Source organism: Nymphaea colorata, chromosome 3 (assembly GCF_008831285.2).
Source record: "Nymphaea colorata isolate Beijing-Zhang1983 chromosome 3, ASM883128v2, whole genome shotgun sequence".
Lineage (NCBI taxonomy): Eukaryota > Viridiplantae > Streptophyta > Magnoliopsida > Nymphaeales > Nymphaeaceae > Nymphaea > Nymphaea colorata.
In genome coordinates this window covers 20,195,064-20,266,194 of record NC_045140.1, presented here as the reverse complement: position 1 = coordinate 20,266,194, position 71,131 = coordinate 20,195,064, and the positions used below count along the sequence as shown (strand labels likewise).

Genomic DNA, 71,131 nt, shown 5'->3' with positions numbered 1-71,131 from the left:
AAGCTTCTGATTCAGTAGAATCAATTTTGAATGTACGAAAATAATTAGAACTCTCAAAAAAGTTAGAATGACATGTGGCACTCGCCAGTTTGAATTGAAAGGATGATTTTGGTTACATTGATAAATGCTGATGGATTAGTTGTAATAATCTGACCAACTCCTACATTGGGTTGGGGCTCATAATTTTGGTCAATCTCATCTCTTAGCAACTTGGGTTTGGTTAGGAACCATGACAACTAAAACCCCTTTAATGAACTTTCAAAGATTTCCAAGAATCTTTAACATGAGACTAGACTTTTATAATGAGGTATTAGAACCCAACACATCCCTTTTAATGCACACACCCTGTGTGTATAAGTCCCTAAGTTCACATATTATGATATTAATTGTAATAACTTGACTTACTCTTACACTAGATTCGGGCTATTAATTTGATGGATCTCAACTCGACCCACCAACCCACTTATGAACCCTCAAATTATCTTAAGAACCTTTGGTACAAGGGTAAACTCTTATAATCCACTTTCTTTTTATATAAACATGTTCGCTTGTATGAGATTTCAGGTTTGATTATTGAACCTTACTCTTGTACAACTTTAAAACTCAACTCTCACTCTCACATCGGGCTTGGGCTTTTCGTTTTGCGGATCTCATTCTACTCCTAATAACTATGATTTTACATTAAAAAGAAGGACATAATTAAGTAATTTAGCCAACCCTTATGAACCCCTAAAAATTTCAAAAAATATTCACTACCAGAGTAAACTTATATAATAAGCAGTCGCATTGTTACTGTTGATCCCTACTGCTTGTATGCCACGAACAGAATTTTACATAGAAATTCAATGAGAAATGTCTATGTCACAAGGATACGACTCTGCAACTGGTTAACAGCGAAATTGCTTCGATACGAAGAACGAAAGAAAGCCTCCGTGACAATGACACGCATGGACAGGATCTCAAGGTAATGAAGTCAGAAGTGCACGTAATTCTGATGACCCTTTTGGCTTCGATGCTTTTCTCCGGAGGATGACGTCCGATCGATCATTCCTTTTTTCTTCACAAGAAAGCTTCGAGGATTCCCATCTCCTTTTATCGTGAACCTAAAGAGGTCAAGAGCCAGGTTTCTGGTGCTTTTTAGGTGAAAAAAAAGAAAGAAAAACTTGTCCGCCATTGGCCGAAAGCTGTAGGTTTCCCATTTGACATGCCAATATCTGCAATTATTCTGCTGTCCTTTTTGACAGTGTGCAATGGTTTGCACCGTTCTTCACTTCCAAGACAAAATCTGCCATCCATCGCATCTAGCTCGTTGCCATTCAATACGGCACTTCCTCTCTCTCTCTCTCTCTTGCTCTTCTTCTCTTCCTTTCTTATCATATCTACCTTTACCTTTTGTCTGTGGACAATCGCAAATCTGAGAAGAGCACCACCATCTAGTAGATCTAATTCACAAAAACTCTTACATCTGTCTTGGCTGTAGTCTGGTCACTGCTGCTGCTGCTGTTTTCTTTTGCCTTTTCTTTCTTAACCAAATGTTGTGCGGCATAGTTGATCGAATCTGTGTGTGCTGGAACTTGTCGTCTCAAGTTCGATTCTCCTAGGCACTATCCTGTATTGAGAGTTGAACTGTGGAGTTGGATTAAGAAGTGATGAGAGTTGTGGTAGTCCGTCCTCCTTCTCTGCCCCTTCTCTCTTTTTTTGTTCTCTCTCTCTCTCTCTCTCTCTCTTAATAAAAAGGAATTAATGGCCGGAACACATAAGGTGCTTCAGATCATATATAATTTGTGTTATAATATGCGAAAATAATAACTACTTCCCAGCTTAATGGTTAGCGTGATGTATTGAATTAATGCAAAGTTTGTGCAAATAAATTGAGGAGGCACATCAGAACTCATATGCAGGAAGATATGTTATAACTGGTCTGAAATTCATAGTGAACTAAACTTGAAGACACATGCAAATCAAGTTGAATGAGAAGTAGAGATCCGTCCTTTTCTGTCTGAACCTGCACGCATTTAGGCGACTCCATTATTTGAGTACTATAGAGACGTGGCTGCGTATCTATCGCTTGTCCATCTAAATATCAAGCCGTTCAATGGCTCTCGTTTTCTTATCATTTTTCACTAGTTCAACTACATAAATGCATATGAATGTCCAAAACTGTTAAGACTAAATATAAGTATCACAATTAATATATGAGTCAGATTTTGTAGGTAGTGAACAATTAATAGCCTTGAGTGCTTTTGTGTCATAATCATAGCGTGGGTTTTTCTTGACATTCTTGAAAATTACAAATGCATGTCAGCAGTTATATATATTTCAAGTAAAAAAGTTCAAATTGCTGGGCAACCACCAACACACACACACACACATATGTATAACATGCTAATTTTTAACATTAATTGAAAATTTAATTATATCTTTTTAGATCTAAACAGAATAGTGAAAAACGTGATTCATATTAAATAAATCATGTATTGGAAAAATTTTACCTTATAAAGTTACCAAAACACCTTTTCTATGAATGGTAGGAACATCTCTTCCCATCTTAAATGGCATAACGAGGAACATGGCTAAATGCACCATACGATGTACAATTAAAATTACTTATTAATGTTGGCATTTAATAAGAAGAAATATGAGAGAGAGTTGTTTGAATTGTCATCCGACATATGTCGGAGACTGGAGTCCTACAATTCTAAATCAAACAACTATGAATTTGGACGAACTTTTTACTGTTGAAACATGGGGCATTACGCAAGGATTAGAATGCATCTACTGAAGACAAATATGGAAATTACGTCAATATTAATTCGTTATTTTTTTTTTGTATGTGCGTGTTATATATACATATATATAAACAAATCAGTACTTTTCTTAAACGACAACACTTGGCAGCATTTTTAAAGGCTATTTTGCTTCCTTAAAAAATAGTTTGGCTTTTATATTCTCAATTTAACCACCTATTTAATTTGCTTAGGATCAAAGAGTCATATGATTTTCATTAAGATTGGTATATAAAAGACTGTTATAAACTACGTATTTTCCTCTATATGTGGAGAAATGAATAAAATCAACGGCTTTTCAGCACTACCATTTAATTCTCTTTTCTTCTGAATTCTAGAGCAGGAAAGGTGGTTCTAAAAAAATAAAAAAGAAAAGAGTGAGAAAATTAAAGGATAAAAATTAAAAGAGTAGGAGAAAAGAAGTTTATATAGATATGGACATGGACACACACACACACAAACTGCTGATTCCTCTAGCCAGCTGAGGAACCTGACATCTCACACACGCACTGCATTATACTGCATTATGGGCAGAAGAATTATGTAATATATATTTTACTGTATTGGGAAAGGGGTTAGCAGAGAACGCTTTACTGTGCAGAAGAAGGAAGTTAAAGGTAAGTTAATGGCGACATTGGGGTCCAGAGTTTGCAGTTACCGGAGGACGGTCGCATCGGAAGTGATGACGATGGCTAAGCTTCTCGTGAGGAATCTGAGGAGGTACAAGATTGGTGGTCTCATGTCATCCACGAAGTGGCCGATCCTGTACATTTCTACCATTAGATTGCACCATTACATCACTTTTCACACTGTCGCCATGGAGGCCCCTTCTGTCTGGTGGATTCAACGTACTCCCAATGCTAGCTCGCCTATGATTCCTCTGCTCTTTTCCCCTTTTCCTTTCATCTTCTTCTCTTCTTAACTACTGTTGATTTTCATTTGTCTCTCTTCGTCACTGTCGTGGAAGTACCAGTGCACCATTCATTGTTTAGTTTCCGATTTTCTTCACTTTAAGATACCGCAAGTTCAGTTTAATTATTGATATTTTGTCGATGTCATTACTATGACAGGCGCGCGCAGGGGTGGGGGTGCTTACATTTCAAAATTTTAGTTTATTTTGGCTTTCATTAAAATTTTTGAAACTATAGTTCCGTCCTGCAAAGAACCATCCTTGATTAGTGGCTTGTTTCTGTCTTATTCAACGCTTGCACGTAGTAAAGTTTTAAAAGTTTAATTAACTCTAATCTGAACCATGTACATGTCGCTTACATGTCCCAAAACCTACGAGTTCACGTGGAAATCACGCATGCATTTTGGTGCATAAAATATGACTCTGTAAGATGTAAACGTTTAAAAATGATTGGTTTATAAGTTCTTAAAGAAAATAGATATATGGCTGAAAAATTTGCCGCAATTTTTCCAGGATTTTACTAAAAAAGAAAACAATTTTACCCAAAAATACTAAAAAAAAGACCTCGCCATTAAAAACCCAAGAATGATATAAGAGGCAATAGTTACTTTAAAAAAAAAAAAAAAACTGTCACTGATATAATTAATGACAGTTTATGATCCAAGGATGCTTCATTGTACTTTTAACAACTGATTATAGTACACACTTCTAACTTTCAGCCACCTAACAATACAAATCCTTTTATATATGCTACAGTCCAACTTCCCTCGATAGCTTCCGAAAACGCCCGCACATGGAGTAGGACCCCTAACCTCTTCAACTTCCCTTAACAGTTGGAGAGGTTTACGGTACAACCAAAACAGCGAGAGGAGAGAAACTGGGGTTCTAAAGCTATAGAAGTAATTCAAATTACTGGCTTAATACACAAGTTAAAAAGCTCAGCACAATGAAGTACCGAAAGCAGACCATGTACTATAAACGGATAAAATATTCTTACTACTCACTTAAAAATCAACGACCAAACTAACCAAGCCATTGATTTGGATCCAAATCCAAAGGGGACTTGGATCCCAAGTAAAGTGGGCTTCTAATGTCCCAAGTCCTGACCGGTCCGGCGACCAGGGGGACGTAAGCATCCAGTTTCAGGTGTTTTGATTTTTTTTTTTGGGAGCTGTACCAAATTTGATTGGAGTGTGATTCTCTATGTACTTTGATTCAAAAACCGACCAGTTTTTACATCCTTACTAAGTTGGGCTTGCTAATGTCTTCGGTAGATGAAAACTCTCCAAATTTCTTAGTCAATAGGCTTCACCTGCTTGTCGGATCAAACTAAGAACAAGATGGGATCAAAATGGAGAAACGAAAAAGCATCGAAATAAGTACAAGCCGCATCTTCTTGGGTCTTGCTTTTACTTGCTTTCTTTAGCGAAGGCAAAAATCATTGAACTCTGCCTTCATTCCGTCCAAATCAAAATTCTCCACAATCTCACAGAGAACTTGTGACTGATGTTGTTAGAAATATATCTCTTAAAGGATCACAAAGATCATACATTTACATAACATTCGCCGAAAAAAATGAAGAAAGGGTGAAATCATAACTTTAGCGAGAGATCCAGCTTGTGGCACTCTTTTTGGGACTCAAACTGGCTGCTATTCCACCCAAATCCTTCGGCGGCACCGGCGGCGGTGGCGCCCCCTCCGGCCGCTGCAATCTGCGGCACGAAGCTCCTGCCCGGCCATTTGGCTAACCCGTCGTCGAATCTGGCTGCGCCGCCGGACCTCCAGCTGGAGTCGAAGCCACCGAGTGGGTGCTTCCCGATTCCCGGGCGCTGGTCGAAGTGCATCTGGGTCCAGACGTGGTGCGGGCCGGGGGCGACGGGCTTATGAATCATGGCGTGTGCCTGGATGCCCAGAGACCGGTTTGCGAACGACCCGTGGAGCGGCAGCGACGCCATGCTTTGGAAACCGTGGTGGCCGCCGAACCCGGCCGCGCCGCTGCTGAGCCTCTGTCCTCGCTTGGCCAGAGTTCTTTCTCTCTTGTGTGCGTTTTGGTGGCCGCCTAGTGCCTGTGAGCTGAGGAAGGTCCTTTGACAGTAGTTGCAGGAGAAGACCCTGGGCTCGAGCTCACTCTCGTGTTCGGTTTCTGGATCAGGGGAAGCACCGCCGTTGAGGTTCTCAATCAGGTTGAGCTCGAGGACGGCGCCGGAATTCGGTTCCTTCTTGCCTAGCCTCAGATCTAGTCCGATCTGGGGAGCCTCCCCATGGTCCTTGGATGTGGCTTCGCTGCTCGTATCTGACATTTCATGGTCGGATTTCTCTCCCCCCATTGAGCTCCTCCTTTTTCTCCCTTCTTCTTCTTCTTCTTCTTCTTCTTCACTGTATCAGAAAAGACCAATCAAATTGCGGACGAGGCGACCTTTAATTGCTCACACCACACTGGATCATATCATACCAGATTGAAGGAAAAGCAATTTCAAGTTGAAAAGAGACTAGATGGTGAAGAGAAATGGAGAATTCAAACTCACAGTGGCGGTGCTTTTGGTAAGAAGGCTCACATGATTGAAAGAAGGTGACTCCTTCTTCTTCTTCTTCTTGTTTCTCCTTCTGCTTCTTCTTCCTCCTTGCTGCTGCTGCTGCTTCTGAGAGGGTAACTTTTGTGAAGTATTAAAAGGTGAAGACTCAGAAAGAGGATGGAAAGGGATGGACCGAAGACTCTGCCTACCCACTACCCTTCTTCTTTTATATACCCAACAAATAAATTTGGCACACACATGGATGATTTGTGTATTTATTGCCCTGTTTGCTTCTACAGAAGGAATTGTACGTCGACATGGAGCTGTCCGGTCTCATTCGGTCCCGAACCGGACGTTATTTTTCTTGGACAGCCATAAACATATATTTATTTCAACGGAGATGGTAGCGTAGGCTCGACGTGGACGGGACAACCAACTCGATGAGGGAACCATGTGGATGGAGCATCATTATAATTATATTATATTATATGTGCACCACCGGTCCATATATAACAACATCGGATCCCGACCGTCCGTTCCCTTTACTGGATTTGGATCTCGATCCAGATAACCGGTTTCATTTCTAATCCAAATTCTTTTGGACCGACCCGGGAACAGAGTATGACCCAGATGGTCCCTCTTTCGCAGGAGATACTCTACGGCCGTCAGATCGTGTGGATCAGAGGGCTCGTGTCCAACTAAACTCCATCCGTACTGACAAAGGTTCGCACGGATCCAGCCATCCATAAATTATGCAGCTGTCCGTACGTCCTCTGGTGGGTTAAAAAAAAAAAAAAAAAAAAAATCTTTTCACCCTCTTTTTGTCAATGGTTTTTTTTTTTTTTTTTTTTACTTTTAACCTCCTCGGTTCACAGCAGTCAATTCCTACGTTCAAAGATAACAGTTTCCTCGTCTTCCTTAACTTTATTACCATGCACACCGATGATTAAAACCTTTCAAGTCTTTGAAAAAGTCTGTCGTTGAAAGCAGTTGTTAAATGTTACAAGTATAAAAAAAACTGTTGTTGTATTATACATTGTCGTTAAAGTGACTTGATAATTATTTTTAATAATAGATTTTCAACTTTTAACCATCTAACAAACATCAATCTCAATAATATTCCGCATTTCTTTGCCTCCCATCAATCACATCCATGCCAAATCTAGAGAATCATTTCCAATATATATTCGTTCAAAGTTGAAAGAAATTGAAGTAGAGCAAAGCGTTTTCCATTATTTCCTCTGCATTGAAATTCCATTGTGAGACAAAGCGCCCCCTCCGTCCCATCTGGTCATTTGGTCCCGAGGGAATTTTCCTTCTCCACTTTCTCTGAGAAACCACTCTTCTTTTTCCTTTTCCCGGTCTCACGTGAAAGCAATTCTCTTAGACGACCACCTTGGCGAGAAGAGATCCTCTAGGACTTGGAAAGGAATTGATGTCATTTACTCGAAGTTTTCTCTTAGGATACCTAAACTTTCTTGTCCAGCAGAAAAAGTCTCTCTGTGAGCCATTTCCACATGTGAGCAAACACCAAATACCTAGAAAGCAAACAACCGATAAAATGCCACATGTCATTCCTATACAGGAGAGTATTTTAACCTTCTACTCGATACAAAAGGGTCAGTTTCACTTCGCAAAAATTTTGGCAGATTTATGGAATAATAATCATGAATTCATCCCAACTTTATGTGGGTCTAACGTATATAACTGTTCTGTTAGTCAGACGATCCCCAAGGGTACACTGTTCTGTTAGCCAGACAATCCGGAAGGGTACACTGTTTTCTTCAAGGCCTTGGGCCTATCTTTTAGCTGATGAAGATCACTTGTGATTTGCTGGCTGGTGTGCAATTGAATGAAGACGGAGACCTTCTTACCAAAAGGAATTCTTACCAAAAGGAAGGAAAAAGTAATGTCAAGATCATGTCAACATCATTAATTTGCTATCGATGCATATCAAACTTGATCATACCATGATCTTAATTAGATTGCTAGCAACATGTGACTTCTTTCGGGAATGGCAAGCTCTCGAATTTTTGATGTCCAATATCAAATCTTATATAAAGTTTTGACAATCTCTCCATTTCATTCTATGAAGTTTTGACTCTTCCCTTAAAATTCTGGTTTGGTGTTTAAATGATGACCAGTTAATGGTTAGGGCAAGTTGGCGCAATGGTCAGGGCGGGGCTGATAGACTGTTAATATTTTTCTATGCTATAAAAAGCGAGAGTACCGATATGTAAGTCGAAGTATAATAAGGGTGTTACCTCAATGGAACTTAGAGGGTAGAAAGAAAGGGAAGGGCTTTGGCCTTCACTCAAGCGGTGGGATTTCCTCCTAATAATCACCTGATTATTTGACGATTGGGATGATGTCCACCAAACTGGGTCCATTGGCTACCTAAACAGTAATGAGTGCTTGAACCTCAATTTTCAATGAAGCGAAACGGAGGCTGGCCTTTACCGGCCATTTCAAACTTTCTTCTTCTTATTCTTCTTTTTGCTTTTAAGATAAAGTGACTTGGTGTAGTTTGTCCATATGTGCTGCTAGTCTAGTCCTGCAGAATCTTAATGTCAATATTGATTGAAAAGAGAAAGAAAATCCATAGTTTTTGTGATGCTACTCATTGATCTGAATATTTTCTTGTCTAGCTTTAGGCCATGTTTGATAGCTTGGATCTCAAGTCTAAGGTTGATCTTTAATCCGCGTTACATGAAATCTAGGACTAAAGTAAGGAGTGGATCTAGATCTGAAATGATAAGAGTTATAAGACCGCGGATCTCTTACGCAGACATGGGAAAAAAAGCGCTTCAGCTATATATTGCTGTTGTTAGGGATGTAAATGGTTCAGATTAAACTCAAACTTGCATAATTGGTTTTGGATAGGATTTGTCGCAGGCCGCATGTATATGTGTGCGTGTGCATGCATGCATGTATGTGGGATATGAAGGTGCTTGAGCAGCAGACGTAAGCATTACTGAACTAATCAACCTAATCCCACCTCGCCTAATCGGATTTAATTTGGAGTTTAATATATATATATATATATATATATGGAAGTTAGGTACAAAGGGAAAAGCCAAAATCATCGACATAAATAATTGATGCATCAGACGTCGATTTGGATGCTCGCCCCGACGATGAACGCTGCAAAGATTATTAATGTCAGTTCCCCTCATTATTGCCTCGCAACCACAAATCAAGTTTGGATATTTTTTTCCTTTTGAAACCCGATCCACCAGAGAATTTCAGCTGAAGAAGGGCTTCGGGAAACCAATGGCACCCTCACACGTGGCAGGTGGATGACAAGGATCCCGTCCTTTCTGAGGGTTAGCCAATGGCCGACAAGTAGGTGGGGAGGTGACGACTTGAGAGAAAGGGGGAGGCCCCACAATGCGTTCCTCGTTTGGCCCTCTCGTCTATCAGCTACACCACGGCCATAGCTTGAGATAACTTTTTTTTTCTCTCTCTTATATATATATATATATATATATATATATATAGCTGCATGCTTGGGCTTGTCACACCTCCAAGATACATTGTGTGTGAGAGATTGAGAAATGTAGGTCCTAATATAACTAATATTAAACAATAATAATATCTATCATTTTTTTTTATTTTTTCCCTCTCAACCATTTATCACGATGGATCGAACAACCCTTATAAATGAGTAGTGTGACTCTGACTATCAAGACTTACCATTCAATTTTTTAATATATGTATATATAGGGTGTCAAAGACCATTACTAAAAAGATCATGTAACAGAAGCACTATCAACAGTTCATAATGTTTTTAAGAATAGATTATAGTGTAAAGACCGTTACTAAAAACATCATGCATCAAAGAAACACTAAGTTTGTAGTGTTTTTAGGAATAGTTTATGGTGTATTTAATCATAACAAAAGCCATTTACCAACATTTTGCAGCCGATAGATTTCGATTTTCCTATATATACTAAATATGAGCTCATAAGCAAGATGGGTACAAGAGCACACATTTTTTTGGCAAGCTGGCTTACATTTGACTCAGAGGTTAAACTTATCTAGTGTTCAGATTCCATTGTGAATTAGCTTCAAGCTCATAGGCGTTTTTTATTTCTTTGGTCGAATAAAGATAGCTCGAGTTTGTCATGTATAGCTTGAATTCAGACTGTGCTCCTCTTAACTTGTGTGAAAGGAGTCAGGTTGAAAAACTTAAAGCTTGCTGTGTGGGCACTTGACCAGGCAGACCAACAGAAGCTGCTCATGTATATATTTATGCATCATAATTATTTTCTATTAGATATTGATGTCTTTCGGAAGTCTAAAATATAAAGGATTGTTGCCCCACACTTGGAAATTTGTCTGCCACAGATCCCTGCTAGATTGTAGTCCTAAATTAATTAAGCGAATCAAGTATGCAATGGTCCCATATACAAAGTAAGCTAATTTATATACATACTCTCTCTCTCTCTATTATTTGGAAAAGCTATATCATATTATATGGTCCACTTTCGCCGTCCAATAAAGCAAGAAGAAAGCTTAGGTGATAGGGCTGTAGTACTGGGGCCTTCTGCCCTGCGCAAGTGTACCACCTTAACACCTTCTCCCCACATCAACAATAGATACCAACTGTCGATGGCCGTCTCTCTGTGAAGGATGATGGGACCTTAGAGGAGACTGAGTGGATCCAACAGAGACGCATACAGTATACCCTCAAGGACCCAAAAAAGGAAGTGAAAAGAAAAGGTCTAACTAAGAAGCAAAGAGATGAGAAAAAGGGGAGAGAGGGATGGACGAAGATGATGATGACGAGGGACTACAGCACTCTCTGTTTGTCTTCTTTAGGCTTTCCTGTGAGGGAGAGAGACCGGCCGACCCCTCCAACCTACTTGGTTGCTCATAAAAATATGCATTTCCTGCTGCACGCCAAACTCAACTAGATTCTCAAAGGGATTTTGCAGATCTCTACCTTCCTTAAATTAAAAAGGAGGAGGGGCCGACGGCGGAGGCCGTCCCTGTGATGGAGCATCGCATCAGATCCCCTCCCACCACCACCTTCGTCCTGCTGTGAGAGAGAGAGAGAGAGCAGAGAGAGCTTGGTGGTTTATTCGCCACAAAAAGACAGTTGAGGGAGGATGAGATCAGCATGGTCCGATGTCTTCCTCTTCCGAAGGTGTGAGCCAACAGAAACCGCACCTCTCTTTCTTTTTCTCTGCGAGTCAACAACAATCCAACCTTCAAAAGCTAAACGTGCTACCACCAAACCACTGTATACCCACTTCCCTTCAACCATATCCGCTACCCACAAAGTCTTTCTCTCTCTAGATCTCTCAGATACACACACATATATGATGATCTTGGTGGTACATGATTGGAGGCATATTATCATTTTATTTGCATAAATCTGACCTTCAAATAGGAAAACAAGGAAGAAAAGACAGCATTTCGATCATGTTTAACAGGATCTAAGTAAGATACGCGCGAATGACTCTGGATTCCTACTGCAAGCTTTTCTGTAGCTGACGTTTGCATTTGATCGCATATTATACATCCGAACCCTAATTATTCTAACCTAGGTAGGTTTTGCATGTAAACTAGTGCCAAGATTTCTTTTGGATTTTTCATGATTGGAAATTGACCAAGCTAGCCTAACGAAACAAGTACACACTAAAATTTAGTGGTCCACGTTCGCAGATGCACCCACTGTGAGTAAGTAAAGACGTTGTTTCTTTAATTTAGTTTTTTCTGCTTTTTGGTTTTCGAGCTTAATATTCTTCTCTGTTCCGTTGATTTCCTTTTCCAATTTGAATTCAGGGGATCTGCTCCGACTAAATGCAGCATTTCGAGTGCCTTTTTTTTTCCGCATGATCAAAAGATTTGAAATGATAATATGTAGAAATTATTGAAGACAAAACCAACTTTGATTTACTAAGGTTCTGGTTAATCGATGGATGCTCATAGTTTCAATCTCAATACGGCCTGTTGCTGGGCAGGAGTACCTCGTCGTGCTTTCCCAGATAAAAGCTATTTGGAGTTCATTAACTGCAGAAATCAGCAGATTTTGAGTTTGATCTCTCGCCCAGAGAACATATATTCTGTTCTTAATATTGATGATCAAATTTATAAGAAAAAACGATACAGTGATACCAAGAATCGATGATGACGAGCTAGGGTGCCTTTGCTTCATGCACAATCATTTCATCTGGTGGTTTTTTCCAATTACATTTATCATACTTATGTCAGATCAGGTACAATAGAGAGAGGGAATTCAGAAGACAAGCTATGACATGCCGAACCTGTAGACTATAAACCTGATCGCATCTCTGGTCAATTGGCATACTTTCACTGCTGAAGATATCCCTAATATGGGTTGGGAGAAGGTCTAGCACGCTGTCCCATGAAAGATGCAAACCGTTGACAAAAGCATCACTTCTGCCGGCATTAATTCTTTACATAATGTTTTAGTTCGATCTGAAAGAGCAGCAATGGAAGAACCAGATGCACATGCCCTGCTGCAGACATTGCTTGTGGGAAGAGACCAAACTCACAGATCAAAACAAATTGACAGCAATGAAACTTGTAAACGGCGTAGCAGTGAAAGAAAGCGTTGGGTCCTTTTCTGTGCTTCATGGTTTTAAGTTTTAACAAACGGGTGATGCCGATGCTTTTGGCCCTCTTTCTTGCACGAATGCTTTGTAAGATCAAGCAGAAAAAGGCAGATCATGAGTGAAATGTCAGTTAGGCAGCTGAAATTTCTGAACTGTGCATTTTTTTTTTTTTTTTAAGTGGGGAACCTCAGTGCAGCATGAGTGGTGTTCTTACTTGTTTCTTTCTAGAAAGAGAAAAAAAAAAAGAAAAGAGAAAAGGGGGCACACTTATGGCCTGCTTTCTATAAGATTACATTCACGTAGCTTTCATCAACTTGCTTGTTCTTTCAGCTCCACTAGATGCCACTTTATCCTACCCGGGAAAAAGAAGAATATAGAAGTTTAACTCTCACTTTTTCTCCATCACTTCTCAACTTGGTAAGTGAGACTGATTCCTTTTATTTGATCAATTCCATTAACCTTTCAAGAATTGTTAGGCAAAACCGATCTTTGAAAAAAAAAAACGTCAAATCCATGTGACATGCATGCAGTGACAGATCGGTAGGGCTTAGATTGCCTATGATTGCTTCATCTACCTAGGGCATCTTGTATTTCGCAATTAAAGATCATGTCACAAGTTCAAAATAGGTATCTGTCTCTTTGGTGAAAAATCTAAGCTGATCAGTAAACCCTCTTGTGAGCAGAGAAGACATGATGTTTTGTCTTGATATATGCCCACTTCTCTAAATATCAGATTCAGAAACGTACCGAAATATTCAAAAACTGATGAACGTCAGCGATATCAGCCAAAAGACTAAGGAAAAAGTAGACAAAAAATTATAACATTGTTTTATGGTGTACCTGTTGACACGCCACATTGGTTGATACAGGCTTTATATCTAGCGATATTTGAGGCCCATTTAGCTCCCTTAGAGGGTTCGACAATAAGAAAATATTGTGTTGTTGCAGAAAAAGTTTCCTGAAATATAAGTTCCAAGACCATCACATGTTCTTGCAGGAAACATGGAGTTATTATGGATATTCTTTGACATAACAATCAAACTCTGGTAGTCATTCCATCATGTTTCCTGAAATAAGAACACGATGTTCTTGAGGCATGTTTGTTTCGAAAACATATCTTCCTCAAGATAAGATTGATCTTCTTATCAGAACCCCCCTGATTATTCCTCTTACTTGGTAATCCGTTGCATATACACCGGCACCGACTCATTGAATGACACATCGTATCTGCCAGTATTTAATGAACATGGAATGTATAAAATAATTGTACCTTTCGACCACATAAAGTTTGTGATCTTGTCTTGGTTATGTAAAAACCTAGTGGACCTTAGCTCCCCTGTTTGGTAGTTGTTAATTAACTCTTCCATTAATTTATTTAACATCTCATTTTCCTTCTTTATACTTTTATGTTGGATTGATTAAGACATCGGCAAGACTGAATTTACTCACGAGTCATGCTTTTGGGAGAGAGAAATGCTAGCAAAGTAAGGGAAAGCGTCGACTCATTGACAGCAGGCTTTCTCATATATAGCCATAAAGAGATTATTAACACAGTTCATCCTTATCCGACCCCTGGTCCAACAAGGATTCCCTAATTGGCGAAAGACTGGTGGGGCAATTGTTGTCTAGCTTCATCAGGCTGCCCATCGACTTTGATGTCTAATAAAACCACGAAAGAACAGTTTTAATAAGTCAGTTTCATATTATTCACACCAATGAGATCAGCTGGCTCCTATCTGCTTCACGACATTGGCTTTAAATCCAGTGACAGTTCCTGCATAATTAGTTCTGTTTATGGCTTTGTGGTCAATCCAAAAAAAAATATACATATTTTGATAATATTTTAGGTAGTTGCATATGAATAATGGAGTTTATGAATAATTTGATCAAGTACAAAGACATCAATGGCCTCATGTCCTGCTTTCAGAAAGGCTTGTGAATTGCCAATTCACGCCCTATGTATGGTTGGAAATTGAAAGCTTAAGCTACGGTGGGCGTGAGTGGTGCACTTTCGGTAGGCACCCAAATCCGACAGCAAGAATAGAGTGACAGGACGAAAGTGAGGGATGAGGTCCCATCGTCTTTTCTTTTCCTGCTTTTTCCTAGCGATGGAAATGGAGAGTAGCAGAAAGAAAGGATGGCAGCAAAAGGACTGGCGGTCAGGGATGAAAAAGGGTTGGGGAGTTGCAGGTAAAGATGGCCTGGCTATGTGCAGCTTGGACTCGGGCCTGATTCCATAGATGGATTCACCATGGCTGATTTGGCAAGGCTCATCCCTTCGCAATCTTTTAGCAGAAGAAAGCTTGTATAAATAGGATTATTGGATTCTTCCGGTCATCTATCCATCCGGATATCACATTGCATTGTGTAAAACGTCTGGATGGACGAAGGGACGAAGGATTACAGAGAGAAAGAGAACCTTTCATGTTCCTTTCACATACATGTGAGTCACTAAGATTTCATTCTCTTTTTACAAACATGAGAACCACTCAAGGGCCGGGCGCATAAGTTATTGGGTATCTGCAACCATGTGATAAAAAACTAAAATTCTTAAAGGTGATTGACCGACCAATGAGATGTGCCTCATTCAAAGAAAGAAGGAGAGTCCCATGAATGAACAGCTTGACTTCATTTTCATTTGGTTGGACACATGTCGGCGTCCAATGCTCTGAGATAATGACATGCTACCTTCCCCAGCATCTATCTTTATCTAGAAAATGAAACTCACTCCCGGGAAAATTTGTGAAAAGTAGAACTTTAACAAAAGGAACATCCATAGCACGGCCGCTGAGGGAACCCTGATGCAGGTCATGTATCATTCAAACCGAAGCGCGTCAATTGCTGGCTGAAAACACAGACATAACATAAACTTCACGGCCGACATGCCATAGGCGGCGGTTCATTTATTTGAGGGGAGAAGATTGAAGCGAGGACTTCCCAGTCATCTAAGCGGTCGACTTGGTTGTTAATGTGCTTCATCAGTATACTTTATCCTCAATTTAGCACATGGTTTGAGTGACTCAAATTCTTAGAGGCGGTTTAGGAACAGTAACAGTATGTTTCTGTTTTACATATTTAGGATGAACCGTTCATGGAACACTTTAAAAATTGTTCCTTGGGATAGATACATAAACTAGTAAAAGAAAGTAACTTTCTACGTTCTGTTACTTCCCCCAAACAGCCCCTTAATATATTGGTTGAGCCAAGGCTGTGAGAGACCGGTCGTTGGTTCGATTCCCTTGAGAGTCAAAGGTCTCCATGCAAGTCTACGCTGGCATACGCCTTGGAGGTGGGGATACTAGTTTCAGGATTTTGTTACCAGGCAAGCGAGCAGTTCCTTCTAACAAAGAAAGAAAAAACTCAATCGGAAGGCAACCTGATCTCAATTGGTAAGAGACCAAGAGAGACATTTTGTCATCCCCTCTCCTCCAGATACACCGATAGTTTTTACTTATCAACCCAATTGACAACATCAACCAAACTGCCGCCTCAATGGCACGTTATGCAACCCACGAAAGAAAAGCAGATATGTCCCGTTCAATTGCATTTTAGTGAATTATCTTGAGCTTCTTCTTGCAACTATTCAAGTATCTCATCTTTGGTTTACCAACTACCTTTTTATTAAGTCCTTCAGCTCAACAACCACCACGACACAACCGATAAATAATTAGTATTGCCCTAACCAGTCATATCCTTATGGCAAGTGAAAGGCGGAAAATCCCTATTATGGGGTCGTTATGTTTAAGGTAGACGGTGACTTGCTCCTTGATAATTGCATACCAACGAACCATTCTACAAAGTCATATATTTTTGTAAGAGAAGGTAAGGAACTCCATTATGTCAAAAGTGCCATGAAACTGGATAATGGAATTAATGAAAATATCACAACAAATAAAAGATTTACGTGCAAAGATGTTGGAAGTCTGCATAGTTAGGAGGTAGAGATATGTATAAGAATAAAATACAAAAAATGTAATAGCACGATATGGATGAGAACGTGTCATGACGTCACAAAATTTGTCAGGATAATAAATTTCTAACCTCTCAACGTTTTAGAAACCACTTATATTTTGTGTCTGTCTGTGTGAGTGCGTTTCTTTTTGCACCTGCGAATGGAGTTCAACACGAGCAGAAGCTATAGAGCATACTTGACCCAAGTTGAGAGGAAGCATTATACCCTCTTTTGCCAGCCCAATCACGCACCGTCGTGCATTAACGCTTCAAATATTGCACGAGGCGAGAAAATCCTGATCTGTATCAATATCACTTGTGCGTCCACATGTCCAAAAGCAGCTTTCAAGAAAAAATCGGCATTCCAATTCTGTATTGAATACACACTTGAGGAGCAAAGTACGCATGGAAGAGTGAACATAATGGTAGATATAAAAAAGGAAATGAACATCGTGTTTGTGAACCAAAAATTGCAGCTGTTTTATTTACAAAAAGGCATAAAATATGGCGCTGGTATACAAGAGAATGTGGACTATTCATAATTACAACAGCCTACTTCGACAGCCAGTAAATCAGAATAAGAAATGTGCAAGCAGCAGCAACAAGTGAAAGGATGATTGTATCCATTGACTTTCTCCTTCTTATTGAAGAGAGAATATTGTTCACCTGCATAATTAAAGTATGTGGCAGTGAAAAGGGTTGCAATTAAAGCACAAGAAAATATGAACAACAGGATCGCCAGTAATGATAATTGAAAAGCTTGAGATGAACATACCGTTGGTAAGCGCCCACTGACATCAGTAATTTTGGTGCCGATACCAGTAAATGTCGAGCGTTGAAAAACCAGTGCTCCTAAGGTAGCCTGGGCTTGTGATATAACATTGTCCATCTGCAGAACCACAATGACATAGATGCTAATGACAAAACAATCAAATGTGCCAAAAGACTTCTCAGAAAAAAGTAACAAAAGGGAAACTAGGACCACAGCCTCTCCAGCTAAAATGTCTTATGTCTGTGCATCTAACTGTGAGTTGAGTCAGATTAGTATGGGTATGAGTGTCTGCACAACTCTGATCTATGTCAGATTAGTATTGGGTACAATCAGATTCAGGCCTGAGTATTGTACTTGAAGCCAAGTCTAGGCAGGCCTGCACCAGCATAGCTAACCAGACCTGAGACCACATTCAAGCTTTATGATTGTTTAAGTGGCGGTTTTGTGATACAATTTACCTAAAATAAAAAAGAAAGCAATAAGCATTCAAAGCGCATGCTCTTATACTAATGAAGAGATGTTCTGTTCTATCTTGGGATGTGAAATGGGTGCCAAAACAAGCTCTTTTGTGCTAAAAACTAGTCAAAAAGATCATACAAGTCAAGAACCTCAAAAGAGTTGAAACATGAACTTACATCAAACTATATGACATAGTTTACTAACATTTAGCATACAATATGGCATCACTACCAAATTCACAAAATTCCGTACGAGTTGGGAGACAGATTCAGCAAAGTACATTTTAGTGCACGATAAAGTAGAGTTTACAAGATTGGCTTTCACATGGTATATCATGACCATATTAACCTTTCCTGTCATTTCAGCATCAGTCAACTTTCTTTACATGCAGGTGGTTGTAGAGCTCAATGAGGCACACGATCTCATTGGAACAACTATAGCGTTTCAAAATCCCATTATTCTTGTGACATGAAAACAAGTTGCACCTCATGTACCATAAAGGAGGGTAAGTTCAAAAGTTAAGAGGACCTTCTTTGCTTGAAGTTCTCATAAATTATGTGCTACTTTACTGGGTTTAGCTCTCCAAGGTAATGGAATTTTATAACCTCAGATCATCAGCGATGTTATGGCTAAATTCATGTGTTTAACTTTTGGGATCCAATCCACTGTTTTTAAATTCCTTCCGGGTATCTTTCATGTGATTGCTGTGACCACTTATGATATTTCATGCATTCTAATTTCTATGAGTGAAGAATGAAGATGCTGTCTACAGTGCTTTGATTCTGTTGACGATGGCACAGAATCAATTTAAATCTTAGTTTTCAAAAGCAGTGCCTCCCAAAAAGTTGAGGTAGAAGTGAAGTTCTTTGCATGTGTTTGAGGAGATTTTCTCTTCCTATCAGAAAAATGATGTAAAGAGCTAAACAACAGCCGCTGGATGGTGTTGGGGTTCGTGATTGCATAACCAATATTTACCTGATTATTTTCATCACGCCTCATCCCATCTGCACCTAAACTAAGATAACCTTGAAAAACATATACTGGTAGTCAAAGTGGTTGGATATAAATTGCTCAAATGCAACTTGAATGTAGGTACCACACAAGTTGCCAAAGAAGGACGCAGGATCAATGTCAAGGCATGCAACAAGATGATATTTGCGTAAGAAGATGGAAGCAAAAGATTGACAGGAAGAATTCAGAATACAAACTTTAAAAATTACTCTAGAACAACAAAACCATTTTCAATATATAAATGTTACAGCTTCACTCGTTGATTTGTCTTAACTCAAATGAAATCAATCAACCATGACCATAGATTATTAGTTACAAAAGCACATTTTCTAGTGAAATTTCATTTCTTGCATTGAAATCTAGAATTCTTGCATGGAGTTTCAGAAGCATTTGTCTTGTCACATCCAAAGTGGCTTTCACAGAAATGCATTTTACAAATAGAAGCTCCTGATGGCCATCGTATCACACAACAAATTTTAAAAAATTATAAAAAAAGCATAACCAAGGTCAGTAATCAGAACATCTGATCAAAATAAAAAACAAATAATGTACAATACCTGTCCTGTGCTTCTGTTAACAGCTGCCCGCTCTTTAAGAAGGGCCTGCTCTACGGAACCACCATTACCTTCTAGATCAGCTCTAGTACGATCAAACTCTCTAAAGTCTTCAATTAGTGCTGCATGTTCTTTCTTAGCTCTAACGCTTGATTGAAGCCTGGAAAATTCCTGCACATGAATTTCTGAATAAGTTGTAGTAAACAGATCGACTTACATATGTTAACTCCAGCAAATGTCAAAAAATTGAGGATCACCTGAATAAGATCGTGAAGAATCTCTTGATGCCTAGTCAGTGTATGAGAAAGGACTTCTGATCTTCCAGACGATACCCACACTTGCATCTGAGAATTTACACCCTGCAGCTGTTTAAGTAGCCTGTTTATTTCAGACTCGATTTCATTGTCAGCACCATCTGCTTTGGTAGCAACCACTCTTCTATACGAGTTCATTTGCTCATCCAATTGTGCCTCAAGTTTTTTGGCCTGTGTAAAATTAAAAAGTAAAAAAAAATTCCTTTTTTATTACATTTTTGACAATGAGTTTCACTGTCTCCAATACTGTAATGGGTTAAAGAAACTCTCTCTACAATGAACAGTTTGCCAAATGATGTACAAATTACAACTGCCACTTCAGTTGGGAAAAGGATACACTTTGCAGGTAGCCCATCTAGATCAACAGACAACACAGAATTGTTGCATAAGGTCCAGAATTTGCCAATATGTGTTGGATGCCACATCACATGCGTGTGGACATAGAGAGGTGGTGGGGCACTTTGACAAGACTTGGGTACAGGGACACAACCATGTGTGTGTAGCAAACACATATACTCATTGTCTATATTCATAAAATATAAATTAATAAACAAAAAATACAGAATAGACCAAAAACTACCAAATATAATTTTCCCACGCCCAAGGGATGCAAAGACCTTCCAGGAGAGTCCATGTGACATAGGTCGGAATGTCGGATACTATTATCAGCACAGCTGTGCATAACATCTCACATCAATAATCTCTTTCAAAATGTGAATAGGAACTAATGTGTCAAGATCAGAGTTTGGCTGATGAAGGCATCAGAATGAAGCTCTGGCCATTGTTACTTCTCAAAACACGAAAAGTTGCTTCTATTATTCATCAGTGCAGCATTTTTATTCCCTCTTATTTCAGATAGTTTTAGCTATGGTTGCATAGTTTTCTCTTTATGAATTTTATTAGAGACAAAAGTAATCTCCTCCATTTGAAGTTGTAAGAGAGTTGCATGTCTCTTTATGTTCTATTGGTTTATCCAGCTGGTGCATCTCCCCACCAATAACCCATCGCCATCTGTTCCTCACGCTTTTCCCGCTTGCTCTGCCTACCACAACCACCCGAGTCTTCACACTTCCTACCGCAAAGATGTGCCTAGTTTTGCATTACCTCATCCACATCTTTCCTCTCACTTTCCCTGTTTCCACTGTCCAGTACACCTCCACCGCCGTGACCACAGGTCTGAATATTAGACATCCAAACAAGACTTTGTTTCATGGTTGCCGGACTGAGAACCAGAACCAGAAAGCAGTAAGGGAACAAAATCTACAAAGCATTCATTTCAAAGTTTCGGATGATTGAGGAAGCAGGAAATGAATAGGAACTAGGAAGCGACATGGAGAATTATTTAGAAGCTGATGTCATGGCCTACTTAAAAATTAAAACACTAACAAACTTACATAATGTATAAACAAAAATCATTCTCAAAAGAAAAAATTACACATATTACCTAGATATAATTAAAGTAAAATCTCATGGACTCCCGACTCAATTTGACTGGAAATTTGGATTCGTGATACATTCTGCTTCCAGGTTCACAGACATTGAGGTTCCGGCTTACTCTGAGTGATTTGGGTAAATAAACTTTATTTATTTTAGTTGCTCCTAAAATTGATAAACAGGATTCCTGTTTAGTGTATATGAACAAAAAAATAGAATGGGATCTCCGAACAAAAATAGAAAATTAGAAAATCGGTTATGATACTCATGCAACCGTATATATCAAGTCGAATAGGACCTGACGACCATAGAATTCCGATGCAGAAGAATCCCTTGTAATGCCATATTGCATCTCCAGACCTCAAATCCCGATGCAGAAGAAACTCTTGGTAGTGCCACATCGCAAGTTTATTTAACCATGTTAAACGCGCAACAATGCAGCTGGAAGCATGCATTTCAGCATCAAACTATGAATTACGCAGCGTGCTTACAATAATTTTTTGGAGCAAGCAACTACAACGGGTCGATCAACCATGTCAGATATAAAACTCTATTACCCTTTGATCCTCCATTTTGGGAAAGAATATATCCAAAGCCATAAAGGCAATTCTCTTTTTAGCTCCCGTTGCTTTACATACGACCAAGTGGGGTGTCTTTCTCACACTCTTTTTGTTCATCGCAAGCACATATTTGTTGAGCTTATCCCTTTACGCACATTGTTTAATTTTTTACAGAATTGTCACCATTGCTTTCCCACAAGATTCTCACCTCCAAATATTTCTCAATCAAGATCTTCTTTGTTAGAATCGAGATTTCACTCCCCCAAGCAACCAGATTTTGAATCAAATTATGATCATTGTTCAATGATTCAAAATGTAACTTCCACCATATAACCGCAGATTCACACGGAATTCTGCGACATGCTTCCCAGTTTCTAAACCAGAACGACCCATTGTTTCTATCATGTCCGCATCAAGAGTGGCACGCAAATTTCAAGAATATCTGTTCGAGTCGGAATCAGATATAATTTCACGCGCTGCTAAACCCAATTCACCGAAGAAAGAAAAACCGACACAATTTACTGCACATCTTCCACATTAAGATCCACAAATAGTATGACTCAAAGAAGCGAAAGGGATCCCGGTTCCATGAAACAACCTGCCCTCCGTGTGGAGTTCCTCGGAACTCCACAGGACATTTCCATGAAACGATATATATCTCCCACAAGAGTTCCTCAGAATTCCACAGAAGATCCATAAAAAGACCCAACAAAAGGACAGAATACGAAAATGGCAACAAGAAGAGGAGAAGGAAGGACCTGTTTGCGCAGGCCGTCCCATGTGCTCGGCAAATCCATGAACTCCTGACTCTTCTTCTTCTTCTTCTTCCCGTCCCAGCAGATGAATCGAGATCTAGAGAGACAGGAAAGCTTGCTACGTACGACTCGTGGGGAGGAGGACGAGGGGGACGAAAGAATGGAAACGCTTCCCTCCCCCGCTCACTTCGACCCCTCTTTTCTAATGTCCGCAAATGCGTTTGCTTGATTCCGAAGCCGACGCCGGCAAACTGTTGCCTAGAAATTACAGCAGAAGGGCCTGCAAAATCATCGATTTTCTCATGCACTCACAGCTAACTAGACTTTTCATTTCACTTCCAAAGTAGCTAATCTTAGTACATAATTTTTTTCTTTTGGGAGCTCGAATTAATTTTTATATTTATGATAAACATTGGATCAACTCTGGAATATATATTTACAAACCTAGCGTTTCAATAATTTTCTGCCAATTGAAATTTTGCAATTATCATATTACTTAAGTTAATTAACTAATGACAACTTATATGGGGTGAATTGGACTGAAGTAGAACATACGCTCACCTATATCCAACTTGTAGGGTCTCTTTTTTTGTTTTTTCTCTTAATTGTTGAATGGGATCTTGGAAGCTTTCTCTAAACCTTCTATTCTAACGATAAACTAATGCGCCAATTTAGACGCTTGGTTTTTTCATATTCTTAAAATCAACATAAAGATCACGTCAGTAGTTGGGCTGTTGTGCGTTCCTTTATTTAAGGAAATGGATCAAAGATTTTACCAATGAGAGGCTCTGATTATACCATATTTCAAGACGGGTCTTTTTTTGGTATATTAGAAAGGTAGCTTCACCGTCAAGATTCAGAACCGGTGTCAAACTTGGGTAAATTGATACAAACACGCTCAAGTTAAAACGTTCTGAGTTGTTTCATTTAATCTACTAAATCATATAAAAGAAAGCTAAATAAAATAAATTTAAAAATTAGCATGTTCTTGTTACATGGTTGGCAAACTTGCCAATCCGAATCGCAAGTCCCTTGAGTCAGATAGAATCGTTCATTTACTTAGGCCACAAGTTAGTCGATTGGGATCGTCAACTAATTGCATGTTAATAAAAGTTTGTTATTTTTTTAATTTGGATATATCACAAAATTTACTAAATGTACACTCGTATTACATGTTGTGTAGTTTTAGTTGATGAAAAACTCTGTCCTGAAGTCGCGACAAACTTGCATTTTTCATCTATTTTAGAAAAAATATACTATAAATATTTATATGTATGTATATTCCATATAATTTATGAGACAAAATTGGTGTGTTAATGACGTTACTTAAACATAAAGACATGAATTTTCATGGTCCATTGATTAGACAATAAGATACTTCTAAATCATGTCATTCAAAAGTATAGAAACATGAATGGTCGATTTCTAAGACATTAAAATACCCACAACCACGCTAGAAATACATGAATTAAAACCTTTTTTTTTTTTTGTTAAGAGTACATGTACATCATATCAATGAATTTGGAAAAAAAATTATCATTCATTTTGGAAAAATAAAAAAAACTTTCGGAAGTGAAGTGGACTTTGTAAGTGGGTTTACATTTTAAGGCTAACTATTATGACGTAATCGGAACCTTTGCCTTGAGGTTTTTTAAGGGCCATGCATTTAATGCATAGATCTATATTAGAAATAAATAAATGAATAAAATGTAAAAATTACATTGTCTTTAAGGACGTAATTATTAATTAACCTAACTGTAGCACATGGGTAAGTTATTTGAAGCATATTAAATCCTGTTATTCATTAAAAAATCAATTATATATATAGCTTCATTAATCTACGTTTTCAGGAGAGCAATTGGCATTTGATCGTTCATAAATTTCAAGATACATATGAAGTACAATGCTTGTAAATTAAAGAATAAAAATTGAAAATATGATATGTGGAACGGATTTTATAAACTGAGAAAGCTAAAACTTTTAATTTTATAAAATTTGATTCACTCATTTTGACTCTATGAATCTGAAAATAGCTCACCAATAAGTAACGCTGGCTCCCGAATTCACTGTTCATCTTTTCTAGCTCATTATATTCCCGAAAACAGCGACGACCAATCCAACTGAGACCACGCTTTACCCATTGCAGATGATAAAGGAAGAGCAACCTTCGATCATTCGATACGTTACCTGAGGCCGAGGGGAGGGGGAGGTGCCCTCTCTCATTCTCCCTTTTTCTCTCTACGCGGAGAGAAAATGTTGGTTTGCCGCAGAGAAATGGTGCAGGTGGTTGCTGTGGTCGTCTTCCTCAATCTCATCCCTCTCTCTCCAGCCATGGCCGCCGGCATCAGAGCTGCATACTGGCCTTCCTGGACCAATTCCTACGCCCCCCCATCATCCCTCAACACCACTTTCTTCACGCACCTTTACTACGCCTTCCTTGACATGGATCCCTCAACCTTCCAGCTGATCGTCTCGCCGTCTCAGGCCGCCCTGCTCTCCCAATTCACAACAGCTCTTCGGGGCAGCAACCCACCTCCCAAGACCCTCCTCTCTATCGGCGGCGGGGGGGCAAGTCCGGCCGCCTACGCCCTCATGGCCAGCAACTCCTCATCCCGCAAGGCATTCATCGGCTCCACGATCTCCACCGCTAGGAAATACAGCTTCGATGGCCTCGATCTCGATTGGGAATTCCCGAGGACTCCCCAAGAGATGCAGAGCCTCGCGGAGCTTCTTCGCGAGTGGCGGTCGGCGGTCGAAGAGGAGGCGACCGCCTCCGGCCGGCCGCGCCTTCTTCTCACCGCAGCCGTATACTTCTCGCCTCGATTTTGGCTCAGTAATGCCCCCAGGGAGTACCCGGTGGGCGCGATGGGGGAAAACCTCGACTGGGTGAGCCCGATGTGCTACGACTACCACGGCTCGTGGGATACGTCGGCGACCGGAGCGCCGGCGGCGCTCTACGATCCGAGGAGCAACATCAGCACCAGCTACGGGATCGAGTCGTGGTTGAGGTCGGGAATGCCGCCGGGGATGATCGTCATGGGACTGCCGATGTACGGCCGAACGTGGACGCTGAGGGATGCTGGGTCGACTGGGGTGGGCGCGGCGGCGGTGGGCGTGGGACCCGGGAACGGGGTGCTGACCTACTCGAAGGTTGTGGAATTCAACAGGGAGAAGAAGGCGACGGTGGTGTATGATGGGCCCACCGCGTCCACGTACTCCTACGTGGGGACAGCGTGGATTGGATACGATGACGTGGCATCCATCGCTGAGAAGATCAAGTTTGCCCTGGCCCACCGCTTGGGAGGGTACTTCTTCTGGGCCGCTAGCTACGACGACCAGAATTGGACGCTGTCAAGACAAGGTACGTACAATGGATTCCTTTCTTTTTGTCCTTGTTTGTGTTTATATAGAAATTTTGTGTTGATTTAGACTATATGTTCTTTTATAAAAGAAATATAGTTTTATGTGCTGGATGAATCTTCCTCAATTATAGAGTAGATCTATAAAACACTCTCATTTTGTTCTTAAATGCTAAATGGCTCTTAAGGCCAACAAGAGCTCAGTTCACCTAGTTATAAAAGTTAAGAAGGAAGCCATCTCACACCTTCGGGGATAGAGATAAGTGAGATTTTCTCTTTGGGGCATGTGCCTTATGGAGTCCATTCTGAAAGCTTAATTTGGTAGTTGGTTTTTGTTGAACCTGATCCAATTATATGGGGTAGCCCTAGAGGACTTGGGTCACTGCCCCATGGACCTCTGTGAGAACCTGGGTGTTAACTATGTATTTAGTGCCTTATGAAAAAAAATATCTGCCTCTTTTACAACACTAAAGTCAGCTCCCTCTGTCTAACTCACACACAAATTTAAAAGCAGCTTGCAACTCAGAGTTACATGACCTTATCTGATGAATTCTTGAAGTTTTGGTCATGAAACTAAGTTTTGTGGTTAAGATGTCGATGAAATTGGAACGACACATGGAAGATTAGCATAGCGCCATGACATACATAGTCCAAAACTTATTCTCTTCATTTGGAAGGACACAAATAAACATGACAAAACCGATTTGAAGCTGGTCCACCTCAAACCTTTTGAACATGTAAGCCTTGAATGTTAACGTTCTATTCTTTGTTTTCACATAAAAAACATGAAACTTTAATGCACACCACACATTTGTGTAGTTTATATTATGCAAAAGTATCATTATCCCAATTCTTTTATTAAGCATCTCTTTCTATTTACATACACGGAAAATCGGAGTCTCTTCTAAAGCTTTTAGTCATCGGTAACTCCAAAATGGTTGGTGAGAGAGTACCTTTTGCTCGTTTCCTTTCTTAGAGTGAGAAGGACAGTAGATTTTCATGCCTGAATCCAGCATAAAATCAGGGCTTCCTGTGGGATCTGGATCGTGATCTATTTTGACGTATAATGTTCACCGGAATTAATGATGAGAACCAAGCATGAAATCCAATCTTTTTTCTTCTTTGGTGTAAACAAAAATAATAAGCTTTCAAGTTCATGATCATCTCCGAAAAATCCACTGTAACAAGCACATTTTTCCTAATGGATACTTGTTTGCCTTGCTTGCAGCTGCAGTGACTTGGGGTAGCTAATGCCAAATACGAACAGGTAACGTGGTCTAAGCTCTTCACTCTGCACGCATGCTTGAGTTATTACATAGTCTGTACTACCATACATCAGGTCAAGATTTTATCCGAAGAAATCCAAAATCTTTGGAGATCCATATTGTTTTATAAGAGAAATCTTATGGGGCATGTAACCATCCCCATAAATGTAATCATATTGTAACTGCAAAACTATATTGCTTACTTTGAACTTCTATCTTAATCAATTTGAACCTTGGCACAATTAGTCTTGTCGATCTAATCATATCCTTTCCAACTTGAGGTAAATTTGGAAATAGTGGCCGATGCTTGAAACTGATACACTTTAACCTGTGTGGGTGGATGTGATTGAAATGGTGAGCAAAAGAAAATAAAACAAAAGAAGAAATGGCACGAAGAAAATTAACCTGGTTTCATCCATGAGACCTTGATCTCTTGTTAATGAGAGATTGAATATAAAAATTACACAAGGCAAAATAAAATATGTATCTTCCCTACGGCACAGCGAGGGAGTTACCAACTAACCACCCCGTTATCTACACTTGAATTACAAGTTTCCGTCTGTCCACAACTGTCGCTATAGCTACATTCAATAATGGTGATCAGCTCCTTCACCACCTCCGGTACCCACTCTTTCTGGATCAAGTTCACTTCTGTCAGTGTTCTGCTCTCCTCCTGCCTCTGCGTCGAGCAGATCTTGGTGTCCGCGTCGACCTTCTTGGCGTTCTGGAACGTCTGCCCTTCCCGAGTCTTCGATCCAACCTCCTTCATCCTTGCCTCTGCGTCGTGTACCTTGGCTTGGTTGGCAGCCACCATCTGAGTCTTCTGGCCCGAGTACGAGAAGTATTCGTGGCCGGGGACATCGAGGAACTGCTTCACGTTGGCGTGGTAAAGGAGGAGGCCGAATTGGTTGAGCTCCAACTGCACCTTGGTGAGGAGTTCGGACTTCAACCCCTTGGTGCCTTTGAAGAGCTCCTTGTTGGTCATGGAGGCGGCCACCACCCTCGTCTCTCCCTCGATGATTCCCTCAACCAGCTCCTTGACGTGGCTGGAAGGCTTGGCGTGCGAGGGGATAAGTCGGGCGTACTTTAGGAGGCTTTCAGGGTTGTCGACGCGAGGGCCGATGGTGAACACCGCAGGGAGGAGGAAAGGGAGATTCTCGGCGCTCATGGCCTGGACCTCGAGGGTGTAATTCACGGGAGAGACGTCGAAGGTGATGCAGGACTGGCCGGGAAGGATCCATGCTTTCTTGGCCAGCTTGATGTCCTTGATGCCATAGCCGGTGATGGCCAGGTACTCGGCGGGCTTGGCTACTTTGTACCACATTATTTTCCGGCTGCCTCTGCCTCTGTCGTTGTGTGGAAGGATCGATGAGAAAGGATGGAGAAAAAGGTGAGAATAACTTGAGCAAGTGATCGATGAGGATGAATTAATTAATGCTGAGATTTGCAAGGGTTTATGTAGCTCTTGGTTGAGGACTCGAGGTCAAGTCAATCACTGGGGATTGCCGGGAAGGCTGGTGGATTTTTCCATATGCGGCGCCGCAGGAAAGTCGGATAAAAAGACGATTGTGACTCCAAGCATACTGCCCTGCACCTTCATTTAGTTGGCACGAGCAAGAAATCTGTTTTTGTTTTTCAATTCTCTTGTTTAATTCCCCGAAGTTTGCTTCTTTGTTTAATAATGGAGCAACTATCATCTATTTGAATGATTTTCTTTCGATGCTGATGGATTACAAGGCATATTTTATTTATTATAATCGTAACTCGATCGATAACAAGCGCTTTTGCAGAAAGAGGCGCGTCTTTATGTTCCAAGAGTTTAAAAAGGATACTGGAATCAGCTTTTTTAAGATCTGATTTAATTTTCATGTCCAAAAACTTAAAAGGAATAAAAACATAATTTTGTTTGTGTAAATAGACTTTTATTACATAATACTCGTATATTTGAAAAACTTGAAAAGAGAATGAAACTTGAAAAACCGGACCATATATTATGAAAAAGCCACTGATTTACAAAATTTTGTTCGCTTGTCTTCACTTATCCACACCTTATGCTAGGAACAAGATATTTTAATACGAAAATTTGTTGTTTCCGGTTCCTAGAAAAATCTTTTCTTCTGAGGGAAGGATCTCGTCCGAAAAAACGTGTGGGACATCGCACTTACATGCAAGCACGACAAATTCCTTTGAAAATTTGAAAGATAAATAAATTAGTCAGACCCTATCTTACATGGTCATACGCGGTGGAGAAATTTGCCTCTTGAGGGCAAAACATATTTCCTATACAAAAATGCAAATTTCCCCCAAATTCATATATAGGGCCAATTGGCCGACAATCACAAGTAGAAAACACATAAGGATGCTTTCTACTGTTATGCTGCGAACATGAAATTACATGTCATGATGTTTTATAAGAAGCACAATTTGGTTATTTATATTGGAAAAAAAATTACAATTTCATTCTTTTTTTCCTTATATGGAGGGAGAGGGTGTTCTATTTAATCAGGAGAAACATTTTTGTCATTTTCGGCTCATATTATATGATCCCTTATTAAGGACTATAACCTGCTTCAGAGAAAATATGGCAGCGGCTGGTGTAAGGAACTGCCAGAGTCAATTCTTATGCAATTACATTTCACAAATCAAACTTTTAAGCACTTTTTCAAAATTAGATTTTACGCATAAAGGATTCTTCCTTTGTTCTTATAATGGTTGTGTTTGTGTAGCAATCTTATGAGTGTTTGTTCGATCTAGAATATATTTTCTTGGAGTATTTGTCTTTCCTAAGGCGCCAGTAAGAGCTTCGTCCGCCTGGTTACATTGGTTAAATGACTTGGGAGGCTTACGTTGAGAAGATCAAGAATTCAACATGGGAGTCTCTCTGTTTTAATGTTTTTTCAGAATGGCTTGGAGGACCGACTAGTATAGCATGATGAGCCCAAGTTCCCATCCCTCACCCTACTATTTGATTTCCGCACATAACTTTGGTTCAGGAATTTGTCTGTCAATGAATAAACAAAAGTTACTGTAAGTTGTTTTCTAGTTGATCATCATCTTCAAAAGAACTCCCTATAACAGACACCTTTTTCCTAATCGATATCATGTGAAGCTGTTCACAGAAGGCAAAGCATCTTCAAGATAAAGCCTATTTAGAATTGCAGCGTTTAAAACCCGCCTCTCCAGATTCGTAAATAATTTTCCTTGAAAAAATTAAACTCCATTGCAACACCACTAATATGAATACTGGACCAACAGTGATTTCATTATCAAAGTACACCCAATTAGAAAGACCAACAAATTATAAAGACCACAACTCACTCAATTACCATCTGCATTACTGCTGTAACCAATATGCACCTTGACGAAATGTCCAACTGTGAAACTTTACATGATCAAACCATTTAGGCGGAGATGTAAAAGAAGTGATCATCTCTCATTCCTCCGCAGTCACAGCAGAGGCCTTCAGGCTGCCCATCCAAGTGGGTGGCAGCATCCCTGTCTGCTCATGCACTGTCTCAAATAGAGGAGGCAGCATCTTGTAGACACCGGCAATCTGTTTCATGGCGGTTGGTGCTGCACCGCCATCACCACTCCCCACTCCCTCGCTGCCATTGTTCCAAACGCTGATCTTAGGATTTAGTCCATTCACTGCCTGAGCATTGGTCTTAGCGATCTCCTGATACACCCCTTCCTTGATCATGATATAGTCTCTCAAAGCCATATAGTCGCCTCCTAAGGCAGCCAACATCTTGCCTACGTAATAGGCCTCGGCCTCGGCGGCTGCAACCCTTGCTTCGGCCGCCTTCCGTTGCGCATAAAGCTCTGCCTCTGCCTCCTGCTGCTTCGCAAAGAATGCCGCTTCTGCCGCCACTTTCCTTCCCTCAGCTTCCTTCTCCTTCTCGAACAGAGATGCCTCGGCTGCTTTCTTCTTCTGGTAATACACCGAATCTGCGTCCTTCATCTTCGTCTCCAGCTCGACGTTGGCCTTGCTGAGCATCTGTGCACGGAGCCGCTCCGTCTCTGCCGCCGCCTTCTTCATCTCCACTGCCTGCTGAAGTTCTGCGTCTCTTATAGCCACGGCCTTGGCGGCCTCAACGTCCGCAATCATGGCCTGACGGCTCCACTCCGCCTTCTTGGTGGTGAGCTCTGAGTTGGCCTCGGCCACCTCTGCTTCCCTCTCGTTCTCGAACACCTTCACCTCCGTCTGCATCCTGATCTCCGCCTTTCTGCTCTCCCCCTCCCTCTGCGTCGAGTAGATTTTGGTGTCCGCGTCGACCTTCGCGGCGTTCTGGAGCGTCTGCCCTTCCCTGAGCTTCGACCCCACCTCCCCCTTCATCCTCGCCTCCGCGACCTCCACCTTGGCTTGGTTGGCAGCCTCCATCTGAGTCTTCTGACCCAAATACGAGAAGTATTCATGGCCCTGGACATCGACGAGCTGCTTCACGTTGGCGTTGTAGATGAGGAGGCCGAATTGGTTGAGCTCCAACTGCACCTTGCCGAAGACTTCGGACTTGAACTCCTTGGTGCCTCTGAAGATCTCCTCCATGGTCATGGAGGCGGCCAGCACCCTCGTCTCTCCCTCGATGATTCCCTGAACCAGCTCCTTGACGTGGCTGGAGAGCTTGTCGTGAGGGGTGATAAGCCGGGCGTACTTGAGGAGGCAATCTTCGTTGTCGACGCGAGGGCCGATGGTGAACACCGCCGGCAGGAGGAAAGGGAGCTTCTCGGCGCTCATGGCCTGGACCTCGAAGGTGTAGTTCACGGGAGAGATGTCGAAGGTGGTGCAGCATTGGCCGGGCAAGATCCATGCTTTCTTGGCCAACTTGATGTCCTTGATGCCGTAGCCGGTGATGGCCAGGAACTCGGAGGCCTTGGCTACTTTGTACCACATCATTTCCCGGCCACCTCTATCTCGTTACCTCTGCTGCGGAGGATGGGATGGAGAAGATGATGAGAATAACTTGAGCAAGAGATCGATGGGAGTCAACGGAGAGAGGTGGAATAGTTAATACTGAGATCTGCGAGGCTTTATATAGGCTATTGGCTCCTGGTTAGAGGACTCGAGGTCAAGTCAATGACTGCTGATTGCCGGGAAAGGGCGGAGGACTTTCAAGTTATTGGTCGTTCCTCCATATGCGGCCCCTCAGGAAAGTCGGACGTAGAGACGATGAGGATTTTGTTGGAGCGAAATCCAAAATGCTTGAAGCGCGTGATGGGATAACATTTAGAGTGCGCCTTCTTCAAGAATTGATCGGTTGAATGGATTTCGTTTAGTTGCTAAGAAATCTACTTTCCTTGTTCAGGTTTCCTGTTCTCCTAATTACGCGTCTTCATTTTAGTGCTCCACTGCTGGAATTGTTATGACTGGGCCAGCAGAAGCAACAACTGGACACAGGCTTGTTAAGATGATTCTTGTGCGTATATATGTATATATATTGCTCAGCATCTGTAAGCCTTTATCATGTCATATCATGTACATGTATTCTTTCTGTAACATAGTTTCTCTCTCAATAATATATTCTTGCTTCACGGGATTAAGAAAGTTAAACATGATAAAGATGGAAAGGTCTATCACGGGAGAGTGGAGCAAGGCCGAGTTTTATGAGAAAGAAAGGTGAAGGAGGCTGCAGATTCTAAAAGATACAGCAAATGTGGAAGGTGGAGACTAATTAAACACAAAATATAATTGTAACAGACGACAATATTTATCCTTCCACAAGCATAAAGGTAAAAAATGTTTGTCGTCATTTTTTGGTACATAAAAAAAAATCTTTTCATCTTTTTATCCTGCTGATTGGGTTATCTCATTATCTTATAAATATTTTATTATCTCATAAACACGATCTTCTTATGTTTAGCGTTATCTGATGGTTATTTCATACTTATGTTTAGCTTTATCTTATACATCTGTTCATAAATCTTTTATTATCTTATAAATATTATTTTATACTTATTTGTTACCTTACCCATATGCAGTTTGGGCATAAAAGTAAATGTACATATCGGTAGTACATCCGGCGTAAGCTCATTACATACAAAGTAACAACATATAAAACTTGATTTGCTAAGTTGCGACATGTAAAATATGTTAAAACTATAGCATCTAACGTCAATTTGAATGGTTTTTTTTTCATGAATTTAAAAACACTTAAATTTTTACTGATCACAGCGTGACTTAATATATAAGAAGAGCTTTTTGAGAAGGATGGGACATCTTCCTGTCGAAATTTTCCAAAAGGATACCAAAATTAATTTTTTTAAGGATCTGATTTTCATGTCCAAAAACTTAAAAAATAATTAAAAAAATATTTGATGTGTAGCCGGACTTCTATGACATAAAAACGTTCTGATGAATCTCTACAAGAAGTTATCTATACAACAAAGGTGCTTCTGTTTTAAGTTGTTTCTCAAGTTCTTCAAGATAGATATTGCATCTACATTTTTAGTTTTCTACAAATGATATATATATATATATATATATGTGTGTGTTGAAAAACCAATAAGCCCTCGCCAGACCATGATGAAAAGCGACTAATTTACAAAAATGTTTGCCTGGCTAGCTTCACATATCTACCACTTATCTTAATAAAAAGTTATTTTAATATGAAAGTCAGCTAATTTGTTGTTTCCGGTTAAAAACTTTTGTGACCTCTCTCTGAAAACGTGTGGGACATTGCGATTACAAGCAATCACGGCGACTTTCTTTAAAGATTTGGAAAATAAAAAATCAACGAGAAAAATTAGTCGAGAAATTTGTTCCTTGAGGGCCAAGAAAAATTTCGAGGGTTGGTGTAAGCAACTTCTTGCTTTGCTTGCCACCAAACACAGTCAATTCTCGGGTTTTCAAAAATCAAACTTCTAGGCATTTTTTCAGAATTAGCTTTAACCATGCCGATGTCATTTTTGTGTTTTAAAACTTGAAAAATTATTATTAGATCAATTTTTAAAAAATATTTAACCCCCTCTTCCCCTGTTTTTATAACTTAATACCCTTTAAGTTCGATATGAATTTTAAAAAATTAACGTGCTTGTCATTCAGAAAAAATAGCAACAGTGAAGCTTGGGCATTGTTCCAAGCATATGACTTGGATTTGAGTAATTTAAACTCATGTCTTGATTAAATTGATGATCATGAAACTACCCGCGGATTGTGAACCAACCGAGACAATATATGGCCTCATAATTAATTGACTGAGGCAAGTTTTATATAGTAGCTAGTTTCACGCTGGAGATGGTGCGGTGGACTTTACGTAATCTAGAATCCTGCTGGTGGGGATGGCGACAACAAAACCGGGCGAGAGTTAAATAGATCGGAAAGAATTGGAGCCTAAGTTTCACATAATATGGAGAAAAGAAAAAGGCCAAACTACTTGGAACTTAAGTAGTTGCACGCACATTCCTCGAGAATTTTGTGGATAATTTGTGATCACTGCTATGGGCAAGCAATCAAATTATACGAATGCTCATGACGAACACTGAACTACGCCAACCAGTTGAAAAGAAAAGGAACAGAAGCAGTAACCCAGAAGACAGTATTGGAATGACATTCCGGCACTATCATCATGGCAAATTCTGAGAAAACGATTCCCGAACGTTGATGGGCAATTTTTAAGAAGGAATCATGTGCCGTTCAAGTATAAAGGGGTCGGATTTGGGATGAGATGTCTTATTTTAGAGCTCTCATGAATTTGATTCTGATTCAACTCCACGAATTATGAGCCAGATCTAACTTGTTTTTTAGTTTTTCTAAATTCGCGTCCCTGACTTGGTCAGGATCGCTGCAAGGACAAAAAGTACTCCTCAAACTCGGATGAAAATATGTATCTCTTCCTTCATTGCATGAAGACTTAGCTAAGTCTTGTCACAGTAACAGAAAACCATGCAGTGAAACGTGCGGCGCAGTTTAGCAGGAGTTGATCTTGCAATAAGATGTGTTTTTTCATATGCAAATTCCTTCGAACGTTCTCCGGTGGCTAGTGCTGAAACTTCCTTCTCTGAAGGCGCTTACAACATTTTTTCTAATGAAATCGACAGCTTTTATCAGGAAGCTTCTGACGGCCTGCGAGTCAACTGAATTTTTGAAACGAAATAAATAATACCAATAGGAATGAATGTTTTTTTTTTTTTTAATTTCAAAGAAGATATATAAGAAAAATAACCATTTTCATAAAGAGCATCTCATCTTGCACAAAGGGATTGGTCCCAAATTTTCATTAATAACAGCAAACAAATAATTGCCCCACTTGGAAGCTCACATGCAGCACAATATATCGCTCACATGCAACCTCAAAGTGGGAACGGAACTTCTGACTTGAGATAGGTCCCAATTCTTTAAATGCTTCTCTTTGACGCACTTCATGGGCAGCGTTGGATTCCTGTTCATGGAAGCTCCAAAAAGAGAACACTCTGTTCTTAATGTTCCAGCTGGAACAGGAAGAACAAACACAAATAGCCCGGAGACCGGGCCACATTAGCTCCCCTCGAATGGATGTTTCCTGTTAAAAAGGGAATCTCCTCGTAATTAGTAAATCCGTGGTTCGGACTGGGAAATGACAGTTGATCGGGCCACTGGGTCTGATCGACTTGGTTGAGTCAAGTCATGAATTTTTTAATGTATTTTTACTGCAACCGACTCAGGCAATTCCAGGCAAGTCAGGGGCGATTACATCATCCTCCAGACTTAACAGCCAAGGGGCTTGAATTACATGGGCCCAAGCCCCGCGGGGCAGCAATGAAAGCCATTAAGATTTGTCAAAGAGCTAGTTAGCTGCTGGAACTACTGGTTGAAAAATTGAGGTTCACAAAGTTCATAATTGAAGGGACGACCCATGACCACGATGGAGGCGATTAAGTTGGCTGGGATTGGAAACCAATGACAACGTTGCTGTACCATTAATGGTGTGGAAAGGGGGCAAGGGTAGCATCGGAGTCGTAGGGAAGCGAACAAAGTTTCCTGACTTGGGCGTGGTTTCTTGAGTTGGAAACTTCAAAGGGTGGCTCAGTCGAGATTGAAGCAGTTGGGTTGCCTGCGGATGTCGCAAGCATGCATGCATCACAGCATAGTCAGTACTCCTACTGGGTGTCATTCCTTGTGCAAGCGCATGCTACAATAGAAGAAAGGTACACCCAAAGAGAAAGAGAGAGTTTTTCTTTTATGAAGTAAAGAGAATCACAGGGTGCAAGTTGCAAATATAATACGGACAATTGGCGGGGACGGTGTGTTGAATGAGTCTGCTGTAAGTTGGGGCGCAAGGGGGAGGGGGCGGCTTTAATGACCCAGTCATTTCTTGTTTTTATTCATCATACCCAAATCTCTCTCTCTCTCTCTCACATTTGACCCTGTTGCTGCTCATTTGAGAGGAGCGCAACAATAGGGTCATTAGGAACATATTCTCTTCGTCAGATTATTTAGCTCGTCTTGTGCAGGGGATGTCCAGTTTGTCATTCTGCTAAGGCGCCGTGGTCCGTCTGCGGTTGAGTGACGGTGCTGCTCATTCTTTCCTCTTTATTCACACCTTTCTTATTTCACTGTGCATTGTATTGTATATTTTCGTCTTTTTGTTTTTGTTTTTGCGGTTTGCTTTTGTATTTAGGGAACTTCTTGTTCCTCAATTTTGTTATATATTTTTCATTTTATCGACTCTTTCTCTCTCTTCACATGTGTACGTATGCCACCCAGTTGAAAAGAAATATGACACTATTATATTGAAATGACATTCATCATCATGCCAAAATCAGAGAAAACGATTCCCGAAAGTTGATGGGCATTTTTCTGAAAAAGAAATCATGTGCCGTTCAAGTATAAACTGGTCGGATTTGAGAGGCGATGTCTTATTTTTAGAGCTCTTATGAATTTGATTCTGATTCAACTCCACGAATTATGAGCCAGATCTAACTTGTTTTTTTAGTTTTTCTAAATTGGCGTCCCTGACTTGGTCAGGATCGCTGCAAGGACAAAAAGTACTCCTCAAACTGGGATGAAAATATGTATCTCTTCCCTCATTGCATGAAGACTTAGCTAAGTCTTGTCACAGTAACAGAAAACCATGCAGTGAAACATGTGGCGCAGTTTAGCAGGAGTTGACCTTGCAATATGCAAATTCCTTCGAACGTTCTCCGGTGGATAATGCTGGAACTTTCTTCTCTTAAGGCGCTTTCTAACAAAATCGATAGCTTTTATCAGGAAACTTGTGACAGCCTGCGAGTCAACTGCTATTTTGAAACGAAATAAATAATACCAATAGGAATGAATGCCTTTTTTTTTTATTTCAAAGAAAATATATAAGAAAAATAACCATTTATAAAGAGCATCTCATCTTGCACAAATAATTGCCCCACTTGAAAGCTCACATGCAGCACAATATATAGCTCACATGCAACCTCAAAGTGGAAACCGAGCTTCTGACTTGAGATGGGTCCCAATTCTTTAAATGCTTCTCTTTGACGCACTTCATGGGCAGCGTTGGATTCCTGTTCATGGAAACTCCAAAAAGAGAACACTCTGTTCTTAAGGTTCCAGCTGGAACAGAAAGAACAAACACAAATAGCCCGGAGACCGGGCCACATTAGCTCCCATCGAATGGATGTTCCTGTTAAAAAGGGAATCTCCTCATAATTAGCAAACCCGTGGTTCAGACTCGGATTGGTAGTTGATCGGGTCATTGGGTCTGGTCGACTTGGTTGAATCAGGTCATGAAAATTTTTAATGTATTTTTACTGCAACCAAGTTCGGACAATTCCAAGCAAGTCAGGGCGATTCCAGGCGAGTCAGCAATTCCTTTAGCGGCGCCTATAATTCCAAGATTAACATACTTCAATACCATCATCGTCCAAGACTCAAATTAGGGACATGGTTAACATCATCCTTCATAATTCAAACTAAGGACGTGGTTAACAAACATGTCATCAGTTTGTCCAAATTCACAAGTCTAGGCCATTAGCAAACTCCGTCCTGCTTAACTTTCGATGGTCGCTCTGTCGGTCAAATGGGTTTTTATTGCTCTTGTATGCTATTTTATTTGAATCCTCCTTTTCTTGAGGCGCTTACAGCATTTCTTCTAATAAAATCGACAGCTTTTATCACGAAACTTCACCACAAATATTAATTTGGATGGATTAGAGTAGGGGATGTATTCGCCATTATTAAGGTAGTACGAGGGAAAAACGAAAACCAAAAGCCATCACATAACAAAAAAGGTAACAGAGATCAGTCGCATTTTATGCAGTGCAGCTGATCTTCATTCAAACTTTTATTGAGAGAGGGTTTAGAAATTAGAACAAAGAATTATATGGTACAACAATAGAATCAGGTATATCTAACAGACGAAAAATATAAACATGGAAGTCCCTTGTTAGCCACCTTTCAAATCGTGGTGCATGTATCCTCAATTCTGCTTCTTTCCTCCAGCCAAAATTCGAGAAATTTGTAAGCCTCGGCTGAATGCTTGGTTAAACAGGAGTCTCGTCTGAAACTCGGAGACAAACGGGAACCAGGCCAGGACAGCAATCGGGGCAAAAATTATGAGGCCCATAATATAATCGTATCCCCTTGCAAGTGCTTTCACTGAGCCCCATATGCCGAGAGCTTTCACCACTGGCCTACATGCTTGTGCAATCTGTGGCAGTAGCATGAAAAAATTGCTCGTCAACTAGATTGCAGGATAGAGAAGTTACACGCATTGATGTCAGAGAAGAATGACTTTCACTCTACACCATTGCACAGAGGAATGACGGGAAATGATACCAGAGGTGGACTTGGACCACCAAACGAGCATAATGACAAACCAAGAATTCAACAAAAATCACCAACTTATTTAACTTAAAGGGAGAAACGCACTGTTGATGGACGTTGACCTAGTTCAGTGCTTAACGCTGTCTTACTGGGAAGCGAAGTAATTCACGTGTTATAGTGGATTGAGGCTTTGAGACGGAAAAAAAAAACACACACACACACACATACACGCACACATACAACTTGGCAAAAGCTAATACATCATCCTTTCCGATTGAAAGGGAAAAGGAACATACCTGTAATAGTGCCCATCCTGTTGGCATGAATGCCAAGATACTAGAGAAGATATCCCCAGTTGTCAGATTGAGAAGCATGAAAAGGACAGTTATGGCCCCAATTGATCCAATAAACAAGAGTAGTTTGAGCAGTCTAAACATTAACTGGAAATCTGCACTGAACTTCTTCCTTCCCATGGACACCACCTATTAAAAAGGATCCCCACTTAGATAACAAAAATATACACATACACACAGACCCATGGAAGCAGAAATATGTAAATGTACATAAGAATTACACGTATAACATGGAAGATCTCATGTTCAATCACGCCAGCCAGCACATGCTGGCTTCAGCTATATCTATGTATAAGACACTATCTATAGGATCATTTTCATACTAAGGTTCATGAAGGAGTAAAGCCATGGGTCCACGGTTTAAGGTGCCAGGATATTCCACTAATAGGAACACAAAACTTTTTGCATGCAGGAGAGGTCATAGATCAATCATCTAATTAGGTCTTACATGCTAAGTGGTAACAATTCAGAAACCAAAACTAACCTTCAATACGAGCATCGCAGCAACAATAACAAGCCAGGATAGTCCATAAACCTGAGAATGGAAAGGCATTAGTTCACAATAGTTGAAAAAGAATGACAGAACATGACTCCAAAATCTGCCTCAGTTCCAGTAACTGCTAAATCACATATTCACATGTAGACATTCTGTAGGACTGCCATCAGTATATCAGTTAGATTGATCCTTTATTTAACAAAACAATCTTAACTAAAGATGATGGCCAATTAGTTGCATATTGGAAAAGAAAACTGATATGACTTTTACACGTGTGCATGAAAAACACTTCTTTACATGTGTTGAAAAATACTGGTACAACTATTAACTCTTTTAGAACATCTCGAGACCAAGAAGGATAATATGAGTGTACAGACTGTATTTACAGACATTGTTGAAAGTAACAATATTCTTACAATATTTCAGAAGCTTTTATTTTGTGCCTCCTCAAGTGTCATCAACTCAAAATAAAATACAATAATATGGAAACAGCCTAAATTTCAAAGCAAATTCCAGAGAAATAGAATAGACTACTTTTATTTTTATGCATATATATATATATATATACATCCATTAGTACCTTAAGATCTTAAAACACTGGAATAGGGAGCTTCTTTCTTCTTTAACCACCACAAAATACCTTGCATTTATGATGAAGAAGGGCAAAATTGTTTTTTTTTTTTTTTTCATGTATTGATGATAGATGCCAAACATTTTAGAGCTAAACCCTAGCTAGACTGGCACCGTTATGAAATTTCGATGGCAAGAGCACCTGACACTGATAACGGTGATGCGATTTGCCAAATCTTTTATGGATTTTACAATAGCACTTGTATTTAAAGGGATACAATGTGGAAAAGAGCATGGGGAATCAGACAGTTTTGGATTCAAGGACAAAAGCATCAATGATGCAAGAACTAAAAGTCAAGGCCAATGAAATTCTACAGGTGTCTTAAGGGGGTTAGGAAGACGTTTCTTCTTTTCATCTTCTAATAATTTGGATCTAATCATCTAATGAAGTCCCAAGTACCATCACTAACCAATGCACTGCTAGAATTCCACAGAAAAATCCTTAGACAATCCTAACTACCAAGTTGCCCTCCCCCCCTCACACTTTGTGCCCGCCTCCACCTATCACGCTAATGTAGAACGAAAGGAGGTCAGGTAGAGGCCGGAACAACTCTATACTCAAAAGTAGGAGCGGATGCCATTGCTTACCTTTCACCAAGAAAACCTGTTTCAGAGCTATTACCTCGAGAGGTTCGTTTCACGAGGGTTATGGAAGGCTGTCAAGTGGAGCCTTCGGAACGTCGACTCCACAGGGCGATATCGATCTATGGAAAAGCCCCCACAGCGTTGATGTTTAAAAAATAAAAAGGGGACAGAACTCAACCCATACATTTTGACCTTATTTTGTCTCTTCAGCTTTAGATGTTTAAGCTAGCAGTAGAGCCAGGAATGCACATCCAGCAGGATCTTTGCATACAATAAAACAGAAGCAATTTCTCAAAGCCAAACCTTCTAAATTATTATGATCTGAATCAGTAATTCGCACAGAGTATAAAATGTGAAAAGCCTAAAGTAAGACAATTGTCTAGAGGGTAACTTAATTCATCAAGATTTCTTAAGTGCATGCATATCAGGAATCAGCGATTAAAACTTTAGGTGACTTAAAAAATAAGCAAAAAGAGTTATACATACTGAGAGAAGGAATGGGTTGAGAACTTACAATGATGCTTTTGTTATTGTTTGATATTCTCAAATGATAAACGATTCCATATTGGAAGAGGAAGAACCGAAGGGAAAGGATAATCTCACACAAGCGTCCTGATAGCCCTGTGTGTTGCAAGTGCTCCTGCTCTTCTTCCCACCACGACTCCCAGCTCTTATTCCCTGGCACCCCAATTCCTCCCCTACAACTTATCCACTTGGTCCAGTCATCCCAATCGTCTACAATCTTTTGCCATTCAAATCCAGATGGGTTGAAAAGAAAGGGAGAAAACAGCCAAGATGCGACCAGGAACCACATTGAGAATGTCATCAACATATATGCAGTTGTATCAGATGATACAAAACCATAAATTTCATATGCTATCAGAAGCATCATTAACTCCAATCCTTTCACGAAGTGGCTTCTTGAGTAAAGCCTGTAATTCTCTGCGAACTTTTCATGTCGAACTACAAAACCACGCCCTGTGGCCCTATATTTAGCTCCACCATGCAAGACAGTGCGGCCAAAATAATGGGTCTTTGTGCCAAGAGAAAAGGTGAAGAAAACAGCACATAGCTGAAGTTGCATAATGATAATATCACTCAGTGCTGTTCTGAAACCTCTTTCCAACCCAATCTCCATAACCATGGGCAGCGTCATTAACAAGCCTATCTGAACAAGGGACTGAGACGCTAGTGCTGCCTTCAGAGGATCATCGCCTCTAGCATGTGCGCGCTTTACTAGTGAGTTCTCCAACCCACTCAGCGACATATAAAGCCTCCCATATAAGAATGCATAAACAATAATGACAACCATCTGACACTCATAAGATTAAGAACCACTAAAAGTTAGCTAACAACATACAGGAAACAGAATTGTCTAACAGATGCACAAGAAATTACCATGGAGCTTATGTAGAAACCAACAGTTGTAAAATAACATGAAAGCATGCGGAACATGTCAAAGCGGTGCCCCAAACGGTAAATATCTCGGCTCAAAATTTGCTCTCCATTGCCACATGCTACTTTTGCTTCAAAAAGTGATATTTGGTTAAGACCAACATCACGGCCTTTTCCAACTTGGATGTACTCATGATGGGTGACATTTCCGCGCCTTAATATTGAGTTGAAACCTGTAAGACAGAAGCGTGAAACAGCTAGTCAAGATAACGAATGTGCAGAATTGAAATTGCAGTAAAAAAATTTTCTAAGATAACTTACCAGCAAAGATATCTTCACTTAAATTGATCCCACGGGAAGCCTTGCTAATACCACCCCTTGTGATGTGGAAGATCCTGTCAAAAATATCTGGATGTCCATAGTGGAAACGAACCCTGACATCAAAAAAATTTATCCTTGTATCAGTTCATATAACAAGTCACGTGGATGCACCATTTTGGGTGACCCATGTTGATAGAACAGCTCTGGAATGCAGATACTTATAGCATACAGGGTAATTCAGGGTTCCAATGTGGTTCAGATTCAGATCCAAGATACTCTTTTTCAGGGCATTCATATTTCATAAGCGTAACTTTCTTAGATTGTAGACTGTGAACATCCTTTCATCCTCAACTACAGTAGATTAGCTATGGATGGTTATTTGCTCGAATTATGTTGCAATGGATTACAATATTGTATCTAAATACCTTTTTTTTTTTGAATTGATGTGTCGTACCCTCCATAACAGTAACCATACTGCACGGGCACCCAAATCCACGTGCCTTGGTTCATATTCAGGGTTCATATTCGAAAAAGGGTTGTCAGAGTGCTGGAAATGGTCATACATTGACAGAACAAAATACACAAAATCGTGCACACAAAATGCCACGAAAGTCCACAAATGAAAAATGATTAAAGAAGAAACAGCATTTAATTTTTAAGCACAGTAGTTTAACATGCCTCATTATAGTATTATGTGTGCAGATCTAACCAGAACAACCAAAACAATGAACAATCAAATGATGGACAGTCATTAATTTAAGTTATATACATTATGTATTCAGTTTTGGTCTTACAAATGAGACTCAAATTTTTCGTTCTTCTGTTAACAACTTAACACCATGATTCAGTATATAGTTACTGACTGTTCCTGCTTTCCACATTCAAATGAAAACATGACTATGAAAAGAAATTCATGCACACCAGCCTGCCTGTAACTCTGTAAGATAGAAAGCAAATAAGCAGGTTTTATGAAGAGAGTGCTTACTTCAATGGGTTTGCTAGGACTCTCTGACCAATTGTTACAAAACTCGTTTCTTGATTTGACATGAACCATCCCAAAGAAGAGACACTGCAATTGCATTTACAACAATAATTGGACATGATCTATAAGAAAAGGGTACTCAAAGTAATCCAACTGAAATAGCTCACAGGTTCGAGAAGGACAACTACACCTTCCAGTGAATATATGCTCGCGGACACCTAAGATTGTAGGTGGACGCACTCCATGGCTTTCATTAAATTCTTCCAGGAGATTTCTCATTTTCAAAGCTTCTTCCAAGTAATTATCCTAAGGCCAATATGCACACTCAGAAGACTATCACTGAAGAGAAATCACAAAGATGTAGTTACGTATTGATTCAACTTTTTACCTGATTCATGTCAATTGTCTGAAGAGCTTCCCCTCGAGTGAATATTACCGCATGATTCTGATTTTCTGGCTTACCTTCTCCTATTTTTGCAGGACCAGGTAATTTTATACGATAAATTTCCTAATGGAAGTACAGGGTCAGAAACAGATGAATCATCTATTCTCAAAGTAAAGTTCAGTGTGGAAAATTGACTACCTGATCACGATTATCAACAGCTTTTACTAAAACAGAATAGTAGACCTTCTGTACCCTGCCATTTTCTCTTTCTTCAACTTCATCGATATAGGCAACACGTAGAGATGGATAGCTACGCAAGAAAAGCTGTTAATTAGCTTCATAAAGGAAAAGTTACCAAAATTGATGACACGTATATTCAAGACGCATGACTTAGTTGGGTGGTCAACAACTTGCTTCAAGAGTAGCTTGAATGCAGAAAAAGTCATCCCTGTTCTGGAGAATTTTAAAAATCAGACGAGGTGGTCATCATACTTAAACATATTCACACGAGTATCTGATCCAGGAGGTTGAGTAATGGAAATAATCAAAACATACTATATGACTTCAGCCCCTAGCTTCAAGCATCAAGATTGTCAAAATTGTTTACAATGTGCATCAGGAGAGATGGCCCCTAGTGAACAGTGAAAGAGTGGAAAACGTACTTAACCATCAGGTTGAGGATGTCCGTAGCACGTCGATCTCCACTTTGCTTTTGGTTGCCATAGTTTTGGCAGGTAGCAACATATGTAAATTTCATCTCGGCCATAGCCTCAAGCTGAGAACACAATGACCTCTGGCTTTTCCGCTCTTCATCTGTTGGATCCATGATTGCTTTGTAGCCTTCCAATATTTCTGAAATCCAATGTAATGAGAAGACCAATTTAAAGAATCACATAGCTCGCTTTAGCATGAAAAGGAGGAAAAAAATATTTGGGAATGATACCTGCTTCAGAAGCCATATCAAGAAACGCCTGAAGCTTCAATGCCCTTCTGTAGTACATCATCCCTCGGACTGAAATAAGTGATTTAGATATCCGACAAGCAAAATCTTCTTTAAGAAAAAAATACCATGAAGTATAATATAGTCTACCTGTTCTGCAAAGTGTTTGCCCTCTTAAAGATGCCCAATGACGGAGATGCAAAACATTCTCTTCGTTAGACCAAACCTCACTCTCTCTTTTACAGTTGAGCCGTTCCATAAAATTGTTCCATTCATCTAACTCAAAACAGCAATATGAGAAATACAAGTCAGATTTGTAAGCATTGGGAAAAATAGCAATTACATGGCAACTGAAAAATTGTAAATTTAGAAAGAAAATAAACCTGGGAAAATTTTTTGCAAGTAAAATATTATTGATACCCCATCCTCATTCTCCAGCTCAAGGTCAGTCTTCGAGTAAACTGTTTCCTCACTATAATATGGTGTCAAAACACTGCAACAGTTTCCAAGTTTTAGAAAAAAAATCACACTACAGAGGCAATTTAAGATGAAGTTAAAGTGATAAATTCTTCAGCATCAGATAGTTATTGTTTCCACATAAACATAAAACCTTATCGTGGAAGAGGCAGCCTTTTCAAAAATACAAGGTCAATCTAAACTTATGCATCTTTAGGAAGATGTTAGTTAAGATAGAGATTTCATGTTAAGGATGTTTAGTCATTCCTGACCAATGATTCTTGTAACTTTAGATAACATATAACAAATTATCTATGAAAAAAATGTCAAATCTAGATTCAGGAGAAGAAAGCAAATGTTTTATGAGTTAAGACAGAGATGCCTAGAAATATGACTGTTGGTGTAGGAGCCACCTACTGCCAAACATGGGCAGTCTTTACTCTAGTTGGCGGGAGCACCAATTTTAACATAAATTATTGAATAAAGATGGTTCTTGTAGCTGATTGCTATAGGCAAGCGAGAAGAGAATATTTAGAATAATATTTCCTAAAGATTCAGTTACAGACCTGAAAGATAGCATTTTGCGGACACGGGGAGCACGTGGCATATCCATAAATAAAGAGTTTGTAAAGAATGCAATCCTTCTACGTGCTTCCAAGTTGGTAGGCACATCAATTGCAGACTCCTTGACCGTCAAAAGTAAGTAAAGGCGTTTGATCTGCAACACAGAATATGTGATAGACTGACAGGTCAGGAAAATTTAAGGCTTATTTATTTCCATGTTCCTTCCATTTACTGTTACCACATGTGGAAACTTTTAGAAAATTAAGAAACAGAATATGAGCATTAAGTATGTAATTTATTTACCTGCTCCTCCCATTGTGCAGTTACCACAGGTGGAAAACTTACTGCAGGTTTTGGACCAGTACCCGCAAAAAGCTGTCTCCCAGTTTGAGATGCATTGACTAGATCATACCTTCCTGGTACTGAATCTTTGTTTCCATGACCAAGATCAACCAATTCTCTACAAGTACATTACATTTACACCTTAAAACTAAGTGACTACAATAGAAGACGAGCAAGCAAAGAATGCAATATTCACTTACCGAATCTCATTAACCATCATATCACGAGTAACCACTTCTAACATATCTTGCAGCAGCAGAACAACAGTATTACGTTTAGTTGGTTCCCCTTCTTTCTGCAATAAAATGAAAAGAGTAAACACATATGAATGTACAATAAGAAGGAAAACGGAGACAAAATATAAATAAACTCACCAATATTTCAACAAGCTCCACAAATTTCTTGCAGAGATTTGGCATTGCACTCATCTTGAAATTGGCAAGAAATGTATTCTTTGAGATGTGGACTTCAACTTCCTTGATGATATTGCTTATTATCCTGTTAATATGATCTGTTCATGATTAGAATAAGAAAACAACATCATAGACAATTCAGGAAAAATTCTTTCCAGAAGTTGGTTTTTGCTCCAGATCAAAATATTTTTAGTTGTTAGGGTCATAGTTTGGCAAACTCAGAACAGTATTAGATGGGAATAATCTACTCAACTGATGCTATGCAAGTCAACTTGGTGAATGGCGAGTCATGATTTATATTTAATTTAATAAAATTAATAATAAACCATATTTTCTTAATACAATAGCTTCAGAGATTGGCATATTTGTTTCATTATATGAAACATATAATAAAGATACCGACATATAAAAACATAACAGAAACTAACATATATGCATTTTATTCCATATACCACGTGTAACAGAGGAAAAAAATATGACATGGTTAACTGAGTTAAGTTTGATCCTAGGGAAGCCGACCTGTTTTTTTTTACTCATTTTGGGTATGACCCAAGCTAGATCAGCCGAATCATGAGCTGAATTCCTGAGTTTGCCAACTCTGTTCCCTCATATTTGTGCTTGACCTAAGAACTAGCTTTTAACAACAATATGCAAAGACCAGGAGGATGAAACACAGCACACACCTTTTCTCATTTTCACCAACAACCAATATGTTCAGCACATGCTTAAAAGATTCATAACATTCTAGAATAGCACATTTCATGTACTCATCAGCACATATACGCTTCCACAGATCAGCATCCCTAGCCCGAAATTGTACTGCCATGTCTAGTGCTATTGGGATCTGCATGAACCAATCGATAATCAAATAGAGGATGCACCAGTAAAGAAAGCAAATTACACTTGACATTATCATACCTTGCTAGCCAACAAAAATGGTGGCCACTGTATGAGTTTCAAGCTGGGATCTGATGTATAAGGAACCAGCATTAAGTCCATTTCCCTGTAGTAGAAAAGGCATTTGTTTAAAGAAGATTATTGTGAATAAGTCACATATTTAAATATGGAATACTCATATAGGTCACTATTAATGGAAAAGCAAGACAAGTTCTTTCCTGTCACTTATTAAATCTTCTTCACGAAAGCTAGTAATTATTTCATTCCATAGCTGTGCAAATCTTGCAGCCTCAGTTCTCCTGTTTGGGGAGACCTGGAAACACGGGATGCATGTAAGGGTAGGATCACATATGTAAAACTTTTAATGATCTAAAATTTTGAAAGATGTATAACCTCCGCAAAGCGTTTGGATAATGAAAACCCTCGCCGCTGAATCTTTTCAGAAGGCACTAAGCATGCATTGAATGCACCAGGTAGTGAATAAAATCTTGACCTTAACATGCCTAAGGTGCGTATCTGAAAAATAATTCATGAGAGAGCATGCAGTATATGTCACAGACCAAACAAAAAATCATGTGAAAACACAGACATATATTGAGCATGTGCATGTAAGAACGCATGTATATATATGCCTCAAAACCAGCCACACATTAAACTCTCAACATCCCCAATAGCCATCAAGGATTCCCCCAGGTTCAAGCTTGCAGCAAGGAACAATCTATGCAGGTTTGAACTTGCCATCAAAAAAAAGAAAAAAAAAATCATAAGAGATCATCGTTTTGGTGAACATTAGACATTTTTCCAAATAAATTGATACCATATTTACAAGAATTTGTCTGCGTTTGTATATAAACATGCGTACATGGCACCTAACACCAGGACTTGAAGAAATCAAAATCTATTTGTGGACAAATTGTTTTAACCCAAAGCATGATTATAGCGGATAAGTAACAGATAAGTCATTAAGTGGTGAAAAGGGCAAGCTAAAAGGACTACGTACATGGAGATGGTACTGGATACATTATTTAGGATCTTCTTTCTCCAACAATTCCCCTTAAATAAAATCATAAGTTGGTAATAGTAATTATTACAGTTTCTTCGACTTATGATTTTTACTGATTTCTAGTGTACTCTCTTCAAATGAGGATGAAATGGCATTAAGTTCACAAACCTAAAAGACAATGGTAGAAAATCAATTTTAAATGAAAATATGATATGACCACATTGATAAAACTGAGATGAATGACATTAAGTTCATAAAATTGAAAAGATAAAATCAAAAAATAACTTAATATATAACAAAATGTCATTTTACTAAAATATAGTTAGTCTATGCAACAACCAATCAACTATTTCTTTTGACAGTTAGCTATAACCATAAATATATCTCAATCTAACTTTCCATTTATGATAAAAAGATCTTGTCACTTCAATTTTTCTGACAAAATTTTCTTTCCTCTTTCAGGAGAAAAGGATAATAAACATGCATTGTACAGGAAACATCTCCATGCATGTTCACTGTTGACTTTACAACAAAACACAAAAAGGATGAGTCCACATTTTATCTCAGAAAGTAGACATTAATAAAGAATAAAGACTCAAGTAAAAATAAAAAGTACCTCTCCAAGACGATCAAAAGCTCCAGAAATACCACCATATATTGTTGAGAAGATGGCATACCATATTTGAGTATCCATGAAATAAACCTGAGTGAACAAAAGATCCTATATGAGGATAATCGTCAACCTTTGAAAGAGGAAAGTTCCTTTTTCATGTTGTACACCAAGCTAAAGAATGTCATACACACCAATACAACAGGTGCCCAGAGAGACACAATAGCACCGAAGTTGTTCTGGGCTGCATGGAATAGAAGGAATTGGAAAACAAAAATGAGTAATAAATTGCAGTATAGGGGATGTGGGGGTTGAAATTGGTTGATACCATTTGGGAAGAATTCATGCCAGGAGTACTGTACATGGTGGATATCCATAATGTCTTGTGTGGGCTTTACAAGAGGTTTTATCTACAATGTAAAGCAAGCAAAGAAAAATCAAAAGAATGAAAGATTGATGAATATCATTATAAAGTTTTCAATAAAGCCATAAAGACCTTACTTGGATGAAGTAACTAAATGACAGTTTGCCGGCCAAAAGAAGCAGCCAGAATAGTGTGTACCTGAACATTGTTAAGAACAACAACAACTAGCAAATGTTACAGAAATAACAGAAGAATAAGAACTATGAAGGAAATGAAATTATTTATTGTATATTCAGAAACAGAAAAGGAAGGGGAAAAAGTGATATTTATAAATTGGACATGCGAATACTTACTTAAAAAGTGCAAACTGGCTTTCATGCATTCCTCTTCCAATATAAATCCTAGGCTGAAAAACAGCAGTAACTTAGTTTACACCTTATCATATACACCTACCCACATGTTAGGCAAAGAGTACATTTTTTAGGTGCTCAAAACACAATCCTGGCAAGTGCAACTCAGGTACCTACCATTAATGGTTACTCTAACAACAATATGTACACAAATGCATATTTTGGTGGATGATAGGAGAACCATAACAAAAGCATTTTTCAAGGGAGAAATTTCTAGCTTCATGGACAATAGGAAAAAACAATGAATTACAATCTATTATTAGGTATCATAAACTGAGATCCAGTTGTGAAGGTTTTGGCTGAACACTATCATTGGCAGGCTTAAGTTAATGCAAAGGCAATATATCTATTCATCTCTTAATGACAGTTGAGACCATTCCAAAGCATGAGGTATAGATTGTTGCTTTACCAACAACAGAAGAAAACAAAACTTTTGGAACATGAAATCTAAGAACATGACAGCAAGTTAGAGACTACTAATTTCTTCTCCCAGCTTGAGGGGGTATGATAAAACATAAAAGGGCATCTTAACTCTCTAGGTGATCTTTTTGTATTGAATCAAATGTGTATGTTTGACACGAATTACTTTCTTGAAAACCCAAATGTCAAGTGTAAAAGGCCCTACTACATGCTATGGAAATCTTAACACAATCTTCCCTGCCTCCATGCTTTTCATCAACTATATTTCTCATTGCCTTGCATCTTTTGTTTGTCCTTTGTTTCATTATTGCAGGTAAGTAACCATTTAAGAGGGAATACACTGTACATCAAAGAATGTAGTTCCCTGAATCAACATATCAAAACATAATATTCAGATTTATGCAAGGATGTAACTGATTACAAAATTCCCTCTCAGCAATGCCACCAACTAATAAACTAGGCAGATCAGTTTGAAAGCTCATGAAGTGAGCAGTATGTGTGCATGTTCATTCACATTCATCCACATGCATCAGTCAAAAGAGGGATACCTGTGACCACCACAAAAGAAACCTTATGATGTGCCAATCAGAGTTCTCTAACCATCGTCGGAGCATAGGAAATACAAAAAAGACCCCTGCCAATATATTTGGAAGCAAGTATGCTGCGACAGCCAAATAATATAATGGTGGCATGTACTTTATTTCTTGAAGCCACATTTGCAGCTTTTGTAAAACGACTGGAGAATCTTTCAGTGAGTATAGATAGCAAAAGGGCAGGATAATGGCCCATGCTAGACTAACAAGAATCTTCAGCACATTTCTGAGAATGGCAGCAAATTTCCACCGATGATAGCCAGGGAAGTTCAGGATAAAGTCCAAAATACCTATAAAATAAAGAAAAAGAAGCCAGAGTGTTATGTGATACTTTCATTGCAAAACGTATAGTAAGCTTGCATAAAAGAACTATAAATCTGACAAAAGTACATCATGTAAGTATTTAGCCTATGTATCTGTTAAAAAATAGACGTTTTAAGCAGCATAGCTACTAAGATCATTCAACACCTAACAGCATAATACTGTTCAATAACCTAAATTTTCCTGCCACATGTTTAACCATGGGAATTATGGATGCATATATGTCAGTTTTGTTTGTTCAAAGTTCAAATGAATTCACATCCACATAAAATGAGAGTGGCATGAAAAATCACCACAGAAGTTCAACCAGTGTTGCAAAAGTCAGTTTCCAACTCGTATCAAAAGCCCAAAAAAGTGATGCTTATTCGTAATGTGCATCGTTTCATATCAGCATGTATCGGCCTTCAAAAATATGACTTAAAATTTCGATTTACTTTTAATTAATTCTTTATCAATTTATCGTCATGTATTAGTCGATAGCCTCATATTTGCACCCATATCGCGTTGATTGTGTGCTGATAAGCTCAGGTATTGACAATAGTGAAATTCAGGTGCATGCGGATGTGGGTGTGTGAGAGAGGGGAAAGGAGGGAGAAAGAGAGGGAGAGAGAGAGAAAGAGAATTTTGTAACAACATAAATCCAGCATGAACGTATTATGATGTAATCATGGGAGTCCACTCAGTGGTTCTAATTTTTTAAAGCTACACTACATAGCAACTACAATACGCACGACATTGTCGCATAAATCTCAGCCCAAAGTCACAAATACTGGTCGTGATAATATTGCTAAAAAAATGAAAAACCAGATATTTATCGTCACATTTTTCAAACATTGCCAACTTCAATTTCGTGAATAATTTCATGAACACATATGTGATAATTTTAGAACATCAATTTTTATATCTTTTAATTATTTTTGTTTCTTTTAACATTTTAATAATCGTTTTTATTATTTTATTTTTTTACAAAAAATTATGGGGAATTCATAATTCTGTAACTTTTTTATCACTTTTGTATATTTGTAATTTTTCGAGTTCCTGAAATTTTCTTTAAAAAAAAAACATTTTGTCTTGTCAATACCCAAGAGGAACCTCAGCAAATAAAAACTCGCAAATACTTCCTCCATTCCGTTTCTTTTTCTCCTCTTCTTTTCCAAATTTTTGTGCAACTAGGTTATAATGAATATGGTGCTTCAATTCTTTTCTTCCACAACTTCAACTTTCAGAATCTGAGATTTTGATAATAACTGCTTCATTGATATCCTGCTAATATTGGTATTCTTGTCTGTGATTGATAAGCAAATAAAATTATGCCCCTTGTGAATATGGGTGTGTACATACATGCGTAGCATCGGAACATGCATTTACACACATAGTTTCAGTCAAACTATTCCAACATAAAGAATGATTGCTTTTGGAACCCTTGAACTAAATAATAAAATGAGAAAAAGTTAGCCTTTCACCAACTTCTGGACTGCCTCTCCCTAATCAGTTTTTAGATGGATGATTGCTTTCCACATTTAGATATTTGAACCAAATAGGAATAATGGTGCATGAAAAGCATGCATAGCAATACAGCATGATGTAGTGCAGCCTCCTCAAGCTTTGTTTCACTATATTAAAAAGGTGCGACAATGCACACTTGCCTTATGGATGCACGCATACACATGAATGTCAAAATCACTCAGAGATATTTAGCGAGATATTCTTATTTTTTGTTTCTTAAATAATAAAACAACCAGGCCTGTGCAACATAAAAATCGGTGACTAGTTACCATAATGGAAGTTGAGTATAGAAATACAACTGAAACATTGAGAAGAAATTTTGCTGCCTTGGAAACAAAGCAGTAGCATATCAGATACTTGTACCTTGAAGGAGGCGCAGGATAGCAGCTGTGATAAAAATACTAGACAGAGAATACAAAAGGTCTTTCCGGAAAATATCTGTTAGTGGATAGCCACTCCAAGCAAGGATAATCAAAGCCTATAAAGTAGGTAATCATTAAGTGGTTAGACAATTAGCTTAAGAAAATAATTGTGTTATCATAATTTACATCTCAAATAATACCTGCAACGCTAGTATATAGAAAGTCCACATACGATCAAAACTTCGGAAGATATGCCAAAATGTCCTGGTTTCTACAAAATTTGATTTGCCTGTCCTTTTCTGAGATATTTTATGAAATTGATGTCCATCCTGTATATCAAGTAGAAAAGTCCTTGAGCTAATCACAAGCATAAGAGTTCACCTATAAATGTATTTCTTCCAATATACTTGGTAAATTACATGTGAGACATTTCTTGTTTCATGTGATGATCTGAAAAAATCACCATCATCACTCATAGGCCATCCCAAAGAGAAACAATTAGTTGACCTGAAAAATGAAAAGCCAATTACCAGATGAACTATAACGTGAAGAATAATACTCTGGAACAATAGGAACATAAGGTTGATGACAAACCAGAAATATTCATTCAAGTCATCATAGTTGCACCAAGCTGAATGAGGTGCCTTTCCGTTCCTGCTTTTATTAGCCTCCTGGAAACGCACCGTTTAATTAGAAAAAGCATACTGAATCATGAAATAACATATGGTCACTACACATACCATTTCGATCACACGGTACAGCGGTGTTATAACCTTTCTTAGGAATGATTCGTCATCCCCACCATAAGAAGGTTTAATATTCTCTCCAGTCACGATGCTAACATTGCCAGCCAACAAGCCATGAAGTTCATATGCCATCTAAACACATGAACCATGGTCTCAGAAATGGCAATAGCACAGAAAGGACAAAATGCTAAGGAAGAAGTTTGGGAAAAGTAAACAAGTACCCACATTATGAAAAATGTAGCACAGGCACTCTGGCATAAAACGAATATTTGCTGCTTCTCCCCATATCAGAAGATACAGACCCATATATAATATCTTTCTCTGCTGTACTTCTTGTTGGCCTTGAGGAAGTCTATGTATAGGCAACTAACTTAGTATTGAACCACATAATAAATATTTATCAAAAAATATAAAGCAGAATTCTTCATGAAGCTAAATATCACTGGCAAATGGAGATTCAATATAACGCTGATAAATCAGGAATCCAGACTCTTATCGTACTCACAAATTTCAGATTAAATTTTAAGAGATTTACATCAAGGGATTCCACTAACATGAGTACAACATCAGGCAAGTATATCTTTGCACTTGTGGTGGAAAAATATCGTCAGCTTTACCAACACTAACTAACTGGTCTTCAGTGTTGCAACCAGATTCTTGTATGATCCCAACACACTATCAGACCAAATTGGTTTCAGAAAACTTCCCTTCATCATTGATAAATACTAGTGACTCCCCAACTAAAGGTTAAAGCTAGTGGAAAGGTTTACCATGTCAAAGAACTGGTCTTCAGTCTAATGCCCTAAACCTTCTAAATATTTTGAAAACTTCCTATATCACAGCAAACAATTAGCTATTTTAGACTGGAGACTGGTTGATTTCCTCCACCTAGTTTTTAAAGTGCTTTTAGCACTTGATTGTGAATAGAAGACAACTCCAAGGCAAAGAAGCTGTATGTGATTAACAATGCCCAGCATATTGACTTGAATATATAAGTGGCGATGCAACTGCTTATTACAGATGCAATATGCAGACTGACGAGAGAAAAAGTGTACCCCACATCTTGATGTTTGCTCTATGATTTTAGAAAGCTGAAGGTGGTTTTACTTGATATACATTCTAGTTGGGGCCTTTGGAGAAGAAGAATTCAAGGAATGGAATCATAACTATTCATAACACCTATAGCTTAGTACAAGTCCTCCACATTCTTTGTATGTCTCAAATCAGTTGAAATGTCTTGTCTAAAATGCCTTATATCTTATTCCAGTTTAAGTTTCACGTTGATGGCCTCCATGAGCCTACATGCATCTACGCGTTTCTAACTCTACTTTTTTGAACGTCTCATAGAAAAGATGCAAATATCTGTCCATTTACCTGTCCATGTGAATGCCTGTCTGTATGTCTCATGACTGCAAGCACAGGGTACAGCCGTGCAGATGCAGCAAGGTTATGTAAAAAAAGGAACTTATATATCTACAAATATAAGAGAATTATATTCATTTAAATTGAGAATAAAGTATAACAAGCATCAATTACTAACAGCCTCAGCTGTATTGCACCCGGCAGCCTATTTACTGCACTAATGTGACATAGATGAATTAAACTAATTGGCCATACCACTGCAGTCCCACTTTCATTGTGACATAGGAAGGAATGAACTAGAGATCTTTCTAATCAATCCCACTTTCACTGTGAATTTACAGCAACAGCCTGAGCCGTTGTATTGCACCAAGTCATGGCCTTCATGCATGCACGGGTATATGCAAGAAATAAAAATTAGATACATACATCCATATGTATAGGGTATTTTAGATTTTTCCAAATATAGAAGCCTAGAATGAAGGAATAGATATCATCAAGGTCACACGGAATCCATAGACAATTAAGCTTCACCAAATCACAGATAAGACTTTGTAGAATTCGCACCGTAAACTATGCTTACGTCCCAAAAACTTGCACCATGTTTTGTAATTTTTAAACAGCTTATTCATAACTGCATCTACAGCCCGATCATCCAGCTGTCAACAATGAATGCAAGGATGAGAGAAACAGAAGGAAGAGACAGAAAAAGAGAGAGAGAGAGAGAGAGACTTAAATTCAAAGAACTAAAAAGATCAATAAAGATGTGATGGTTCTCATGCACAGGAAAAGGGAAACAAAATAAAAGCATGTGTAGAGCTCAAAGATGTGTAGGTTCAATGCAAATAGCGGGAGGACCACATACGGCCCATAAGTTTCTAATGTTTAAAGCTGCCCATAGAACATCTAGACTAGCAGCACATCTCAGGAATGTTAATATGTCTTATGGAGTTTGAACTCCGAGAAATAGTTGAAAGAAAAGGACTTCTACCATGAAGAGAATCTTCACTTTGAGGCCAGGTCCATTGGCTGACTCATGACCATTCTGACAAGAACCCATTTGAGAAAAACCTAACGCGACATTTCACTCAAGTTACTCAACATCGATTCCTTTCTTTTCTTGTTCAACAAGGGGTACGATTTTGATACTCTTGAAATCTATGCAATTATATACGTGATATACATAATAAACGGATAAATGCAGATATTGCCCACAAATCAAAATAAACCCAATAGTTTCATCATATAATTGTTGCACCCATGTAGCTATTTTATCCCTCATCTGTCTAACTTTTTTTGTCAGATTCTTATTTGCAGTATCTATCATAAACATTTTTCAGTTATCAGGTTCAACAATTTTATGAGGTACGGAAGCATACGAAGGATAGCTTTTCAAATATTATGCACTATGTGATGCTTCAACTTAGCATGCTAGTGTCAGCTGCACGTTCTAATTATCAGATCCAACAGCACTATGTGATGCTTCAACCTAGTATACTAGTGTCAACTCTGCTTATATACACAGAAGAGGACTAGTGTCAACTCTGCTTATATGCGAGCAACTCCAGCAGAGCATGCTGATTTATTTCTTCATGGAAAAGCACAACAGAAACTTGCCCCTTATCACAAGGAATAATAGAAAATTCAGTCCAACTATGATATGGAACAGAACAGCAACTTGATATTCAATGGAAAGGCTTTCTTAATTGCCATGGTGTGGATTGACACATAGCATAAGAACAGAAAGTTGACAGTTTCTCGTTTTAAGATCACAAAACTGTGGTAAACCAGGAACTATACTGGGCCAACAAAAATGAACCACAAGAACAGAAGGCACATGTACCTTGTTAAGAGGCTCGGGTTTAGGCACCAATCTGGTATGAACATTAGCTAACAACAAAATCAGATGTTCCCTCTGATTCCTTACATTGTCTTTCTGCAAATACCAACATATGCCAACTCTTTGAAATAAGTGCAGCTTCTTAAATGTAAAAAAGACCCCAAAAACAGAACAGATTAAATTAGTATTATTTTCTGGAACAGGGTAAAGCTAACCTGAAATCCAAACATAGCCCTAAGCCAGTCAAGAATATCAAGGTCGGATCTCTGCTTATGTTGCTCAAAAGAGGAGGGCCAGTTCAAGCCACGAGTGTTCCACAAAGCAGCAACTGCAGCTTTTATCTGTCCATATACACGAGCTCACAAACATAATGACTTCCGAACAGCGATAAAGCTTCTCGGCAACAGTGAACTTTGAAAAAGGAAAATTTTTTTCAATCTCCCAAAATATGGTAAAAGTTGCCTAGAAAATTTTCTTTCCAATCTATATTTTACCATTAAATTGCATGAAAATACAGACCCACCTCTTCAAGCTGCATGATCGACTGTGAGGCACCAGCTGCATCAAGTGGAAGAATGTTGTATGGTGTATATATTTCTTTTTTTTCTTGAACATCTCTAGCGGCTGCAATGATCTGAACAGGCAGGGCAAAAAAAGATAGTCAGAGAATACATCAGATGTTATTCTACAAGGAGAGAAATGGTACAAAGTAATAATTGTTAAAGAAAACATGAACAAAGTGAAAACAATATATACAACAGAGTGCTATAGCAAATAAACAGTTTTAGCTTTGTACAGTAGCGCCGAAACAAGAGATCCTTCTACCTCTGGAGCAACTTCTTCAACTTTTTCAGTTTTATTGACAGCACAAAGAACTTCAAAAAGCACGCCGGCTGTTTGATAAGCTTTACCAAGTTGAACTCTATCAAAAGGAATAACATCAATGTCAAGTAGTTTGCAAGATAACTTGAACAGATGTTAGCGAGTTACACGGGGGAAAATGGATGTACCGATCAGCTTGTTCTCCTTTATCCAAAGCTCTGACATAGTGTTCATAATATTGCTGATAAAAGCTCTCAATTTCTCGTGCATCGCTTTTTTTCAGTCTAGCCGCAAGACTTGGTGTATTATCCTGCACGTGAAATGTTGTTGAACTTTCAGAGACACTATATAACAGCACGAATGTGCACAATTCAGGAAGAAAAGAGCATCCACAGGATATTTCTGTTATGCTCAGACTGAAGAGAACAGTAAGAATGGAGCACATCTTGGATAAAACTCTGCGTTTGTGGAAGAAACAACCCACATGTCGATCATCTAATCCTTCAGAAAGATGGAAATGAGCAAGCATGTGCTCGGAATCCGTGAATACTGAATGCAGCATAAATTACGGGCACGAAGCACGTATAGTGTGTTAGTATGTTAGTTTAGACCGCTCATTTCCAGTACAAGTCCAGTTCTACTCCCTCAAGCAAAAGATACGTCCAATAGTACAAGCTCCCAGAGATGTCATTCCACATGCATGAATAGTAGAAGATGTAAATGCTTTCTCGTCGTATCTATGGATTGATAGAAGCACGTTTAAAACAAATAATTAACCACTTAAGAGTAATAAAAAGAACCTTTCCTTCTGGCAAAAAGCACCTTAAAGATTTCAATGTCTAAAAATAAAACTTTCCACATTACTTTCCCCCTTCCGAAGTCTTCCAGCGTAATCCTCACCTCACTTATCTTCCTCACCTCTTGATTATAAGCGACACGGCAAATTAATTGTCCTCGAAAGTTACAGAGAATAAACATCTCAAAAATTAAAGATATGCACTTAAGATGACAATGAGCTAAAAATGATATCCTTGCTTGGATTGCCGAGTAAATATTCATTTTCACTTTCTCAGACAACAGATGCACCAATCTTATTGGCGAAGTCTCCTGAAAATTTCAGCTGCTTTGGTTGACATTGTTAGGCTATTAAACGGCGGAAAACCCTCTTTTTACCGGCCGTGAACGCCCGAACTAAACAGGGTGGTTAAATATATAAGTGCCTCTTTTTACGGGCACTTACATATGGAGACCCCTAGAAATCTTGAAAAGGCGTAGCTGCTAACACAAAATATTAATTTTTAATATAAATTATCAAAAAGTATTCTTTAACGCAGAATATTAATTTTTACTGTAAAGAATTAAAAACTATTCTTTGTAAAAAAACTACTTTTTGTTTTACGCAATTAAAGATATTTTTTAAGAAACCAAATTTTTATTTTATATTAAAAACTAACCTTTTCCATTTGTTATTTTTTAAAAATCGGATGATATTTATTATATGTTCAAATTTGAAACGTAGTTTGTTTAATTGTCATTATATATATATATATATATATATATATATATATATATATATAGTTGTGGTAGGATAATCACTGTAAAAGCAATAACAAATGATTTATGATGCTCTAACAACAATTTGTTGTTTACGTACTTTTAAACAATTGATTTTGACATCGCAACACTAATACCAATCAACAGTTCCTTGATGGTTCAGTTGCCGTCATTTTCTACATTTTTACTTATTTTTCAAGACACAGATACGTTATTTTCAAAACATTACACAAACCCAGAATCAAAATGAAGATTTTTAAACGTGTAAGTGAAGTTCATTAAGCTTGGTTCTGTCTACTTGTTGTTTGCCAACCCTTTGGATCAATATATAACGAAAAATAAATGAAAAGAAAGAAAGTAATGGTTAAGTAAAATGCAGAGGCACGTACCCTTTCCAAACGTTGTAGGAGAGCAGTCTTGAACTGGCGAACCCCTCGCCCCGTCGAGTTAGGGTCGAGCCTGTGCGCCTTCTCAAATGCATAGAATCGACCTATCCACCGTCAGGAAAAACCCACGCTATGAGTTACAACCGAAACTCTTGGCGTCATCGTCCGCCAACGAAGAAGAGAAGGGGAAATGGGATGCTCACAGAGGTACGCGACTCTGGGGCGCTCGAGCTCGATCTCGGCGGCCACGCGAAGGATGGGCGAGATGCTGCCGAGGGAGGGGGGGACCACCTCTTTGTCAAACACCTCCTGGGAGAAGGTTGTCGTCGTGGCGCTCCTCGAGGGCCGACGCGTCAGTGCTTGCGGGCCCAGGCTCGACTCGGAGGTCGACATCCTCTACTCTAGCCACCCTTGCCCTGCTACTTGAAGATTTCACATTCCTTTTCTTGCTGTGGGAAAGCTTAACGAGAACAGATAGTGAAAGGATGAAAAGCAAGGTTACGTCCATACCCTGAGAGATTATCTGAGATGCATCTGGTTAACGATCTTATATGCTAGCCTTTCGCCGTTAGAGCTCCTTCGCCTGATTTTTTTCATAATTTAATGCGTTAGCAAAAACACGGTGTCGAGAGAGAAGGAGAGAGCCAGAGATTTCCATCCTTTGTCTTTCTTTTGCATGAAATGCATAGAGAGATATGCATGATTGCTGAAAAAATGAAAATTCTCCAAGACTTAACAGGTAAACCATCTACCAGAAATTTTTGTGCTGCAATTGTTTTCTCCAGAAATCCTTTTATAAAGAGTTGGTTCATTACCATCTACATCTACGTTACGCAAAAGTAGTATCTTCCGATTGGGTTACCCAAGAATGTAGAGCAGTCGAAATATCAAAGAAAATGACTCGTTCCAGAAATTCGTTTGATTTTGATACAGAGAAAAGCAGAAAATGGATTGCTGAGAGAACATGCATAAAGGTAGAGGGTTGCATCAATTTATCTAAAGGCATGATCGTTAAAAAAACTCGCGTCGACTACCAGATTCATCACTCTGGAAAAAGTCTCCACCAATGCATCCTTTAAACCTCGTTGCCTCCAAGAAGCCATAACATCCGATCCATAATCAAGAATCGCAAGAATCTCTTCCAGCTCATCACATACGTACCAAGAACTCCGAATCCATTACTTCTCTCCAAAATTACAAGAAGAAAGATGAGTTTATCGGCATCGCACAGCAGGCGAAAGCCACATCACTTGTGCGTGTGAGGGAGGGAGAGAGAGAGATTATTTTCTTCAAGAAAGAAAGTTTCGTCCGACCTCTGGAGCGAGTGACGCGACGGCGAGCAGGCGCTACAGTTCTACACGGCGTCTGAGAGGGACAGAGAGAGGGATTAACCGTTACGGCGTTAAGGACGCGCCAAAATGGCATGCATTGAGAAAAGAATTGGAACTTCCCAAAGTGCCAATGGTAGCACAGGCAATTTGACAGGGGCGCGCATTCACTCTCCAGCCTGGCGTTCTCCTACCACGTGGCAGCACGTGGATGGTCAGCATGAAGAGGTCGGACCCGGAAATGGCACCACTGCCACTCCGTTTCTCTCTCTCTCTCTCCGTTCTGGTCCGTGTGTTGAATTTGAGTCAACATTCTCCGTTCAAGTTTTAGAACGGAAAATTTGGCTGGAAATGGGATAAATTACTGCTTTATTTGAATTATGAGAAAACTTTTACTGGCAAGAAAAATTCATAAATCAACTTTTAGACCAGAATTTCTTACCTCCTTTTTTTTCTACCTTAATAAGAAATGTATGAGTGTAGGCATACAAGCATTTAGAACCGATGATGGTAAACCAGCAAAAAATATGAACAGATTTTGCTCTTCTTTGGTCTTTAACGACATTTTTTGCTCCCATATTCCCCATTAATGGTTCTATCTCCCGAAGTATTTCTAAATGCGACCGATAAGGTCGAATAACTACCTCATCAAACCCTAGAAACATTTAACTCATAAATCAAGAATCTCCAAGACTCCAACCATCTCCTTAAACCGGAACTCGAGGACTTATTATTTCTCATTGTACAATTCGTAGGAAGCGGATTCATTGAAATCCATGCCAAAATCTCGAGATTCAAAGAAATAAATGGACCTAAAATATAAGTATATGACCAACCGATGAAAGAAAATAAGCTAAATAGTCAAAATATAAAGATGACGCATTCCATTTGCCAAAAAAACTGTTCGGATTGAAATAGCGAAAAGGAAAAATTACGATGACTCCACGAAGAACGGTAAGGAGTTGCGTTCGTCCATTTTAAGAACGATCTTTCCAGTACTCCCTTCAATCGTCCAAGGTCTTCTTCTCCTGCATTATGAAAAAAGCACTCCCTGACCATCCGCCCGCGGCGATCAGGACGTCAGCTACCTCCCCGAGACCCATAAAAGTTTCTTGATATCTCTTTGAACTCTTCGCCATCCGAAATTCAAGAATCCATTCATTCCCTCGCACACGTCGCAAGGAAAAACATGAATACCTTGCAATCCGTCGTAACGCGAAACTTCTACAGAGAAACTTTCTTTCTTTCTCCTCAGACAGAAAGACTTCTCTTCCTTTTCCCAGAAACAAAAGGAACCGGAAGAAATCCTCAGGCAAGAAAGAAAGAGAGCCAACAAACCTTCAGAGGCACCGAGGCGATGGCCGCTCCGCCGGAAGGTGCTCAGGCGGTGGCCGGCGACGCCCACGCGCGCGCGAGCGAGAGGAGGTGGCGTCGGAGAAATTATGTGAGCTCTAGAAATTTAAAGAGCGCGCCAAAAATGGCATGGAGTAGTTTCTCAACATTTTTATCCAAGGGACCACCTTTAGCTCAAAAACCTCAAGACGAGCCTCATGGTTTCCACTTTCTCAATGCGGGCTCACATTTTACGGGTAATTGTTAAATAACGGTCTGCCTTTACCATTACCTTCTTCACTGTAGTTAAAAGGGTAGGAAGTTAAAAAAGGAGGGCGCATATTGAAATTATAATTAAGTGGTAGGCCTCAAACATAAAATAGTCAAAGAAACCGCAGCTGTAAGAAGAGGAGGAGAATGATTTTCGCGCACCCTAAAAAAAGAATGTAAAAGCGAAAATTCTTTTAAAAAGAAAACGTCTTTTTTTAGTTTTTTAATATATTTTTTGAAAAATATTTTTCTTTCTTTTTTTCTTTTTCTCTTTTGCGTGTAACAGTTGGGCGCGACTTGTCTTGTCCAGCCTGGCTTCTTGATCCACGTGGCAACTCGGGGAGGTCCAGTTCACCTGTGCATGTTGGGGATGAATGGACGGAGCGCGCACGGCCCTACGTTCGCTAACTCCTTGGCGAATTACTTAGCATCATCCATGCAAATGCTTTAAAACCTAGTGTGTTTGATGATTTGGAATTTAATTTGATTTAAGAATGAAATTCCAGACTCAAGGAATTTATGGAATCAACATTTCAAGTTGAAGTTTCTTAATTCTAAAAGCAAAATACATCATTTTTTTAATTGGTAGTCATAGTTATTTAAAAAATTTAGTGTAAAAATTGAATTTTTTTTGTCTCAATATATATATTTTTAATATAAATTCAGTTTGGTTCATTTGACCCGCCTTTATAGAAAATCCTGCTCAAGCTTTCTCCCTCATGGCGGCCACATCTGGTCTCTTGGCCAATCGATCTTCTGGTTGAAGTAGACGGCTGCCGTCAGTATCAACGGTGGCCGGCCTGAATCCTTCGACTCCTTCATCACCGCGGCCCTCCATTCTATGAGGATGGTACCGAAGTTGGCCATGTCCGCCTCGTTCTGGGGGTACTTTCAGTCGAGGTCGAGGCCCGAGAAGCCATTAGCACGTGCAAGGGAGATGGAGGTTCGGACGAGGGAGCTTCGGGATGCAGTGCTGCTCGCCATGGAGCCGAAGTCGGCGGTGGTCGAGGTGCCGCCACCGATGGTCTTAAGGGAAGGGTTGCTCTGTTGGACGGTAGAGGTGAAGCTCTCCACGGATGGGGTGATGGAGAGCTCGTGAGTGAGGCTGTTGAGGGAGGCGAAGATCAGGGAGCTTTAGAAGCAAGCATGGAGCCATGGAACATATGACACCTCAATTGGCTTTGAACTTATGATCAATCTCCCAATGTTGTACGTATCATATTACAAAGATGCACATCGACCCATATATATGTATACTAACAGAAATGTTAATAAAGCAGATCTGTGATGAGCTTTGGTGAACAAATAAACATACCATTTGCCAAACTGAAAAGTTTTTCACCAAGAGCACTCTATCGTCACTCTTCTTATATTTAACTGCTAATTTTTCCTTTTTTCTCTGGAACTGAAGTAATTCTCTTCGTCTCCATAAGTTCAATCAAAAGGGAAGTTAATATCTATCGCGTGTATCAGTTCCATGAAGAAGATAATTTATATGAAGTAAGAAGCTGCATGGTGATTGGATTTTCTTTAGTTTAGAAAAGGCTTATGTGGCCGATTGCAAGTCGTCGATGAGTACTTGAGGTTACAATCACGAAAGGGGAATTAACGCACTTTTTTTTTCTACCTACTATTGCAAAAATTTTATTTAATAGCTCGCCTTATGGAATCCTAATATTCTCAAAATCGGGCTTCGTTTGCTTTTCTTTAATAATGCATCTATCTTTTGATGATGATCACAATGTTAATTTAATTCTAAACAGAAGAATGTTTTTATTATTGATTATTTAAGTCGAAACTTCGCGTTACCGATTAAAAATTAACAGAATGGTCTCGACGTATATCCTGTTCCTCATGAGTCATGAGAGTAAAGAAATTTCTTTCAAATTTTAGTGGCACATTCAGAATGGCTTAAAACTTCCTTTTCCCCCTTTTTCTTGACACCCAACAACTATTTTCTAACTTACAAAACCAAAACGGGTCAAAAGCCTGTGGGCGAGAATTTCAGAAGTTATAAAATTAATGACCCATGCTAGGCTAAGATATATCTCGCTTAGCTAGTTGGTGGTGTTAATTTTATTTTTTAAAATTTTTCAATTCGTTGAACACAAAGAAGTTCTTCTATATATATATATATATATATATATATATATATATATATATATATATATATATATATATATATTGAAGAATTTCTTGTGTTCAGTTACAATAGCTGAGAGGATGGTATATCTGATCATGACCTCTACATAATCAGGTCAATATATTAAACCAAAATCAACTAATGATCCCATTAAAATTCTACTGGATTTTGAGCTTTTTTCTTAACCAAATTCGGCTAATTAATAGACTTGAAGGGTTACATGGATGTAAAGGCTTCCTAATCAATGGCCCGTGTGTCATATCTGATACCTATATGGTTTGAGTTTGTTGTTGCAAAACAGAGGACTGATTAACGATTCAAATTGAACTTATTAATAATTCTTATCAGATGCATATGGGATCTGAGATTTGATTAGGATGTGAACACATCTGCAACTTGGAAATCATAAATTATATAATGTTCTTTTGTATATATGACTTGGGTTTGTATGTATAAAGAGAAAAAAAGCCGATAAAATGGAAATGCATAACAAAATTTGGGGACAAAAAGTTCCTTAGATACAAGCGAGAGAGAGAGAGAGGTGTTTATAACTCTTGAAAGCATATATTTAAGGGCAAAACCACATGAGCTGGCAGGGGACTTGGCCCACCTTCAAGATTTTTTTTTTTAAATTACATGTAAATGTTACAAAATTTTATTTATCCTATATAAAAGTTTTGAAGAATGATATTTGGGTTCCCGCTAAAATTTTAAAACTATAATTTAGCTCCCCTCAGAAAAAAAAAATTTTTGACATATATTCCGTAAGCTGTGGCCAATCAAACTCTGCTCGTTCATGCTAACTGATGCATGAAGCATTGGAATTCTTTACCTTTTTATACATCAAAGTCTTAATTCCGATCCCTTGGTCACTCAACGGAGTTCTTGTGAACCGAATGAAAGTAGAAACCACAAACTTTTTAATCGACAAACAGGAACCTGAGCTGGGGAACCCCGTAATGATATCAGCGGGTTCCGTTTGCCCCAATGGCGGAGCCAGAAAAATTTACTTGAGGGACGCATGTTTAAAAATATTTATATCTGGAGGGGCACCTATATATGTATAAAAATAAATGAACTTTAAAGAGCTGGGGTGGGCAACTGCCCACCCCAGCCCACATGTGGCTACGCCATTGGTTTGCGACCTGATTCAATTCCAAATAGGTTATTAGGCTCAATCGTTAGATTCATATCCAGATATAGGAACTTTTTAGATTCTACAAGTTGGGTGGTCATGTAGACGCGGATTATTATCTATTTACGGACCTCTCTGAATTAGAAGATAAATTAAAGTTCATTCGCGCTGTTTGAAGTTTCTCTTAGTCTTTCGCATTTCTTCTGATTCTTAAAAGTTCCATGCAAGAAAATCGTTTAGTTGAAGATTCTGAACCGAAGCTTATAAAACCCATTGTCCTATCATGTTTGTTGGCGTAAAACCCACCATCATTACAAGAAAAGAAAAGAAAAAAACTCTCTCTGTCGTCTTTATCGGCCTGATCATGAACATCACGGGCTGTATATATTTAAACACCAAAAAGATTGATACATCGCCGGCTGAGGTCTAGGACAGAACAACAGTAATGTAACCGTTAACAGATAGATGTTTTGGAAGATATGCTTTTTAGAAAAAGATGAGGACGTGACGATGATGATGATGTTTTCGACGAATCTCTAAACACATATTATGGATAGAAGGGAAAGGGGTCCACAAAGCGTGTCATTTTCTTCGTATAAGTTTCTGCCTCTCACCATTGAATATGATGTTGCAGCCATTTATGTTTTCTTCACCTCTTCTTTGTTACTTTGGTGTTACCATGAAGGGAAGAAAAAAGGAAAAGGAAAAGGAGAAAAAGCAATGAAAGCGGCAGTCTGCCGCATTTTGTCTCATTTCCTTTGCCCTTTTCAGTTTTTTGGTGTGGGGGGAACACACGGTCAACTAATCATGAAGCTCAGGGCAGGACAGCCAGACCTAGTCTGGCGCTTACCTCCCCTGCAGGAACCGTCACTAGCAGGGCCCCTCGACTCGGACCCTACCATCTCAGACCTGGATTTAAATCTAAAACTCAAGTTATGGATCTTTTTCTTTAATGCCAGCCCTCTACGCTTACCACCATCTAATGGGAGCGCTAAGCAGAGCGAAAAGGGTTTTCTATGCGATGGGAAATGAGAATTATTAACTCCACATGGGGTTTGTGAATAAGTAATTGTCTGATAATGAGCAAGAAATATCCGTCTTTCTGTTAAACATGATCTATTGAACTCATAATTCATTTGATACATTTTTTGAATGTCAGCTAAGTATCGTAAGTAAATGGATCCCAGTTGTTCAATCATTTGATAATTAGAGCCATTCTTACCATCATAAACAACCGATTTGTTCTATCTTTTTTGGTATTTTAAGACGACCCTTTCAGTATGCGGTGCACTTTCTTACATCCATGTGACTTTAAAATGGAGATGATTTGTCTCTATCTTTTAACGATTAAAAACTTTCAAACCATCGGAAAGAAGAAGACATAAGGATCGAATCAAATAACCAGTACTCCCCTTTCTTTTGAAAATACTGTACAATTAAGTAGCCTCGGGCTGGATGTGAACCACCTTAACATTGGTACAACTGCTATTGACAGAGAAGGAGCCGGATATGTCTTGTCCCGTGAAAGTAACTGATAACAAAATCGAGGTCCCCTTGGCATTTGAGTCATGCAGCATTAAGAGTCTAGGATTCGAAAATAACAAGTCGGCTTCTGTTCGGTCTATCTGGTATATATCCTCGATGTGGGTTTTGGTGATGTGAGCTACACGAATACATGTGCTATCCAAAGATTTCTTCTTTGCATTGTCAGTATCGTTTAATCTCATTGCATAAAAAGGTTGGGATGGTTAGATGGGTCGTAATTGTCAATGAATCATATGATGTACTTTTTACCATATTTGATTATTATGATTCGTATTCAGATTTGAATATAAACAAGTAAAAATCATATTTAAATCTGATTTTTAATTGACAATTCGCATCTGACTTTTACTTTTTTACATCTAAACACATTGATATCTTACTTTTACTTTTTTACATCTAAACACATCGATATCTTCCAAGTTCAACTCACTCAACATAATATCTCAGTTTCTAGCACGAGGGAAACATACTTGAGAGAGGTAAACTTAGTCTCACTGTCGGTGCCATGATAGCTTATAAAGAGTGTTCATTAAATTTGAACTCTGTTTCTTCTTTTTTATTGCCTGCCCAACTCACTGCACCAACTCCTCGGGCTAAGCTACCGGTGAAAAAGACAACACACAGATGAACGACGCAAGGAAATAGCGTGGAGCCTCCTCATTATATTTTGTTTTGAAGCCTAGTATCTTACTGAGTTCTCAGTCCACAAGCGTACTGTTCTTGTATGATGAAGATTTTCTCAGAATCATTTTACACCACTTTTCTCTCTCCTTTTCTCCACGGATCCTTCCTGTTGTTGCAGAAAAAAAGTGAAGATGGGCATCTTCGTTTTTCAATTGCTCTGAGAAGCAGAAGCTGTCGCTACCAAGCAACGCCTTTTCACCGTGGACAATGAGTATCACGGCGGGTTGAAACTGAGGAGATCATGGCTTTTTCCATGTCTTATCGATGAGTTATATCGACGGGTTCCTTTTGTACCACACGGCATTATTGCCGCCATATCTCCAGCGATGTCCCAGCTAATTCCGGGGCTCGATACATATCATGTGATGCAGGTCCAACTCGCTAGCTGTTTTCTTTTCTTTTGTTTTGCTTTTTCTTTTTTCTTTCTTAAAAACATTAATATGAGGGCTTTTTTAGCTAAGAGTTAATGAAAGTAATTTTTTGTGATATTCTAGCTTTGCTGATCTATTATCACACGTAAAAGCAATTGCGAAAAATAATTTTTTTTAGACTGAAAAATTCGGTGTAAACAGTGTGGCTGAGCAAAAGGTTAACTGGTTGAAGAAACGGACTCAATTTTAAATCTTAGATTCTTCAAATATATAATAAAATGGTCGAACAACTAATGTACTGCTCCACCAGTCGACGAGTCCTGAATTGATTCGGGACACATCGTTTAAATAACTGTTTTATTATCTATGTTTGCGTTATTATTATTATCTATTGTTTCTTATATGCCGTTAAATTGAACCTCATAAAATAAGTATACTGACAGCCAGAAAACATTTCACTGCATGTGTCGGTGATGCTATGTTTTTTTTTTTCTCCTAAGAATTATTTTTTTCACCTACTATGTTTGATAAACCTTTTCAAATCTGTTGGAAACTCTGATTACATATCCTTACGTTTTCTTAATTTCCATTAGAACTTAACTTCCTTAATCTTCTTAATAAAAACCATTTGTCACAAATATCATTTAGGGGTTTTAAATGACAAGATTTTTCTTGAGTATAACAAGATAAAGTTAAAAATCTTCTTGGCAAGTTTTGATGGACTCTTAACCATGTTTCCAGTTCGAAGAATGCACGTTCTGGACACGGTGTTCGGCCCGCCACTTGAGGAAATTGGCATCTAGGGAAAACCTATTTACAATCACTTCTATGTTCTCAGATCTCGTAGCCGCAAGTTGCTTTCACCAAATCAAATCTGGCCAAGCAGATGTATTTGCACACTTATATGAGAAGGAATGATTCTTGGGTTGTGTTTTCTAAGCATTAATTTTAGACTCAAATTTATAAAATTTGCCAAATACGCATCTCTATCAACAAGTTGGACTACTTCCACCTATCTTGGTGGTGATTCCTATCAAATTAACTACGCAAATCACATCTACATGCTCAACTTTGATTTACTCGCAACTCCTGATTACGAGTTTCAAAGATGCTTGTACCTGAGTTGTTGGATATATATATTGTGTATATTTGAATTAGATTGGATTATGATTTTCAAAATATCCAGATCCAAGCAGGATGTTGACCAGACCCTGTAGCAGGGTATCGGAATCAGATCCAGTGAAGGCGAATCTGGGTATCCGAACCAAAACCCCTAAAGCCCAAAGGATTGCCTGGAAGATGAAATACTGAAGCAGGTGAAGATTGGTGTCTTGGACATGTCACCTCCACATGCAGATACTGATACCGATGAGGGGCTGATTGGTAATTGTCTCTGAAGGAAGTCCAAATTCCAGTCCGCTGGCTATTTTGAATCTTTTGATACCTTAGAAAAGCTGAACACGATAAAAACAAAGGGAGAATATCATCCACAGTCCAGCTCTTCTTATCTTATTTTTAAAGACAGGAATTTAGCTGTATGAATTTGGATTGAATCTAGTCTTTCTGCAGTTCCACTATAATCGGATTTGTAATTGGAATCAGATTCAGATTTTTCATTTCCTAAAGTTCAGATTCGACTAAAACATGATCTAAGAATTGCAAGCCGCTGTGTCTGATTCCATGGCAAATCTTCAAGTTCAATCTTGAGTACTTGATCATGAAACTGCTTGCTGGATTGGATTAGCAATCAGATCAAAGTTTGTTCATGATATAAATGAATTTGAATTAGACTAGAGATCAAATATATCGGAACCCTTTTATTAGTTTTACCTGTAGATTTTTCAAAGGCTATCAGCTTAGACCAGAAGTTCAAAAAGTTGAGATCGACCACGTGATTTGGATTAAAAGGTCGACCCCCAAATGAAAGAATTTTACTTGAATAAAGAAAAGTAGGTCAAAGGTCATGATTTTAATGCAAACTCCATGCATAAAGACGAGAAAGTAAGGAGAAAAGCAGCCATGAAAACATTCCAAAGGTCACAGCAAGCAGAATTTCGAATGGGGTTGTCAACGGCTTGGACTTCACTTGATTCCCGACTCATTTGAATCCATTTGGTTGGGTTGGTAAATTCAATGAAACTTCAGTTTTTGAAAGGATCCATATCAGTTTGCTAATGAACTAAAGTTCGATGATGTTCAAAGTTAAATCTGGTCTGCGCCTCTAAGTTTGAGTCTTGGACCATGTTTCTTATGAGGAATGTCACAGGCGGCCTGCATTAATTAAATAGTCATGTTCATTCATTCACA

The 71,131-nt window shown here is 39.0% G+C and overlaps 5 protein-coding genes and 1 long non-coding RNA gene across 7 annotated transcripts; 2 read left to right on the top strand and 4 right to left on the bottom strand.

The window, feature by feature from the left end:
* Positions 1-5,205: 5,205 nt before the first annotated feature.
* LOC116250816 (zinc finger protein 1-like) lies at positions 5,206-6,433 on the bottom strand. 2 transcript variants are annotated; one of them, XM_031624759.2, is made up of 2 exons: positions 6,252-6,433; positions 5,206-6,072 (listed from the first exon to the last, which is right to left on the bottom strand). In XM_031624759.2, the coding sequence occupies exon 2, from the start codon at positions 6,021-6,023 to the stop codon at positions 5,289-5,291; it is 735 nt and encodes a 244-aa protein (XP_031480619.1). In that variant the 5' UTR covers positions 6,024-6,072; positions 6,252-6,433; the 3' UTR covers positions 5,206-5,288. The 2 variants fall into 2 exon arrangements, with proteins under 2 accessions (XP_031480619.1, XP_031480618.1); XM_031624758.2 differs by having other exon boundaries at positions 6,222-6,432.
* Positions 6,434-17,155: 10,722 nt separating this feature from the next.
* LOC116251579 (Golgi SNAP receptor complex member 1-1) lies at positions 17,156-22,837 on the bottom strand. The gene is made up of 5 exons (XM_031625928.2): positions 22,610-22,837; positions 19,801-20,028; positions 19,547-19,714; positions 17,523-17,636; positions 17,156-17,413 (listed from the first exon to the last, which is right to left on the bottom strand). The coding sequence occupies exons 1-5, from the start codon at positions 22,646-22,648 to the stop codon at positions 17,300-17,302; spliced, it is 663 nt and encodes a 220-aa protein (XP_031481788.1). The 5' UTR covers positions 22,649-22,837; the 3' UTR covers positions 17,156-17,299.
* A 1,858-nt stretch (positions 22,838-24,695) lies between these two features.
* On the top strand, positions 24,696-27,472 carry LOC116250907 (class V chitinase CHIT5b-like). The gene is made up of 2 exons (XM_031624894.2): positions 24,696-25,967; positions 27,194-27,472. The coding sequence occupies exons 1-2, from the start codon at positions 24,860-24,862 to the stop codon at positions 27,214-27,216; spliced, it is 1,131 nt and encodes a 376-aa protein (XP_031480754.1). The 5' UTR covers positions 24,696-24,859; the 3' UTR covers positions 27,217-27,472.
* Positions 27,473-27,619: 147 nt separating this feature from the next.
* LOC116250908 (flotillin-like protein 4) lies at positions 27,620-32,324 on the bottom strand. Its single transcript, XM_031624895.2, has 2 exons — positions 30,690-32,324; positions 27,620-28,583 (listed from the first exon to the last, which is right to left on the bottom strand). Exons 1-2 carry the CDS (start codon positions 32,122-32,124, stop codon positions 27,742-27,744), a joined length of 2,277 nt encoding a protein of 758 aa, XP_031480755.1. The 5' UTR covers positions 32,125-32,324; the 3' UTR covers positions 27,620-27,741.
* Positions 28,527-28,930, top strand: LOC126409896 (uncharacterized). The gene is made up of 2 exons (XR_007572781.1): positions 28,527-28,620; positions 28,693-28,930. It is a non-coding gene; the product is annotated as an uncharacterized LOC126409896 (long non-coding RNA).
* A 6,135-nt stretch (positions 32,325-38,459) lies between the features above and the next one.
* LOC116250227 (callose synthase 5-like) lies at positions 38,460-62,769 on the bottom strand. Its single transcript, XM_050076825.1, has 44 exons — positions 62,683-62,769; positions 60,527-60,599; positions 60,220-60,432; positions 60,020-60,120; positions 58,265-58,386; positions 58,080-58,176; positions 57,778-57,888; positions 57,470-57,595; positions 57,258-57,350; positions 55,982-56,073; positions 54,281-54,407; positions 54,050-54,187; positions 53,904-53,980; positions 53,729-53,816; positions 53,510-53,638; positions 53,311-53,425; positions 51,076-51,410; positions 50,051-50,103; positions 49,835-49,895; positions 49,662-49,743; positions 49,528-49,577; positions 49,340-49,426; positions 48,114-48,236; positions 47,943-48,033; positions 47,742-47,830; positions 47,507-47,667; positions 46,785-46,908; positions 46,611-46,705; positions 46,372-46,528; positions 46,071-46,222; positions 45,432-45,541; positions 45,199-45,324; positions 45,052-45,120; positions 44,771-44,960; positions 44,307-44,418; positions 44,112-44,231; positions 43,914-44,029; positions 43,727-43,810; positions 42,742-42,854; positions 42,424-42,653; positions 41,540-42,337; positions 39,799-39,849; positions 39,258-39,443; positions 38,460-38,845 (listed from the first exon to the last, which is right to left on the bottom strand). Exons 3-44 carry the CDS (start codon positions 60,407-60,409, stop codon positions 38,615-38,617), a joined length of 5,802 nt encoding a protein of 1,933 aa, XP_049932782.1. The 5' UTR covers positions 60,410-60,432; positions 60,527-60,599; positions 62,683-62,769; the 3' UTR covers positions 38,460-38,614.
* Positions 62,770-71,131: the final 8,362 nt, after the last annotated feature.

What these genes read in the sequence shown, in the direction of transcription:
- LOC116250816 (XM_031624759.2), bottom strand. Translation starts at nt 6,023, where the DNA reads ATGGGGGGAGAGAAATCCGACCATGAAATGTCAGATACGAGCAGCGAA.
- LOC116251579 (XM_031625928.2), bottom strand. Translation starts at nt 22,648, where the DNA reads ATGGATTTGCCGAGCACATGGGACGGCCTGCGCAAACAG. An exon ending in GGGACGGCCTGCGCAAACAG is followed by an intron (nt 20,029 to 22,609) that starts GTCCTTCCTTCT and finishes AATTTTACACAG; the next exon opens with GCCAAAAAACTTGAGGCACA. An exon ending in TCAGTGGGCGCTTACCAACG is followed by an intron (nt 17,414 to 17,522) that starts GTATGTTCATCT and finishes TTAATTATGCAG; the next exon opens with GTGAACAATATTCTCTCTTC.
- LOC116250907 (XM_031624894.2), top strand. Translation starts at nt 24,860, where the DNA reads ATGTTGGTTTGCCGCAGAGAAATGGTGCAGGTGGTTGCTGTGGTCGTC. An exon ending in TTGGACGCTGTCAAGACAAG is followed by an intron (nt 25,968 to 27,193) that starts GTACGTACAATG and finishes CCTTGCTTGCAG; the next exon opens with CTGCAGTGACTTGGGGTAGC.
- LOC116250908 (XM_031624895.2), bottom strand. Translation starts at nt 32,124, where the DNA reads ATGATGTGGTACAAAGTAGCCAAGGCCTCCGAGTTCCTGGCCATCACC. An exon ending in TTGGATGGGCAGCCTGAAGG is followed by an intron (nt 28,584 to 30,689) that starts CCTCTGCTGTGA and finishes TCCTTCCACACA; the next exon opens with ACGACAGAGGCAGAGGCAGC.
- LOC116250227 (XM_050076825.1), bottom strand. Translation starts at nt 60,409, where the DNA reads ATGTCGACCTCCGAGTCGAGCCTGGGCCCGCAAGCACTGACGCGTCGG. An exon ending in ACAATAACAAAAGCATCATT is followed by an intron (nt 39,850 to 41,539) that starts GTAAGTTCTCAA and finishes TTCCATTCTCAG; the next exon opens with GTTTATGGACTATCCTGGCT. An exon ending in CAGGATGGGCACTATTACAG is followed by an intron (nt 38,846 to 39,257) that starts GTATGTTCCTTT and finishes CTACTGCCACAG; the next exon opens with ATTGCACAAGCATGTAGGCC.